Below are 72089 nucleotides of genomic sequence, written 5' to 3'. Positions count from 1 at the left end.
GGTCCTGGTGAAACAAGCAAAGGTCGGGGGCCATCCGGAGTTCCACAGGAAGCTGATTCTAAAGGGCTGGCGCACCCACCGAGAACGCTCTCCCCCTGGGGGCTGCCAGCCGGCACTCCCTGACCGGCTGCACCCTGAGGAGGCCCTCCCTGTGGGAGCGCACAGGATGATGGGAAGTTGATGCTGGCAGCAGGTGCTCCCGAAGATAGTCCGGACCCATGCCATTTAGGGCTCTATAGGTCATCACCTATAGAAAATGGCAACCAATCCAAATAGTCCATGTATTTCGGTAATGAATTGTTCAACTTTTGGTACAGTGTGTGTGTGTGTGTGTGTGTGTGTGTGTGTGTGTCTGTGTCTGTGTCTGTGTCTGTGTCTGTGTCTGTGTCTGTGTCTCTGTGTATTAGCACTTAGCACTTAGACTAATATATCGCTTCACAGTGATTTACAGTCCTCTCTAAGTGCTTTACAGAGTCAGCAAGTTGCCCCCAACAACCTGGCTCCTCAGTTTACCAACCTCAGAAGGATGGAAGGCTGAGTCAACCTTCAGCCGGTGAGACTTGAACTGCCAAACACCTGGCAGCTGGCAGTCAGCAGAAGTAGCCTGCAGTACTGCATTCTAACCACTGTGCCACCATGGCTCTTCTAGTAAAATGCAATTTATTACATAAACAGTAAATAATAAACATTAAATATAGATACACAGAAATATTAGCACTGAAATGACTAAAATGTAGGAGGTATGAATGAAAATGGAAAGAAGGCTTTTGATCTCCAGATGATGATGATAATGATGAATAATTTGCTATTAAATATTGTCCTACTACTTTTTTCCACTATCTCTTAGCACTGATCATTATAGGTAAGACTACTAGGTGTTGGAGTTCACCAATTTCTCGAGGACCACATTGATTGTATAGTAAAGCAATAAGGGTATGCCCTTATAATAATAATAACAATAATAAACACTATGCTGCCCCACCAGAGAAAAATCTGGTAGAAGGGCTCTAAAATGATTTAGTTCATGATAATTGTCTTGAACTGTCATTAAATTAAATTAAAAAATAAAATTAAATAAAATTAAATTAAATTAAATTAAATTAAATTAAATAATTAAATTAAATTAAATTAAATTAAATTAAATTAAATTAAATTAAATTAAATTAAATTAAATCTATCTTGGTAATTCTCAATTGCTAGAATGGAAAAATTAGGTAAAACTACTAACTATAAAGTTTATTAATCACATAGAGGTAAATGATTGAAAAGACATTGCATTAACATTTTAGGAACTGATATCCTATAGTGTTCATTTGATGCCCTCTGTTTCTAAACTGGATAGTTTCCCCTAAGTATCTTGGTCTGATTCTTCTTTGTTGTTGGGACAATACTATGACATTTTTATCTCTGCATTTATAAAAAAAAAACATTTTTGTTTGTTTCAAATAGCTTAGACCTGTAAATTGATTCATTACCACAGATACCAGCATAGAAGAAATCACTTTTAATCTGCCCTACTGTGACCAATATGTTCACTGTATTTTTTAAGAAAACCTCTATTCAAGATTGTGAATTTTAGTACCCATAAAGAAAATGGCTGTGAAACTCTGCACAGCAAACAAAAAATGTTCCCATCAACCTCATCTTGAACTTGGACTTTGAGAAAGTGATGCACACATAAAATAAATTTAGTTGCTTCTGTGGTTTCTTATATATCAACAACTGGAAGTATGGTAGAAGTAGAACTACAGATTTCTGCATCAGATTTAAGAGCCTCAAAGGGACTGTTTAACTCCAGCAGTGCTTGTTTGCTGAAGGTATGGTTGATATATATGCTTAGAACCAATTGTCCCAGCACAGAAGAGAAATATCCAAAGTTGTGGATAGATTGAAGCTCCAGGACATAATGATAAGTGGAAGTAACTAGGGAGATTGAAACACAGGACTTTCTACTGCAATCAGCAGTAAATGTGTCACAACAGTGACCAAAGCTTGCTTTCCTCTGCTAATATTTTGTTGGAATAAATGTGTTAGATCTCTCGGAGAATTAGGCAATTTGTTCTCTGTTTGCTCTATGCCCTCTCTCAGATGTTTATCCATATCCTCATACCCCACAGTTTATGAAACTGTTTGTCTTCCTTTGCCTTTTTTCTTGACACACAAATTTAGGCTGTGATTTGTTCTCCAAGCTTGTTTTAATATAATTTCTGAATGTTTCGTTACCAAATTAGGTAACATTAAAGTTTGAAATGTTCAGAAATTATATTAAAACAAGCTTGGAGAACAAATCACAGCCTAAATCTAAAACCCGAGCTACAAATATTTTCTATTATTAGAAAGAATCTGAAGCTTTTTGTGAAGATGTTCACTATGTTTAAGCAGGAATTTTTTTTAAAAAAAAGCTTGTTTAATGATAGTTAACAAATTAAGATAAGATGTTTTGATTTTGAATATTCTAGGTTTTTTTAACCAACAGTAAGCCAGAGTTTCAGAACCAAGATGCTTAGCTTAAGGCAACTCAGCTCTTTTTCTGTTCAAAGTGCCATTTTATAAAATGGAGGGAAGGGAAGGGAAGGGAGGAGAAGGGGAGAAACAATACAGAGCTTCATCAGCCAAACATAGAAAATACACCGGTCATTTCTATTTGAGTCACAAATTGAATAGACAGGACAGGATTGTCAAGTTAAGGACTAATCATACACCTTGACCACCACTAGGGTAGTCTGCAAATAAGTCCCATAGCACAGTGTCCCTAATCTATGGGCCGCGGCTCACAACTGGGCCGTGGCCTCCCAGCTATCAGGCTGTGGGACAGGCTGGCCAGGCCACACATGTGTGTGCATGCACTCATCCCTACTCACGCTAGCCCTGTGGCCACACAGCCTAAAAGAATCACTGTGTGGCCTAAATGGTGCTCAGCACAGCCTAAAAAGGGCTCTGTATGGCCTAACCAGAGCATTGCACAGCCTAAACGGGGCACCATGTGGCAAAAACGGGGCACCATGGAGCCTAAGCAGGGCTTTGTGCAGTGAAAATGGGGCACTGTGTGGCAAAAATGGTGCAGCGCTAGTGCCTGTGTGGCAAAAATGGGGCAGGGGTAGTGGGTGTCATGTGAGCACTAGCGCCGCCTTATTTGCATCATGCACAAGATAACATGCTTGTGGCCCTGTTTGTGTGTGCATGCTTGTAAAATGCTTTCCCTTCCCTTTCCCTCTGGTCCGCCAACCGAGAAAGGTTGGGGACCTTTGCTATAGCAGACAGTATACTTTAGGGCAGCGTTTCCCAACCTTAGGAACTTGAAGATGCGTGGACTTCAACTCCCAGAATTCCCCAGCCAGCTATGCTGGCTGGGGAATTCTGGGAGTTGAAGTCCACGCATCTTCAAGTTCCTAAGGTTGGAAAACGCTGCTTTAGGGTGAAAGTTTTTTTGAAACCTAATTGGCTTCAGTTTCTACCTTCTTTGGTGTATGAATTGATTAATTCTCAGTCTTACATTTCAATATAATACACCTTAATCACACACCAGTATATATCTTAGATCCAAGTTGAGTGGGATGAGAATTTGAAAAAAAAGTTGCATTCCTTTTATGATCATCTCTTCCCCTTGATGTAGTTCATAGGTGGATCCATGTATATGTGCTTAAGGGGGATTACTACAATAACATTCCTTGTTATGTCTTTAGCAGAGATTAGTGTAAAAAATACATTTGGAGCATTTGTCACAAAATACAATGTTTCTCACCTTTTAAACTTGGGCCAGATTAATGCCTCAAGATCTTCCTCCTGAGTTTGTTATCTGTGTTTGTCCAGTTTGAAATCAGCAAGTTACCCAGCAATCTGTAAAGCAGGCTTGTGTCTTGTTGCCTTGTGGCAAGATGGGTGGCAAACAAACTTTAAATAAGTAAGCAAGCAAGCAAGCAAGCTAACAAACAAACAAAGTATCTAGCCATCTTTACCGGGAATGTGAGCATATAAGAGCAGTTTATGCCATGGAAAAATGGCTGATGAATTATTATTATTTACAGTAAATCTGACCTTCCAATCAGGCAATGGTGATTTTGCAATGAAAGCAGCATTATTTGTATGAGGAGAACTGTAACACAAACTATCAATAACTTCCGTTTTATTTCTATTTGAAACTGCACTTTCGTAAAACATAAATTGCTTTGCCATTAACAGGTGTGCTGAAAGATTAAAAGAGAAATCTGCCCTTTACATAAACATGAGTTACAAAAGTAATGAACCACCAAATAATTACACATTCAGAGAATGAAATTTATGCATGATAAAGGAAAATTTTCTGTCCAACCTAATTGCGTAGTCCATGTTCAACAAATAGATTCATGAACCAAGCAGTTATTGGATCTATTTTCATTTACATTAAAAAAGGTCAACTCATTTATTTTTACTCCTAATGTTCACTAACTCTATTCCTGATTTTTATATTTTTAAATGGCTGTTTCCTTTTTACAATCTTGAAAGTCTGAACATAAATTTATTATATTTATAAAAACAAAAAGTAAATTTCAAAGCATTTCCAGAAATTGCATATTATGTTGATCGCTTTATTTGTTCAGATAAATATGTTTTCTCCATACCTGATATCTGTCTGTCTATTGTCTATCATCTGTCTGTCTGTCTGTCTGTCTGTCTGTCTGTCTGTCTGTCTGTCTGTCTGTCTGTCTATCTATCTATCTATCTATCTATCTATCTATCTATCTATCTATCTATCTATCTATCTATCTATCTATCTATCTGATAACATGAAAGGTTCACAGGTGAACCTTTATCTGAATTGAGAGAAATGCTCATTTGGGATTTTGTCAACTTGTCTTCTATTAAAACATAGGATACTATGAAAACTACACCATGGGGGTCAAGGTACTGAATCAGAGAAGCAGGACTAACTTGAATAGTTTTCCTGAAGTCTTTGATGAACCCTATTGGCTTCCAGAGGGAACTTAGGAGTTGTTACTGCGAATTTAGTACACTGTTCAGCTGAGATCTTGATTGCCACTTGGAATGAAAGGGCAATATTGGTCTTTGATTTGATAGGGCTGACAAAACCTTTCTATGCCCATGGATTCTGGAGAACCCCTTGGTTGTCAAAAAAAAAACACCTCTGGTTAAATAAATAAATAAAATCAGTGCTAGCTCATACATTTTTCACTATTAGAAAGTGGACATGATTCAATGCGCTTCCATCCCAAGCTAGTTCTAGATCTATAACTAGTTGAACTTTTTATCTGCAATTACATTGAAATTGCCTGTTGATTCCTTTTGCTCACTGGTTTAATGATTGTGAATAGCGCTTTACAGATAGGGCATGGTACAAAATTACTAATTATTTGGAAATCTTTATGTCTGTTATAGTGCAAAAGACAACTACTGGAAATAATCTGAAAAATGTTTTAGCCTTTGTCAGAATAGAAAAAAAGACAACAGCAGAAAGTGAAATATATTTCTCATGTCATTAACAAAGGTTTAGTTTGAGTTTATTTCCATAAGAATTTCCAAAAGTTAGATGCTCGTATAAGAAGATCTCAAGAAAGTTGTGAAACTAGGAAATGGAAGACACTCAGCCATGTTGTAAATAGAGGTGGAAGCAACAGGATATCTACTTTCAGCAACTCTCCAATGAGTAGCATGGCTATGAATATATTAATGCCAAGTTGGAAATATTATTAATACAAGGGAGGACTATGCTAAACAAAATCATGGCATCCAGCCCTCTGAATTCCTGGCAAATAGATGGGGAAGAAATGGAGGTTGTGACAGATTTTATTTTCCTGGGCTCCAAGATCACTGCAGACGGGAACTGCAGCCAAGAAATTAAAAGACACTTGCTCCTGGGGGAGGAAAGCTATGGTAAATCTAGACAGCATACTAAAAAGCAGAGACGTCACCCTGCCAACAAAAATGTGTATAGTCAAGGCCATGGTTTTCCCAATTGCAATGTATGGCTGTGAAAGTTGGACCATAAGAAAGGCTAAGCTCCAAAGAATTGTGGCCTTTGAACTATGGTGCTGGAGAAGACTCCTGGGAGTCCCTTGGATTGCAAATCGGTCAGTCCTAGAGGAGATCAACCCTGACTGCTCTTTAGAAGGCCAGATCCTGAAGTTGAAACTCAAATACTTTGGCCACCTAATGAGAAGGAAGGACTCACTGGAGAAGAGCCTAATGCTGGGAAAGGTTGAGGGCAAGAGAAGAAGGGGACGACAGAGAATGAAGTGGCTGGATGGAGTCACTGAAGCAGTAGGCGTGAGCTTAAATGGACTCTAGAAGATGGTAGAGGACAGGAAGGCCTGCAGGAACGTTGTCCATAGGGTCATGATGGGTCGGACACGACTTTGCAACTAACAACAGCATGATAAACAATGGGAGTGTTTCCAGGCCACTGGAAGGTTCTGGGACAGTGAAGAGGAGTTCACTACTAGCAAGAAAGAAGTGGGACATTATTGTATCAAGCTAGCAGTCAAGGATCAAGTGGTGCTACCTGGGATGTGGATTCTTGAATTTTAATTGCATTTATTTATTTTTTTACAAATATGTTGCAGATTCTGGAAACATTATTGGGAAATGCATTGTATATCTTCAAATAAATAGCCCTAATTCTAATTCTAAATGTTTATGCTCTGTTTGTTCTTTGATGATGATGTTGTTGTTGTTGTTAGCTGCGAAGTTGTGTCCGACCCCCCCGTGACCCTATGGACAACGTTCCTGCAGGCCTTCCTGTCCTCTACCATCTTCTGGAGTCCATTTAAGCTCACGCCTACTGCTTCAGTGACTCCATCCAGCCACTTCATTCTCTGTCGTCCCCTTCTTCTATTGCCTTCAATCTTTCAAAGAATTAGGCTCTTCTCCAGTGAGTCCTTCCTTCTCATTAGGTGGCCAAAGTATTTGAGTTTTAGCTTCAGGATCTGGCCTTCTAAAGAGCAGTCAGGGTTGATCTCCTCTAGGACTGACCGGTTTGATCACCTTGCAGTCCAAGGGACTCACAGGAGTCTTCTCCAGCACCATAGTTCAAAGGCCTCAATTCTTTGGTGCTCAGCTTTTTTTATGGTCCAACTTTCACTGCCATACTTTGCCACTGGGAAGACCATAGCCTTGACTATACACACTTTTGTAGACAGGGTGATGTCTCTGCTTTTTAGTGTGCTGTCTAGATTTGCCATGGCTTTCCTCTCAAGAAGCAAGCTTCATTGAATTACGCAAGCCCCTTTGCCATGAGAAGGCAGTAATCCATGAAAGGGGATGAATTCCTATAGAAATGTTAATGGAACATCTTTAAGCCAAATAACATAACTCATTTTCTTTTTTCTTTTCCAGCTTAGAATTTCCCTTGTTGGGCTCTATTCAGTGTCTTTGAGGTACATCCAATGCATCTTTATGCATCTAAGATCATTTGGGGTGGTTCATCTAAGATCATTTGGGAGGGGGGGAAGCAACACAATTCTTATGCCATACACTGAAATATCACAGGCCAGAATTTATTCCTTCATGAAATCAAGGTGAACTTAAATCACTGGAAAACTGTGTAGATTTGTTAGATTTCTAAAAAAAGTTTTATTTTGTTTTGTCTTTTTTTGTTTTTCTTTCAAAGCTATTCAATTTCTTTCTTTCAAAGTTGGAAAGTAACTATTTTCATGATTTGAAGAATGTTGCAAATATGATCAGGAGCTGACGATCCCCAGGCATGCCTGATGTTCTGATGTGTGCCATTATAACTTAGTTCTGCAGGAGCAAACATTTTGCCTGTCACAGGATGAATTTTATCTTTGTCTCTTTTGACTTTGAGCATTGTGTTTCAGATCCCCTAGAAAACACTTGTCTTCAAGATTTCAGTCTTGTATCTCTCTCTCTCTCTCTCTCTCTCTCTCTCTCTCTCTCTCTCTCTCTCTCTCTCTCTCGTATTAATGATACTAAATTTCTTACAGTGCTTTTCAGGTTCCATCTGCTGGTATAATTGGGACATATCCAACCTACTGTTGTTTGCTATCCAGCAGGGTTAAGAAGATTTTTTAAACCATGGAACCAGACAGCTGTCTAACTTAGAGATTTGAGTAATGGCAGGTGTGTCATTTTCATAGATGCAGATGGTTCTAATTGGCATTGTCATGAGGCAATGGCTGTTGCCCACTCAGAAAACTGTTTAAGGGGGGGGCGGAGCCAACTGTCAGAGCGGGCGGCTGTGTGAACGGAGCTCTCTCCACGCACAACCTCTCACCCAGTGTTCGCGGGGGCTTTTCGGAGCTTCAGGAGGTCCTGTAGGGACATCCGAAGTTGCAGGCAGCCCGGAGAACCTTCATGAGCGGCGGTTCGTGTTGAAGATCCGGAGAAAGTCTGATGCGAGCGAACCGGGGAGAAGGAGGCCAGTAATGGCCGACATGAAGATCTGACAGAGGGACGGAGCTAGCACGTAAGCAGCGGGACAACGGTAGAGCGGAGCTGACGGAGAGTGTATCCGAATATTAAATAGGAAGCGCTTGTGAAAGAGGTACTGGTTCGAAGTGGGAGCCTCATGGAGAGGGAATAAGCGGCGATAGAAGTCTTGAGGGAGGCGTTTGGCAAAAACAGCAAGGGAAAGAAAGCCGAAGACTATATGACTGTATTTTAGCTGGAGATAAGCTACAACAGGTCAAAGTCTGAGCTTTGGAGCCTTAGAGACTGAACTCTGGATTGTCGGGCGTGAAAAGCGATCAGCTTGGTCTAGTCTGGTCTATTCTGGTAAATTTTGGATTCGTGAACTTTTGAAACTTTTGAAACTCTACTCTACTTGTCACGGGCGGCCATTTGATTTAGCAATTTAGTAACTGGAGGTTTGTTTAGTGGGACACCTACTGGTCTTTGACAGCAGAGGAAGACGGAAAAGGTGCCAATTTCTGCGCCGGAAACGGGGAAAAAAAAGAAGAACGTGACTTTGAATATATTCATACTATAGAATTCTATTATATAAATTGCTTAGTTGGTAATAAGTATCTGGTGGTAACTGTTTTATATATCTTTTGTCATAGAGTTAAAAGGTTTATATAAGACTCAGGGTATTACACATTGATAAAACGCTGCTATAATTGGGGAAACATGACAAGCATTTCGGGAGCAACTAAGCCTAGCGCTGGCAAAAAGGCGGCAGCACAGGGACAGGGGATGGCCTCAAGTCCCTCCAATCAGAAATCTATAGAGGATATGCTGCAAAGGGAAAGATCTAACTCGAATTCCTTTAAAGATTTACATGCCCTTTTGCAAAACCTACACGAGGCAATGGCCAAAAATCACGAGGAGATGAAGAGAGAAATAGGCCAAATAAGAAACGACACTGGTGAATTAAAGGGGAAGATCCAAGCGATAGATGATAAATTTGAAGGGATTCAACAACAATTAGTCAAAAATGAACAAAGACTTCAAGATATGGAAGCTAGAATGGAAAAAGAGGAAAAGAGAGTAGATGATTTAAATGAAACACTCCTTCAGGCTAATAAGGAGTTAGAAACAACAGTTATTTTTCTGGAAGCAGAAAAGGCTGCTCATTATCTACGCTTCCAAAACGTTCAAGAAAAAAGAGGGGAAGATCTGTTGGTCATGATGGCAGAACTGATGGCAAAGGCACTCGGTGTAGGGAAGGAGGAAATGCTGGCGGAAATTGATGAAACATACAGGGTCCAAACTAATTATGCGAGAAGGCACAACCTCCCAAAAGAAGTACATGTAAGGTTAGTTAAAAAATCAATTCGGGATGAGCTTCTGCATAGATCTAGAGAGGAACCATTAGAATTTTGGGGCCAACCAATCACCATCCTTAAACAGATACCTAAAAGGATGAGGGATCTGAGACGCGGCTATCAATTTTTAACATCTAAATTAATAAGAGAAAATGTAAACTTTAGATGGCTAACTCCAGAGGGTATTCTAGTTACGTGGCAGGATAGAAGGCATAGACTGGACACGATAGAGAAGGCAGAAGATTTCTATAAACGTCACTTCCATAGCCAAGAGGAAGCAGATTTAGAAGATCAAGATGGAAGGGAGGTAAGAGAAAGAGATACAATACGTGTGGCAATGGATGGGAAGATCTTAGCTACAGAGGATAGAAGGAACAAATCCGGTGAGTCAACAGAGAAACATGGAACTAGAGACAAGGAAGAGAGAGAGCCCCGAATCACGAGATCCACAAAAACCAGAAATAAGTAAGATGAAGGGAGGTGAGTGTAGTATTATGTCTGTGAATATTAATGGATTGAATTCGCCAGTGAAAAGGCGGAAATTTTTTAATAGGCTTATTCACCAACAATTGGATATCGTGGCAATACAAGAAGTCCATATAAAGGAACAACAAAAATATTTGTTAGTACAACCAAGAATAGGGAACCTATTCGTTTCCTTAGACCGACACAAGAAAAAGAGAGGAGTGGCACTATATGTAAACCCAAAATTGACTGCAAAACAAATTTATAACGATAAAGAGGGTAGAATACTGATAGTCGAGGTTATAATAAATCACAGGAAGGTCATGATGGTAGAGATATATGCCCCAAACCATAACCAAGAACAATTTTTCAAAACACTTCACAATAAGATATGTAGCATTGATTATGAGGAGATTTGTTTAATAGGAGATTTTAATGCTATCCTAGATACAAATTTGGATTATATGGGAAAGACGCTTAGGAAAAAGAAGAGAAGAACTCTACCGAGATCTTTTCTCAACTTGGCGGAGGAACTAAATATCCAAGATGTCTGGAGGGAAAGAAATCGTAAGGCTAGACAATATACATATTACTCCAACCGACATAGCTCATGGTCTAGAATAGACATGGTATGGATGACGAAAGAAATTAGTTCAGAAATAGACGAGGTACATATAGCGACAGGTACTTGGGCAGATCACAATCCTATTAAACTTATCTGGAAAGGCTCCAAAAAAATACCCAGATGGACGCTCCAAAGAGCAATTTTAAAAGAAGACGAATTCAAATCTAAGATGGAGAGAGAACTAAGTTTTTCTTTAAGGAAAATAAAGCTATAGACACCTCAGTACAAAACAATTGGGATACAGCTAAGGCAATGATGAGAGGGGTAGCGAGGGCATATATGGTATATAAAAATAAGGGGAAAAGACAACAACGGGAAAGATTAGAAGAGGAATATAAGAGCTTAGAAGTTATACTCCAACAAGATCCACAAAAAGAGAATATCAAGCAATCTATGGATCTGATTAAACACAAACTTAACATTCTAGACAAAGAGAAATTAGCCCAACAATTGAGAAACACTAAACAAAATTTTTTTGAAAATGCAAATAAACCGGGCCGGTGGCTAGCATATAAATTGGGAAAACAAAAGGGGAAAAACTGGATTCACGAATTACGAGATGAGGAAGGGAGAATATTCCACCAGGAGGAAAAAAAAAAAATTATAGCCCAGGAATTTTATGAACGTTTATACAAAGAAGATAGTCAGGCAAGTGTGGAGAAAATGGAGGAATATTTTCAAAGAGCCAAACTACCCAAGGTCACAGAAGATACCAGAAATATGTTAAATGAGGAAATTCGACTATCTGAGGTGATAAAAGCTATTAATGCACAAAAGAATAATAAAGCATCGGGACCCGACGGCCTTCCATCAGAAATTTATAAAGAATTACAAAATATCCTAGCTCAACCCCTAGTGGAGGTATTTAACGCAGTATTAGAAGGCGCAAGGACACCTAAATCTTGGCTAGAGGCAAACATAACCCTTATCCCGAAAGATAACACGGACCATACATTAATCCAAAATTACAGACCCATATCACTTCTTAACTCGGACTACAAGATATTTACATCAATTATAGCGGAACGATTGAAACGATTTCTGAACGATTTCATACACGCAGATCAGAATGGTTTTCTCACTAAGAGACACACTAAGCACAACATTAGAATAATATTAGATACATTGGAGTACTATGAATTACATAGCGAACAACAGATGGCATTACTTTTCTTAGACGCCCAAAAGGCATTTGACAACGTTAAATGGTCTTTTTTGTGCCAACAGCTTAGCTTTATGAATATGGGTGAAAAATTTATAAATATAATTAGGGCAATTTATGACAATCAGGAAGCAAAAATAATTATTAATGGGGAAGCATCTAGCAAGTTTCAAATTCAAAAGGGAACACGGCAAGGCTGCCCCTTATCACCATTGCTTTTTATATTGACTCTTGAAGTATTAACGAGAACTATAAGAAATGACCCAAAGATAAAAGGATTAACCATTAAAAAGGAAACCTTTAAATTGCAAGCTTTCGCGGACGATCTGGTTTTTATTATGGAGGATCCATGTCAGACGGGACCAAAACTATTGGAAGAATTATCTAAATATGGTGAGGTTGCCGGACTGCGAATAAATAGAAATAAGACCAAGATGATTGTTAAAAATATGACCAATAAACAAAAAGGTAATCTGGCCGGAATCATAGATATAGAAATAGTCAAGAAAATAAAATATCTAGGGATTAACATTACGGCTAGATGCACTTCACTCAAAAAGGATAATTATGATAATGTAGTGAACCAAATAAAAGGTGATCTGGAAAGATGGGGAAACCTAAAACTCTCATTATTGGGAAGAATCGCTGTCATTAAGATGAATATTCTGCCTAAAATCCTGTTTCTGTTTCAGAATATCCCAATTCAACTCGACTCTAAATTTTTTCGAAATTTGGATAAATTATCACTAAGTTTTATTTGGCAGGGGAAAAAACCAAGAATTAAATTGAAATATTTATAGGACACGAAGGAAAATGGGGGTTTTGGATTGCCAGACTGGGAATTATATTACCATGCCGCGGCCCTGAGCTGGATTAGAGAATGGGTAATCTTGAGAAATAGAAGACTATTAACTTTAGAGGGTCACGATTTGCAATATGGCTGGCATGCTTTCCTATGGACGGAGAAACAAGGTCTTTTCTCGCATTTTCAAAGACATCGGATCAGGCAAGCGCTACTTAATACCTGGAAAAAAATTAGATCTCACAATTACACCAAAATTCCGGTCTGGCTATCCACCCTTGAAGCGATAGTTTACCCAAATCTGTTTGATTTGGGTAACATAATCTCATACAAGGATATTCTGAATGAGGAGGGGGAATTGAAACTTAGGAATGAACTAGAATTACAAGGTATAAAACTCGATTGGTGGGCCTACTTACAAATCCAATCGAGATTTAGGAAGGATAAAAATGAATGGGGGATATATACCTCTGAAACAGCATTGGACAAAATATTATTGGGACCGGACTCTAAACAAATAAGGAATTTTTATAAATTACTTTTGGGATATAAGCTGTTTGAAGAGCAAGTGAAAGACCCCATGTTGACCTGGGCTAACAATTTAGGACATAACATCGACCTAGATACTTGGCAAACAATTTGGGATAGAAATAAAAGGATAACACTGGCCTCATCGTATAAAGAAAATTTATTTAAAATGTTTTACCGATGGCATCTTCCTCCAGCCCGCTTAGCAAAAATGTACACAACAGCATCTCCCAAATGTTGGAAGTGTTCTGAAGAGATAGGAACATACTTCCACACGTGGTGGTCTTGCAGTAAAACACAAAAATTTTGGAGAATGATTTGGATTTGGCTGAAAGAAATATTGAATCAAGATCTGGAGTTTAGTCCAGAACTTTTCTTGTTGGGAATCACGAAAGAGAAATATCCTAAAGATGTGCTATACTTAACGATCCATATTATCACAGCAGCTAGATTATCATTTGCGCAAAAATGGAAAAAGAATGAGATCCCAGGACAAAAAGAGGTTATTAGGAAAATTTGGGATTGCGCTGAAATGGACAAATTAACTTTGGAATTAAAGAATAAAGATCAATCAGACTATTATAGAATTTGGAACAAATTGTATCTTTGGATGGATAAAAAGAAAGGTCTCTATTAGGTTTTACAGACTAGCTCACTGTTTTAAATATTGTGGTATTTTATCGATTTGTAATCTAAGTGTATTTAAGTGTATTTTTGATGTACATATATACATGTATATATATATATTTAAACATTGTAGACAAAAAGGTTTGTCAGCTCGCTGGTACTGTGTCCAATGTTTTTAAATAATAAAATTAATAAAAATTGAAAAAAAAAAAGAAAACTGTTTAAGGGAAAGAATATAGTCTTCAAATTTTTCCAGTATTATTTTGATATTTTACTTGTCTCAAAGAGTATATGGAATCACTTTCAAAGATTTTAGCTCACTGTTCTCTTGAGTATAAATTTGGACTTTTCATCTTTCTAGTTTACCTAATGTTTCCTGAAACACTGTTGGATAAGATGATGCTTTCCTGTAATATTGGGGCTTTTTATGTCTCTACTCTGCATATTTCATCCAATCAACTGTGTTATAACAAAGTAGTTTGATCCTTCCTGTTGTACTTCTAGCCTTCTAAAGATTTTCGATTATTCTTTACATGTAACTACAATATTTACTGATCTTAATACAGAATCATTTCATCATTATGAGTACTTAATTACATTCCTCTCTTAGACACTACACTCAAGCTTGTTTAAAATTTAATATGAACCCTAATTTATCATCATAATACAAGTGCCAATATCTATTCAGAAGGCTACAGGTAGGTTGTTAAATTTAACAATCACTTTATAAGGTTCAACTTTCTCTTCCACCAGAAAGTAATACAGTGTGAATCTCTTTAGTTGATTCTTCTCTTTTCTGATTAGCCTGTCACTTCTTGAATTTCCCCTGGGCCTGAACAGGATTGCCTAACCTGTTGGCCTCTTCTGTAATTCTTTGCAAACTCTCTCATTTTGTGGGGAATTCTGAGCATGGGCCAGGTTGTGAAGGCAAATTCACATCCCCCCCTGCCCCAGACCCTTAAACATCTATTGTAATTTTACACAGATGTATAGACTTATTTCAAATTTTCTTAGGATGTACATGCAGTACTTGTAAACATTTTACTATTGCTTCCATTATCTATTAGAAGTTATTACTAGATTTTCACATCACTTAGTTCACTAACAGAGCTGTTGCTTAATAATTTAGTTAGAACATTTTGAAAAGGAAATATTTCCATCTTTTCTTTGAGGTAAAGTCTATATTCCTTCTTCAAACAGCTATAGAATTTCAAATGTTCCACAATGGTACATGGTTTGGAAATTCAAAAATCTCTGTAATAACCACATTACCATTATTGCATCATATCATTACACCATTAGAGTATCATATCATATATTTTAATATCATATCGTAAAGTCTTGTCTTGTATTATTTCCAGTCTGTTAAGGCAATATAGCTTTTAAGGTAATATGCATTCAAACAAGAAGTGTATTTAATGTGACATACAGAAAGTTTGCTTTTTCTTAACTCTATCTGTAAATCATCAGTCAGAAATAATAGTTTAGCTAATATTTAAATATAGTAAAATTAATTAATAGATATTTGTAAAATGGTACAGATTATAAAAATGAGCTGATAAATGATAAATGGGTCAAAATAAAATTCATGAAGTTGTTAGTATTAATTATGAGAATCTTATACAATTTAATTTTAATATATTACTTAAGGAAACTTATGTTTATCAACAGGAGACATTTAATGGGGCAGGATAAATCTCATGATGATAGCTTAACTGATGACAGTTAAAGATGGTGCTATTTTGGTTCAAAAAGGATTCCCAATTGATATACAAATTACTGATACAAATTGGTGTTATTATAATTTTATTTGCTAAATAGCAGGGACTGTAATAGGTATAATTAAGGTTTATGGACCTAATTCAACTTCTCCCATTATATTTTATCAATGTTTTTAACACTTGAATGAGTGCTTCTATGATAAAGTGGTAATAGGAGATTTTAGTGTGATATTTGATCCAGAGTTTTTTTTTTTAAAAAAACAAAAACAACTTTTAATTGTCCCACTATATGACATTGAAATTAAACAAATAATTTTTAAAATGGGAAGTGGTAAAATACCAGGATTGGATGGATTCTCTATGGACTGGTAGAAAAAAGTATAGATATTTTTGGTACCAAAACTTTGCAACTCTATTTCCTTGATAAGGGAATATTATCAGAGGTATTTAATCAGGCTTATATTATAGTTATAATAAAATCAGGTAAAGATCATACCAATGTACTAATTATCATCCAATCTCACTGATTAATGTTGATTCAAAGTTCTTAACTGCAGTACTAGCAAATAGATTACAGCAATTACAGCATGTTACCATTCATTATTAAGAATGATCAAGCAGGGTTTATAAAAACTAGCAAGCAGCAGAAAATATTAGGTTGATTGTAGATTTAAAAGACTTGAATAAAAATGAAGACCAATTTGTATTTTTATTGTTAGACATTGAAAAAAACTTTTGACAGAATATATAGGCTGTACATGTTTGATCTATTAACAGGTTTGGATTTCCTTTGAAGTACATAAAACGGATCAAGATATTATATAAATTCACATCTAAAATCAGGTTAATGATATATTTTCTGTTTCTTTCCCATTATTTAGAAGAATCAGACAAGGGTGCCAACTTTCACCCTTGCTTTTTGCTATTTGTGTGAAACCCTTGGCTTGTGCTATTAGATAACATAAGAAAATTTACATAGTAGTATGTAATTTAGTTGAACATAAACTGGTTTTATTTGCAGATGGTATTTTTCTGTTTATTTCTAAAACTCACATTATTATTTTATTGTTGATGAAAATGATAGATGTCTTTAGTAAAATAGCAGGATATCCTATTAACTGGTCTGAAATTGGAGTAGATATCAGTAGATTTAAAAATTGTTTACCTATCCATATAAGCAATGGGTAAGGTTTTTTTCCCCAAATATGGATAGATAGCAGCTTAATTGGGTAAAGCTAAATGCTGTCAAAATGAATATTATTCCCACATAAATTTATATTCAAAGAGGAATTTCTGTTCAAACATCTGGAAAATTTTCAAATTTCTATAGATTACATAGTTCTTCATTATTTATTTTTGTTAACTTTTCCTCTTTGCCATTATTGATTTATTTCCAAACTGATGCAGGATTTAATTACTGTTTGTAGGTTACAAACAGGTAGTTTAGTGAGGAAAAAAAGAAACAAATCGTATTTAGAAAGCAAAAGTGTATACAAGAAGAATCAATGGAACATAAACTTGAATACCCACAGCAAACAGAGATTTCATCAAACTAGTGCCACAATATAATTTTGTTTTGTGACATTGTGATACATAACTCATCTTTCCTTTCCTTTCTACTCACCTATGGGTACTGATCAATGTGGATTACTATTAGTGAATCCACTTCTGGAAATGCCACCACAAATCAGTTGTAATCTATGCTGGATACTTTGACATTTCATTTTTCTTTTTTTCTTTTTTCTTTTTTTAAAAAAAAACACTTCATATTTTCATTCATATTTCATTTTATTTCTATCCAGGCAATTGTTTGCTTTGGATGCTGCCACTTCAGCATCATTTATTTCTTTTAGCTTTTCTGGACTGGCTCAAGATTCCACTGCATCTTCTGATTAATCTGGAGCAGAGATGTAAAGCCTGGAATAATAATCTGATGATTTAATATATCTCATTGAGGATGGTTGGATGCCAAAATGGTATCTTGTTTGTAGAACTCATTTTTTCTCTTACTCTCTTCCAGGGGGGGGGGATCAGTAAATCAATTAAAAAGAGTAGGGTTTTCTTTTCTTTTCTTTTCTTTTCTTTTCTTTTGTTTTTTGAAAAGTCTCACATTGCTATCTTTTGAGCATCCATGATAGCTTCCTTTGCTTATTCAGGGAATCTAATAACATTTGGATTCTCTGAAGTATTGATTGATCTAAAAGTGGTTAGTGGCAGAATCATTACTTTTTTAATCTTGAAACTGCCAAGCCTCCTTTTTTTCAACCTATATTCAGCTTTCCTCCATTAAGATTACCATTACTAATTGTTTTTAAATGCTGCTGGGACATTTCTAATACAAAAAGTTTAAGTTCTCAGCAGCATTGTAGAGACTATGTTCTGCGCAATTCAATCAATGTGTCAAAAATTAAATCTAGAATACAGAAGGCTGTTAAAGAGTCTTTGAAGTAAAAAAAAAGAATGAGATGATTTTTTTCTGAATTTTTAACTAGGTGTTTAAAAAAGTTACAATGACTTTTTGCCTAAAAACCAGAATATGTAATTCTTGACCTCATTGAAAAAGAGACATTTCTAGATAAGCCTATGTCTGAGCTTCCATGGCTGCAGACAGTTATATGTACACACCCAGAAAAGGTCAAAATGGGAACAATATGTCAAAAGAATATAATTAAGACCAAGAAAGATTAATATCAATGGTATTTAATGAAATTGCCTTTTAGAGGAATATGCATCTATTACTTTGATACCAAGCACTTTCTTACTGCTATGTTAGTTTTCCATAAAAATGCCACAGAACTTATCTTCTCTGGCAGAGTACTATCCAATAATGAAGTAGAAATCAGGACTGCAGTATTGAAGACATACTTTAATTTGAAGGCATTCTGATGGTAACTCTTCAAGATGAAACAATGAATCCACATGATGCTTCCTGTACAACTCCCAGACCAGAATAGCCATAGAACTTCAAGTTACCCAGTTTAGGACCCAACTTCCAAAGCATATCTGGATAAACTTCCTGACAGAAACAATTAACAAGTTAATTAACAATTAACAACCTGCCTCCAGAAGCTGTGAATGCTCCAACACTGGAAGTTTTTAAGAAGAGACTGGACAGCCATTTGTCTGAAATGGTATAGGGTTTCCTGCCTGAGCAGGGGTTGGACTAGATGACCTCCAAGGTCCCTTCCAACTTTACTATTATGATTAAAGTAGCTTTCTGAATCATCTTCTATGATTCAAAGTATCCAGATGGAACAATTTTCTAAGCTGGGTACTTCAACAGCTGATTTTTTTTAAAAAAATGTTAGATCAATGTCTTATCTTTTGTTTAGGAACTGTAGGTGGTATATTCCTCCCCCCCACCCCGCGCACACATGCACATGCACAAAAACACAAACGCAAGCCCTGTCTGAATTGAAAGAGAATGGCTGGTCCAAAGGCTCCCTTTAAGCTCCCATAGCTGATGATATTGGGTGTTTTTTAATCTTTATTACTCCACACTTTGTAGTGGTGATATCTCAAGGCAAAACAGAGATGCTTTTTGCAAGCCAAATTTTTAAAGTTATTTACTTTACATAATATAGATAAGTCATATCACTAGGCAAAAACAGCTATGATGGAATGTTTTCAGGTTTAGCATAATTAGTCACTATATACCATACCCTGTTCTTGTATGTGTAATATTTTGGAATCCAACAAAGCTTATTGAAATTACCATGGCCCTTGTAAGGGTGCTAAGTGTATTCAAACTAGGGATTCAGCTTTTCCTCAGGATATTATTCCAATGCTGATGAGGTCATTATCCTTTGCTCCATACCACATTTTCTCCTCCAAATGATGTAAAATATTTCTAGCAAATATTTATTTTCACACAAAGAGAAGGTGCTCCTATTTTTCAGCATTGTCTGAGTACAATATCAAATTCCCAGAAACTGGGATATGTTTCTTAAAAATATGCTTCTAAGCTTGTGAATTTTTAAATTAGCTTTATAACATATTTACCAACTTATAAAAGTGGTTGTCCAGTCTCTTCTTAAAGACCTCCAGTGGTGAAATACCTGCATCTTCTGAAGGCAAGCTATTCCAATGGTTAATTGTTCTCACTCTTAGGAACTTTCTTCTTAATTCCAGGTTGTTTCTCTCCTTGATCAGTTTCTATTCATTGTTTCTCTTTTTGCCTTCTGGTGGTTTGGAAAATAAATTGACCCTCTCCTCTTTGTAGCAGTCCCTCAAATACTGGAACATTGCTGTCATTGCTGGTATCCCACTGCTTCCTTCTTTCCATGTAAATATACTACCATTAAGCATTACTCATTGAGTAACAGTTTGTCAGCCAGTTACAAATCCATCTAGGGTTGATGCTGTCTATCACACATTTGTCTAGCATACCAAAAAGTAGGTTGTGGTCTACTTTCTTGATGTTTGTATGCCATGACAGGTGAGGTTTGGAATCTTTCTCTGCCGTACAAAACTACAACTGGATATTCATTTCACAAAAGTAAAGAGTGAATTTGATGTGAAAATGCTACTAGGATATTGTGTATTATCTCACCCTTCTATTTTTAGCTCCTAAAAGGATTCAAATCATAGCTGTGTCCCTAAAGTAGTCCTTTGTGACTTGGTTCAAAAGGTGAAGAGTGTAATGGACAAAAAACATTGTTATTCATGTAGATATTTTGAAGATGTGTGAATTTGCAAATATAGAGATTACACCCAGCTATATCTCTTTGATTAAAATATCCATATAAAGCATATGTTTACTGGGTACTCACCTTATATTCAAAATTATAAGGTAAGGGAAAGAAAGAAGTTGTGTTTAATTTTAATTTTCATATTTACCAACCGGATGTGAGGGCGATCTGGCTGCGACATCTGTCACCCCATTGATCGTCAGGGTTGATTCGGCTGATCTGACTGGCTAGGTGGGTGTCCCCTTCCTCCCTCAGCACTCCATGTGCATCCCTCCCAAAGCTGCACGCTCGGTGGAAGAGGACGACCATCCCAGATAGAAGGAGTGTACCGATCTTTGGTCAAGGGTATATTTACCAACTGAATCTGAATCAAGAAATGCAAAGATCAATACACAAGTAGTCATCCTGCTATGAAAGTTGGAAGTCATAATATAAAAATGTGTTCAGAGATGCATTCATATGAGAAATCAGCATACATTGGTATATTAATGAAAATTACATTTTTCAGAAAAATATAGATTAAGTCAAATGCTTATAAAGTTTAAATATGATGTGAGAAAAACCTTACATGAACAAAATAACCATGTATCTATGTATCTATTCCAGAGCCTATATTTATTGCCTGCCTGCCTGCCTGCCTGCCTGCCTGCCTGCCTGCCTGCCTGCCTGCCTGCCTGCCTATCTATCTATCTATCTATCTATCTATCTATCTATCTATCTATCTATCTATCTATCTATCTATCTATCTATCTATCTATCTATCTATCTATCTATCTATCTATCTATCTATCTATCTGTCATATATTATCAGTTGGCAACAAGCCATCCAGGCCTTAGAAGGCCCATCCATTCCATAGAATTATTTAAGGATAATTTACATTTCAGTTGTGAATTGAATGAAAAATATTAGATTGCTATATTTCTATGTAGAATTCTTGGCCTGAAAAGTAAACTGGCCAGATGACTAAATAAATGAATGGACAATCAGATAGATAGATAGTTGAAATAAATAAAATAAGAATTGTTTCTTTGTTTGAGGACATTATTGTAATATACTCATACATAAATAACAATATCAAAAACTGAAGCTTTGATCAGAAAGGGTTGTTTTGCCAGTAGGCCTTTAATTCTTAAGAAAATTATTGTGTTCTGATTAGAAAGATATGTAGAAAGCTCTTTGGAATTCATGGAAAGTTAGAAAAAGAGTTAGTATTGTGACTATTACATTGGTGGCTCTCTTCCAAATACTGGTCAGTTAATACAAGACAAGTAATCTTTACTGGACTCAACAATGCACAATTTTACTATGGTAAAGCTTCCTTTGGCTTTAATGGAGCTTATGTCTCTCACTCTGTGAAGGAAATGGGTGATTCATAAAAATCATAAATAAATGAATAAAAATGCTGGGGTTGTGTTTGAATTTGTTGTTTATTTGTACAAGTGTTCTTTATTTGTAAGAATAATAGAAAGTTGTCTCAGGGATATCAAATTGTCTTCATATGTTTCCTCAAACATGGCACTTTTACTTGATAGTGAATCAGTTTTAAATCTCATCCCTGGATCCCATGAAAAGGTGAAGAACATTTCTACTAAACTTACCAGGTTATCTGCTTATTGTAATAGCAGGTAAGCCTAAGGTATACAGTATGGTGTTTATTCTAGTTTTGGCTTAAAGCATTAAATTCTCAGGGTATTCCTATTAAAACACCTTACTTGTACAGCTCTAATAAATTAGCAGAGCTTGGCACTCTCCGTCTCTTAAAATAGGTCACTAAAGTGGTCTCCAAAAGTATATAAGCAGTTCACATGATTATGCCAAATATTGACTTCCCTGCCTAACCATCACATAAAACTTATGAAGGCTATGTAAGTAAAGTTCAGTTGAAAGTAAAATATTGCAAAATGAATAGAAGGCATTTGTCAAAATGCTAAATTGGGAAGCTAAGTAAGCACTGCAGTTGATCAATATTTCACAATGACTCACTCATTCTTATGAAACCAGCAAGAGGGGTAACATTTCATTTGTCATGCCAGAATAATCATCAGGGCCTGATCCTTAGGCCAGAATGCTCAAATGACAATTCATAGAGCTGAAATTTGCAAAGTATTCCAGCAGACCTCGTGGTCTTTCTTCTGCAAAGTCAAGAGTAATTTGGGTTGCTCCAATTATATTCAGCAAAGATGAGTAAGAGGGGAAAAAATAGGGAGAGAAAAGTCAATGATAGCAAGCAATTTAAGTACTCCTTAAATACCCTTCACAAAAGACAGCTGCATGTTTATGCTTGTATTATTAAGTAAAACACACACACACACATCATATACATAAGCCTTCTTAAATTACATAATGCTGCAAAATCCTGCATTAAGATTAACTGCTGGGGAGGGAGCAGGTAGAGTAGCTCTATCTATAAGGTTGCTAAGAGAGAGAGAGAAAGAGAGAGAGAGGGGGGGGGGTTTCCATGGACCAAAGGGGGCATGGTTTTGTGTGGTGCCTGCATCTCATGGATTGCTTATTTGTGCAGCCCGGTTGCTGGCATGGCGCGGCCTGGTACTGGTCCATTTAAAACAAAATAAAACACTCAGCTACATGCTGTTACTTGCATATGGTATATTATTTGCACTTTACTTGTAGATCCAGAGAGCTAGGGTGCTGGTGTTTTTCTTATCCAATATCTTTTAAAATGTAGCTCCCCCCCTGTTTTTCTGATATTTTAGTGAAGGATATAGCCTGAACAAAGATGATCATATCACATATATTGATGGGGGTGAAGATAATGATACTACAAGATGATTACAGCACACCTGAATGTGTATATGAATCCCTTATGACAATTTCATAGCAACATCAACTGAAGTATAATGAACATAATATTAACTGCAGCACCTGTTCATTTGCTACAGTCCTTTATTTTGAATTATTTGATAATATAGGGTCTACAAAAGTACTTTTAAATTTCATCATGTACGTATGTCTTTTGACTTTTTCTGTTAAAAGATAAGCTTATAAAACTCCTATCCTCTGCATAATGAAAAATCTGTAGCTATAGTGTAACTAATTGAATGAAACGTAAGGTGTGTTTCCTTTTTTCTCCAGAGGTGATGGTGGGGGTGGTTTCATATGTTGTAAAACAGGCAGATATTCCTCCTTAGCTTGGAATATATTGTGCAAAAGTAATTGAATTTTTTAAAATGATTGTTGAAGGAAGGTGAAGTCAGATCAGGTCTTTTAATCCTCAAGCTCATTCACAGCTGTAGACCAATGTACATAGAACTACGTAATTGCAGTTCAGTCATGCAGGACCTCTTAGGGCATGAAAATGTCTGCTTGCTTTTTATACTTTTGTAAGTAGGAGCACCTTAAGTCACATTTTTTTTCCAGCTTTTAATAGAATTGTCATGCTCTTTTCAGTGACAAAGCTGAACACACTGTTTCTACTCTCACATTTGGTGTTATCTTTAGTTTATCAATCAGAAGGAAACTTAAAATGAAAGGGTCAAAATGCATTTGTCTGTATGTGTTGACCTTGCTTTTGGCAGAGTGGTATCTTTCATCACTGATATTCCATAAGAATATTATATGGGGTCATTTTAATATTTGTATCTTTAATATTTCCATGATGCTAGATGTCAACAAACATTTCAACCAATGAAACTTCAGACAGTCTCACAAGGGTTGGAAAGAAGGCTACAAACTTTGGACTACAATAGTAAAATAGTAAAATTAGTCCCCCTTTTTATTATTTTAAGATAATAGCAATTAGGGATATTGATCAACTTTATTGTAGTCTTAAGTCCATCTCTTCTTGTTATTAAAAGAGTATATCTAGAACAAAAGACTGGTTCACATTAGTATTCGTATCATGCCAGGAGAGAAGGAATATTGCAGACCATAAAGTCCATTTATCCCAACTTTAATTGGAAGCCAACAAGGGAAAACAGCTTGTTGCTGTTGCACTTTTCAGAAATGGATTTTAAAAGGGAATAAATGAGTACACTACTACTACTGCTACTACAGAAACATCATCAGCTCCCAGCCATGCTGTTAACACCCACATTATGAAAATCAATTTGTGGAAATAGTTCCATGCACCCCTGATTTAAATTGTATGTTATATTTATAATGTCAGTCATTCTGACAACTAACTATGAGAAGGATATCAGTTTACCAACAGTTGCAGGCACACTAGATTTCCAATATTTCCAGCTTATGTATGTCTACCTACATGTTCACAGCATAGCAATTCCAGTCCTTGAATCAGCTGGCTTAAAGGTATTTTATAAGAAACCTAAGGAAGGTTTAAATCAGAAAATGATTTAAAATTAAGATACTGGGCTTTCCAAGTGTAATGTCCTTTTCCAGGACTATGTATCCTCCTGTTTAGATAGATGCCCATGCTCCAGGGATGACAGATTTAGAAAGAACACATTGCTTTCTCCTATGACAGTGGGATAAAAAAGTGATAAGGAGATTGTCATTATTTTAGGGTTATGTTGAATCTCACCCAGAGGGCAACCGGGAGCCAATGCAGCTCGCGGAGTAGAGGTGTTACATGGGAGTATCGGGAAACCCCCATCACAATTTGCACGGCCGCATTTTGCACCAGCTGAAGCCTCCGAGTGGTCCTCAAGGGCAGCCCCATGTAGAGAGCGTTGCAGTAGTCTAAATGGGAGGTCACGAGCGCATGAGTGACTGTGCATAGGGCATCTCAGTCCAGATAGGGTCACAACTGGCACACCAGGCAAACCTGGGCAAAAGCCCCCCTGGTCATGGCTCCTATATGGTCTTCAAAATTGAGTCATGAATCCAGGAGGACACCCAAGTTGCGAGCCCTATCAACGGGGGGTAACACCTCACCCTCCATCGTTAGAGGTGGAATAGTCTGGTTAGCCCGAGATGCCGATATGCACAGCCACTCAGTCTTGGCGGAATTGAGATGAAGCCTGTTTCTCCCCATCCAGACCTGGACCGCCTCCAGGCAACGGGACATCACGGCGAGGGCATGAGGACATTAAATGTTAGATGTGTGGTAGAGAGGGTAGTGTTGTGATTCAGGGTCAGCCTGTGGGTTCGGCAGTTGGGTCGGATGAATCAGAGGAGGAGGGGGGTGTTGAAGACCTTGCTGAGGGGGTTGAAGATCTTGCTGATGATAGCCCTCAGGCAGGCCCCTCCCACTTGGTCACCATGGAGACCCAGCTGTGTGAGCCTGACAGTGTGGATGAAGATGACCCACAGCTGGCCCTGTTCAAGGACACCCGACGCAGGAGGCAGTCAAATAGGAGTAAACAGAGGAAGGCTGTGGGGCTTCTCGGAAGGAGGCAGAGAGAGGCCACGCCCTGAACTCTTTATAAAGGGAATGTTTGGGGAGGGCTGGTTTGCTGAAAGCAACCGCTCAGATAGTGTTTCAAAGCTCCTGTATCTTGGTACGTGTCTTGTTTGTTTTTTGTAGTAATAAATTTGGCAGACGTCATTCCAGCCTCTTGCCGTTTATAAAGGGGTTGCCTTTTCTGCAGGGCCGGTAGTAGGCTGGTACAGAACAGGTAGGGAGGAAGAGGCTCAGCAACATTGCTCAATAGTTACATAAAACCACTTGGGAAGACATCCATCATGTTGATGATAGGTATTATTCTGTGCGCGTATGTGCAGGACTGCCCTGCCGGCTCCCGCCTGACACCGGATGGCTCCGCCGATGCTGCTTCAAGAGGGAAGAGCGTGAGGCGCCTGCCATGGCTCCCTCAGGACTCCTTAGGAGCCAGGGAGCATGCGCGTGCGCAGGACTGCCCTGCCAGCTCCCGCCAGACGCCAGCATGCCCTGCTTCCTCCACAGTGAGAGGGGAGTGCGTGCCTTCCCGGGCTCACTGATTTTCCGGCGTATAAGACGAAAAATCTTGAAAATCATCTCAAAAGTTGGGGAGTCGTCTTATACGCCCAGTCGTCTTATACGCCGGAAAATACGGTAATATTTTTCATTGCTCACATCCACACCAGATTTGTGAAGATTATATAAATTTCTTATTTAATATTATGATTTTTTTTAAAAAAAATAAGCAAATTTGCTTAAAACAACCAACCTACAGTGACCTTTGAATTAATTATTAGATTTTTGCTTTTGGAATGATAGCTATTTAAATCAACCATATAGAGAAAGAGAATGTTACAGAGAATGTGATAACCTTTCTTTTAGTTCTTCTTTTGTTCACAAATAATAAACATTTTGTACATTGCTTACCATGTTCCTATACATAATTGAAATCAAACACAAAGAGGAATACTTTATTGTAACGACAGGGGAAATGAAAGCAAGTTTTGTTCATAAATGGCATCTACGTAAAGGAAAATAGCCCATGAGAGCAAAATATATGACATGATAAAAATTAACAACTGATGTCTTGTTAATCAGCTTTTTGAAATGTTTTACAATGTTGCTTTTATCCATTGTAGAAGGTCATCAGTCTGTATTCTAGGAATCAAAGTACTATGAGAAATGCCATATTTATTGAGATCAATGTACTTGAATTAGATAGAATAATGGAGAAAATAAAAAATGTAAGATGCTATTCAAAGAACCCCTTCATGGATTGCTGCCTTGTCGTGGTGAAGGGGCTTGCATCATTCAATGAAGCTATGAGCTATGCCATGCAGGGCCACCCAAGATGGACAGGTCATAGCAGAGAGTTCTGACAAAATGTGATCCACTGGAGAAGGAAATGGCAACCCACTACAATATCTTTGCCATGAAAACCCCATGGACAGTACCAAAAGAGAAAAAGATATGACGCTGGAAGATGAGCCACTCAGGTTGGAAGGCATCCAATATGCTACTGGGGAAGAGGAGAGGGATAGTACTAGTAGCGCCATAATAATAATAATAATAATAATAATAATAATAATAATAATAATAATAATAATAATAATAATAATAATAATAATAATAATAAGAAGAAGAAGAAGAAGAAGAAGAAGAAGAAGAAGAAGAAGAAGAAGAAGAAGAAGAAGAAGAAGAAGAAGAAGAAGAAGAAGAAGAAGAAGAAGAAGAAGAAGAAGAAGTTGAAGTTGGAAGGGACCTTGGAGGTCATCTAGTCCAACCCCCTGTTAAGGCAGGAAACCCTATACCATTTCAGACAAATGGCTGTCCAGTCTCTTCTTAAAAACTTCCAGTGTTGGAGCATTCACCACTTCTGGAGGCAGGTTGTTCCACTGGTTAATTGTTCTAACTGTCAGGAAGTTTCTCCTTAGTTCTAGGTTGCTTCTCTCCTTTACTAGTTTCCATCCATTACTTCTTGTCCTGCTTTCAGGTGCTTTGGAGAATAGCTTGGCTCCCTCTACTTTTTGGCGGCCCCTGAGATATTGGAACACTGCCATCATGTCACCCCTCACCCTTCTCTTCATTAAACTACACATACCCAATTCCAGCAACCGTTCCCTATATGTTTTAGCCTCCAGTCCCCCAATCATCTTTGTTGCTCATCTCTGTACTCTTACTAGAGTCTCGACATCTTTTTTACATCGTGGTGACCAAAACTGGATGCAGTATTCCAGGTGTGGCCTTACCAAGGCATTGTAAAGTGGTATTAGTACTTCACGTGATCTTGATTCTATTCCTCTGTTAATGCAGCCTAGCACTGTGTTGGCTTTTTTGGCAGCAACTGAATGAAGCAACTGGGCCACAGGCAAAAGGATGCTCAGCTGTGGATGTATCTGGTGGTGAAAGGAAAGTCCAATTTTGTAAAGATTTTTTCTCCATAGGAACCTGGAATGTAAGATCCATAAATCAAGGCAAGCTGGACGTGGTCAAACAAGAGATGACAAGACTGAACATCGAAATCTTAGGAATCAGCAAACTAAAATGGACAGGAATGGGAGAATTTAATTCAGATGACCATCAGGTATACTAGTGCGGGCAAGAATCCCTCAGAAGAAATGGAGTAGCCTTCATAGTCAATAAAAGAGTAGGAAAAGCAATACTGGGATACAATCCCCAAAATGACAGAATGATCTCAGTTCGAATCCAAGGCAAACCATTCAATATCACAGTAGTCCAAGTCTATGCCCCAACCACCAGTGCTGAAGAGGATGAAATTGACCAGTTCTCTGAAGCCCTACAGCACCTTATAAAACTAACACCAAAAAATGATGTCCTTATTATCATAGGGAATTGGAATGCTAAAGTAGGAAGCCAAAAGTTAACCGGAATAACAGGCAAGTTTGGCCTTGGAGTACAGAATTTTGGAGTACAGAATTTTCTCAAGAGAATATGATGGTCATAGCAAACATTCTTTTTCAACAACCCAAGAGATGGCTGTACTCATGGACATCACTAGACGGACAACACAGAAATCAGATTGACTATGTGCTCTGCAGCCAAAATGGAGAAGCTCTATACACTTAGTAAAAACAAGACCAGGAGCTGATTGTGGTTCAGACCATGAGCTTTCCGTTGTAAAATTTAGGCTTAAACTGAAGAAAGTAGGGAAAAGCACTAGGCCACTCAGGTATGAACTAAATCAAATCCCTGACAAATATACAGTAGAGGTGACAAATAGATTTAAGGAATTAGATCTGATAGACAGAGTGCCTGAAGAACTATGGACGGAGGTTGACAACATTGTACAAGAGGTAGCAACTAAAACCATCCCAAAGAAAAAGAAATGCAAGAAAGCAAAATGGCTGTCTGAGGAAGCTTTGCAAATAGCTGAGGAAAAGAGGGAAGCAAAATGCAAGCGAGAAAAGAAAAGATACATCCAATTGAATGCAGAATTCCAGAGAATAGCTAGAAGAGATAAGAATGCCTTCTTAAATGAACAGTGCAAAGAAATAGAAGAAAACAATGGAATAGGGAGGACCAGAGATCTCTTCAAGAAAATTGGAGAGATGAAGGGAACGTTTCATGCAAAAATGGGCATGATAAAGGACCAAAATGGCAGGGAACTAACAGAGGCAGAAGAGATTAAGAAGAGGTGGCAAAATTACACAGAAGAACTGTACAAGAATGAGCTTAACGTCCCTGATAACCACAATGAGGTGGTCACAGAACTTGAGACAGACATCCTGGAATGTGAAGTGAAGTGGGCCTTAGAAAAGCTGAGCAACAACAAAGCTAGTGGAGGTGACAGTATTCCAGCTGAGCTATTCAAAATCTTAAAAGATGATGCAGTAAAAGTGCTACACTCAATTTGCCAGCAAATTTGGAAAAGTCAACAGTGACCACAGGATTGGAAATGATCAGTGTACATTCCAATTCCAAAGAAAGGCAGTGCCAAAGAATGTTCAAACTATCACACCATTGCACTCCTTTCACATGCTAGTAAAGTTATGTTTAAAATCCTACAAGCTAGACTCCAGCAGTATGTGGATCGAGAACTACCAGAAGTAGAGGCAGGATTTCAAAGAGGTAGAGGAACTAGAGATCAAATTGCCAACATACACTGGATCATGGAGAAAGCTAGGGAGTTCCAGAAAAACATCTACTTCTGCTTCATTGACTATGCTAAAGCATTTGATTGTGTGGATCACAGCAAACTGTGGCAAGTTATTAAAGTGTTGGGAGTACCAGACCATCTTATTTGTCTCTTGAGAAACCTATATGTGGGTCAAGAAGCAACAGTGAGAACTGGACACGGAACCACTGATTGGTTCAAAATTGGGAAAGGAGTGCGGCAAGGCTGTATACTGTTTCTCTGCCTATTTAACTTATATACAGAGCACATCATGAGAAAGGCAGGGCTTCATGAGTGAAAAGTTGGAATTAAGATTGCTGGGAGAAATAACAATCTAAGATATGCAGATGAGACCACTCTAATGGCAGAAATTGAAGAGGAACTAAAAAGCCTCTTGTTGCGGGTGAAGAAGGAGAGTGCAAAACTTGGGTTGAAACTTAACTTTAAGAAAACCAACATCTTGGCATCTGGCCCTCTCAATTCCTGGCAAATAGATGGGGAAGAAATGAAGGTAGTGACGTATTTTATTTTCCTGGACTCCAAAATCACCGCAGATGGGGATTGCAGCCAAGAAATTAAAATACGCTTTCTCCTGGGAAGGAAAGCACCATGGCAAATCTAGACAACACACTAAAAAGCAGAGACATCACCCTGCCAATAAAAGTGCTTATAATCAAGGCTATGGTCTTCCCAGTTGCAATGTATGGCTGTGAAATTTGGACCATAGGAAAGGCTGAGTGCCAAAGAATTGAGGCCTTTGAACTGTGGTGCTGGAGAAGACTCCTGCGTGTCCCTTGGACTGCAAGGCAATCAAACCGGTCAGTCCTAGAGGAGATCAACCCTGACTGCTCTTTAGAAGGCCAGATCCTGAAGTTGAAACTCAAATACTTTGGCCACCTAATGAGAAGGAAGGACTCACTGGAGATGCTGGAAAAGATTGAGGGCCAGAGAAGAAAGGGACAACAGAGAATGAGGTGGCTGGATGGAGTTACTGAAGTAGTAGGTGTGAGCTTACGTGGACTCCAGACGATGGTAGAGGACAGGAATGCCTGGAGCAATTTTGTCCAAGGGGTAGTGATGGGTCGGACATGACTTCGCAACTAACCACCACAACAACAACAAATTCAAAGAACATACATTTTATTGCTAGCACTTTATTTCATAGCATTAATTCATAATATTAAAAGTTAATTACTAAAATATCATCCATTCTTGGAATGCTGAATTCTGTGATATATTATTATTCAAATTTGGATTTACATTTTTTTTACTAAAAGAAACAAATCTTATCTAATCCATATAATTGGAGTAGCTGAATAAAGTCACATTAGCTTTTAGAATTATATTACCATAATGTATTATTATATACAAAGAAGGAAAAAACTTTAAGAAGTTTGGGTTAAAGATCAGCATAAAATATTTTTCTCAAGAGAAAATTAAAGATAACATCAAAATATTCTGAGAATACATTTTGATATCAAAAAAATTCTGCCTGCTTCACACAATTCCATTATTTCCTGAATATATTGCTATATAAAAAGTACTGTGGAGATATAAGCATACATTTCCATTTTAGCAGGTGTCTCATTTTTGTGTACAGATGGAAGTGATCATAAGGTAAAAGAAAACATTTAAGGCTAATTGCTTCAAAAATATATTTTTAAATGCTTTATTCATACGCTTTACAGAAGTAGAGGTAAAGAGAGATGATCTGACAAGGAGTACCCACAACATATTGTGCAATCTTGATAATGGTACAAATGTATACAGTATTCATGATTAAGCTTAGAATTAAAAATGAAATTATCAGCATTTGTGTGCTTTAACAAGAACCAGTAAACCCTTCCCTTGTCATATTTATTAACAGGTGGGTCTCAGCTGGCTTATTTTAAGAAATGAAAGTTCTAATAGCCTTGAAGATCCTGAAATGAACTGATCTGAGAGTAGCAATTTCTTACCTTAAGAAGTTCATTTTGTTCAAGATAGACACTTCTGCATGTAAGGGTAATGAGGAAGGAAGGAAGGAAGGAAGGAAGGAAGGAAGGAAGGAAGGAAGGAAGGAAGGAAGGAAGGAAGGAAGGAAGGAAGGAAGGAAGGAAGGAAGATAGGGAGGGAGGGAGGGAGGGTGGGTGGGTGGGTGGGTGGGTGGGAGAAGCATTTAAATATTGACAATTTCAAACAACAAAATAAAGCTCTTCATTGTGGAGACAGAAGAGAAAAAAGGCAGTACCTCAACATTATGACAAGCAGAGGAACGCATGGTAGGAATCTGGCAGCTACACTCAACAATATTGGTTCCACTGCTTGGGAACTATTACACCATTCCATACTATTCCTTCTCAGTCAGGTCACTAGATCCTCAGTAGCCCAGGGTTCTAGTTCTTGCTTTAGAAAGCCAAGACAGTTTGTAAAAAAAAAATCTGTCCTCACTCACAATGTGTCTACCTGGATTTCAGATTTGACCTGAGCTGTAAACCTGGGGCAAAGGGAATGACTACGGCTGTTGATTGGGTGCAGATTGCTCTCTGTCGTATAGATAATTGGATGTGACCCTCCGGTTGAAATTGGGTGTAGGAAACAGGTTTGCTGCTGCTATACCACCCTATACTAGGAGATCTTATATTACCTGATTTTTGACTGACAGGAAGTTGTAACATGACCTGGTTGTAAATGACATCACTATTACAACTCTTATTTTTCAGCTTTATGGTTCTACAATCCCTGCCACTCACTCACTCTAGGGAGATAGAACCTGTAATACTGGTCTGTTCCCAGTGAATAATGGGCCCTGTGGGATACCAGAAGGAACCTGATGTTTCCCCTGAAAATTTGGTGGGGAGCTTGGTAGAGATTTGCACTCTGGAATTGTAACAGGAACGTGCACCAAATTGTTCCTATGTAACCTTTCACTGTGTGTTAATTAGGCAGTGGCTCTTGGTTATCTATGGAGCTCCAGAAGATGAAATGCCAGAAGATACACCTATTGAATAAAGATGAAGACTGAATCCAAATCAGCACTATTAAGAGCCAACGTTTCAGATTACTTTGTAGTAATAATGCAGAAATGCAGCTATTTCTCTATTTTTGTTAATTCCTGGTCAAGAAGCTATCATGAGACCCAATACGTTTCAACAATTTCATTCCATTTGACTATCTGAACCACTCAGGGTTTAGATCAGGATATAGCATAGTGCCAGCATTTATGGCACTTGCCAATGATCCCTGGCAAGCCAGGATAAGGGTGGAATACCCACCCTATTTCTTTTTAAAAGTATCTTTAGTACAGAAGACTATTACCATTGATCAAGATATGCTTCTGGAATGACTAAGGAGATTGAGAGTGAGGGTACTCTATTGCAGTGGTTCTCTTTTTTTCTTGGTGGTCAATTTCAGTTGGTGTTGAAGTGGGTTGAGGTCATTTCATGTCCCCTCATTGTGGAACTCTCACAGGACTCACCTTTTATGTTTAAATCCCCATGCGATCAGACTTTTACCCAAGTAAGGTGGGTTAGTAGACAGAGGATGATTGATGATGATGATTTTGTGTGTGTGTGTGTGTGTGTGAGAGAGAGAGAGAGAGAGAGAGAGAGAGAGAGAGAGAGAGAGAGAGAGAGAGAGAGAGCACCATATAAGTTCCTTTGACATTTGGGTACATATGAAAAACTGGACAATTTCAAATTTCCTTATCAGGATACTGTTATGCAAAGGCAAACAGCTATCTAATTATTATAATTGCACATTATAGAAAGAAACCCTAAAGGGATTTTATTCCCAAGGCTTCAAAATAGTTTGGTTAACATTAGACTATAAAAGCAGTAAATCAGGGAAACAAGGAAGAAAAAGATTACCTAAGATTTTTTTCAATATGATAGAGGAAATTGGTATACAAGATATCTAGAGAAAAACGAACGCAGGAAAATCACAATACATATTTTATTCTAATAGTCATAAATCTTGGTCCAGAATTGATATGATTTGGCTGACACCTGAATTAAGGGTTAATATGCAGGAAATTGAAATAGAATTAGGTACTTGGGCAGATCATAACCCCTTACAAATGGTGTGGAAAGGAATGCAGAAAAAAATAAGATGGACTTTGAATAAATCTATATTAAAAGAGATAGAATGTATAGACTTAGCAACAACAAAAATGGATTTTTTCTTCAAAGAAAATAAAAAAAGAAGATACAACATTACAAAATGTATGGGATACAGCCAAAGCATATTTTCGAGGCATAGCGATGACATACATGGCAAAAAATAAAATAAAGAAAAGAGACAATAATGTCAGTTGTTAAGAGAAGAATTAAAAAAATTAGAACTTGAACTACAAATAAACCCACAAAAGAAAACATTGAAAAGACAAATGGAAATAGTAAAACAAATTAAATTTAATAGAATCAGAAAAATTGGCACAACAAATTAAAAGGGCAAAGCAAAACTTTTTTTGAAAATGCAAACAAACCAGGAAGATAGTTGGCTTATAAACTTAAAAAACAGAAGGAGAAAAAATTGATAAACAATTTAGTAGATGAAAAAGACTGTTTACAATTTAAAAATGAAGCAATAAAAAAGATAATTAAAGAATACTATGAGAAACTGTATGACAAGGAAGAAACTTCATGGGAGAAAATGACTCAATATATATAATAATTTACCAAAAATTCCAGAAAACTTTGACTATGTTAAATGAAAAAATAACAATGATGGAATTGACAGAGGCAATAAAAAGACAAAAAAGAAAAAGACAAAACACCGGGACCAGATGGACTCCTGGAAGAGTTTTATACGTAAATGTTTACAAGATCTATTACGTTCACCATTGAAAAAATTATGTAATGAACTTTTATTGAAGGCAAAACTCCCAAATACATGGACAGAAGATTATGTTACTTTGATACCAAAAGAGGACTCAGATCTGACCCAGATCAAAAACTATATACCGATATCACTACTGAATGTTGACTATAAAATCTTCACTTCAATAATAGCTGAGACGCTGAAAATATTTTTGACTGAATTTATTACACCCAGATCAAAATGGATTTTTGCCAAAGAGACAAATAAATAATAATAATAATAATAATCCCGAGTGCCGCATAACAGAGTGAGCGCCTGTTACTCATCCCAGCTTCTGCCAACCTAGCAGTTCGAAAGCACGTAAAAATGCAAGTAGAAAAATAGGGACCACTACGGTGGGAAGGTAACAGCGTTCCGTGTGCCTTTGGCGTCTAGTCATGCTGGCCACATGACCACGGAGACATTCTCAGACAAGCGCTGGCTCTTCGGCTTTGAAACGGAGATGAGCACCGGCCCCTAGAGTCAGAAACGACTAGCACGCATGTGCGGGGGAACCTTTACCTTTACCTTTTTAATACTAGATACATTGGAATATTATGAACTTAATCCAGGGAAACAACTGGCACTAGTATTTTTGGATGCCCAAAAGGCATTTGATAATGTTTCTTGGCAATTTATGATTCAACAACGAAAAACAATGGACTTTGGTCAAAACTTTATAAATACAATTCAGACAACATATCAGAAACAATCAGCAAAAGTAATTGTAAATGGGGATTACACAGAGAATTTTGATATACAAAAAGACACAAGACAAGGATGTCCATTATCTTAACTTTGGAAGTTTTAAATAGAAACATTAGGCAAGATCCAGAAATTAAAGGATTGAAAATAAAAGGTGAAACCTACAAACTGCAAGCATTTGCAGATGATTTGGTATTCATTCTAAAGGAAACTTTAGAGACAATTCCAAACTGTTGGAAAAGATAGAACAATTTGGAGACATAGCAGGATTAAAGATAAATAGAGAAAAAACTAAAGTGATAGTTAATTTTTTACAGATAAACAAAAAAGCAATTATCAGAAAAAATATAATTGCAAATAGTCAAAAAGGTCAAATTTGACAGCAAGATGTTCAACAATAAAATAAGATAATTACATAAATTGTTAAACCAAATAAAGTTTGATTTGGAAAAAATGGAAGAATCTTCAGCTGTCGATGTTAGGAAGAATTGCTATGGTGAAAATGAATATATTACCAAAATATTATTTTTATTTCAAACGATACCTATAAAACTAAAGAAAAAATTCTTTGAAAATTTAAAATCTCTAATTCAAAAATTTATTTGGCAAGGAAAGAAAGCTAGAATTAAATTGAAAATGTTACAAGAAGCCAAGGGAAATGGAGGCTTTGGCTTGCCAATTTGGGTTTTATATTATCAAGCATCAGTGTTAACATGGATAAAAGAATGGATAAGTCTTAAAAATAAAAGATTGCTGTATCTGGAGGGACATGACTTGCAACTTGATTGCCATGCTTTTCTATGGTATGGAAAAAATAAAATACATAAAAACTTCCAAAACCACTACATTAGAAATGCATTATTAACTTGGGAAAAAATAAAATGTAAAATTTATTTGAAAATTCCAGGATGGCTTTCAACAATGGAAGCATTCATACATCCAAATCTAGTCAGTCTCAATAAAATATGGACATACAAAGATATTCTAAATTCTGAAGGGAACTTAAAATCCAGGCAAGAGATGAAAAATCAGGGCATCAATTTAACATGGTGGTCACACTTACAAATGCAAGTCAGATATGATAAAGATATTAAACAGTATGGATTTTACAAAGAACAGACTATGTTTGATCAGACATTATTAACTTCTGATGAAAAGTTAATTTTAAAGATGTACAATTTTTTATTAAATTTCAAAATGGAAGATGAACAAGTAAAAGAGACAATGATAGTATGGGCAAAGAATGTTGAATATAATATAGACTTAGAAAAGTGGCAAAGTTTGTGTGAAAGAAAGTATAAATTGACAATGTCAGCTTCATACAAAAAAAAACTTATATAAAATGTTTATAGATGGCATTTGCCCAGTGGCATAGCGTGGGTTGTCAGCACCTGGGGCAAGGCAAGTAATTTGCACCCCTCCCTCCACAGTGGGCGGCGACCCGGCGGCTCGGATCGGATTCGCACAGCCAGCACTGCAGTGAGAGAGAGTGAGTGAGCCAGGCAGGGGCAGAGAGCTGCAAGTGCGAGCACGCCCCCCCAGATGTTGCACCCGGTGCGGCCAGCCCCCCCTGCACCCCCCACGCTACGCCACTGCATTTGCCACCAACAAGATTAGCAAAAATGTTTAAAAACATGTCAGAGAAATGTTGGAAATGTAAACACAAACCTGGTACTTAGCATATGTGGTGGACATGTGTAAAAGCAAGGAGATATTGGACAATAATCCACACTTGGTTAGGAAAAATGTTAGAGAAACACATGACTACAAACCTGATTTTTTTTTAACTAGGTATAATGCCAGAAAAACTTGATAAGCAAAGTACATATTTGATTCTACGTGTGATAACAGTGGCAAGAATTATATTTGCACAATATTGGAATAATGAAGAAATACCACCAGAAGAAGAAATAATAATAATAAAGAGACTGTGCGGAAATGGACAGACTTACTTTAAGGTTGAAAGAAAAAGAATATTTTCAAACTTGGGACCTATTTTATCAAAGGTTAGAGAAAAGATTTAGGGATTAGGAATTTAATTTGTATTAGTGAATAAGATACTCAGACAACATGTTTTTGTTGAATAATTATTATTGAACTTTTTATTATTGGTTAACAATATTATATTGAATTCATATCCCATTTTTTTGTGTGGAAATGCAAGGTGGCTTTTATCCTCATACAGTATGTGCAGTTTTGTAAAATAGGTTGGACTCAGAATGTGTGACAGGCGCATAGTTAACCAGTAAATTCCACAGTCAAGTGGAGATTAACCCTGGGTCTTCCCAGTCCAAGTCTTAATATCAGAAGCCCGACACAGGCTTGGATTTCTCACTTGACCTAAGCATTAATATGTTTTGGCCCATACTACCTTGGAGCAGCAATTTCAATTGCTTTTCTAGTGCCATGTGAGATAACACTGAGATATTCATCAGATGTGTTTGTGTATCCCTTTCAGGTCCTGTTTAGAAATATCACTCTATTGGATTGCATAAAGTGATTAAATGAAACTGTGCCCCTGAAAAACCCATGAGAGCCATTCAGTTAAGACTTCCAGAGCATTGCCTGTTAATCTCTTCCTTGAGGTGAGGATGATGAGCTGCCAAACCTCATCTGCAGTTCATCTAGCATTCTGTTGAATTTGGCCATCATCTCTAGAATTTGTCAGTGAACCTCTGTGGCATACAAAACAGACTTAGGCTATGTATCTGCCAAATTCTGGACTGAAGATCAAACTTACTTCTGGCAGGACTCTATTTGTTCTGTTTTGTGAACTATACTGGAAATAATATCAGCATTTTCAATTGAATATATGTTTCCTCATTCCAGCCTTTATTGTTATACCTAAATACTCATATCAATACTGATTCAAAACTGATTCTGGATGATCCCTCTGTCCCTCCATACCTTGTTTCCTTCCTTCCTTCCTTCCTTCCTTCCTTCCTTCCTTCCTTCCTTCCTTCCTTCCTTCCTTCCTTCCTTCCTTCCTTCCTTCCTTCCTTCCTTTCTCCCTCCCTCCCTCCCTCCCTCCCTTTTCCTTCCTTCCTTCCTTCCTTCCTTCCTTCCTTCCTTCCTTCCTTCCTTCCTTCCTTCCTTCCTTCCTTCCTTCCTGTCATTTGCAACTGAAGAATTGAGAGCTTTACAAAACTTCATATTCTCAGTTGCAGAGGATAGGGAACAGATTGGTGGGAGATTTAAATTCAGACTGACATAAATAGAAATATTTAAGATGTTTTGAGAGAGAATAGTAACATAGTTTGCTTCTAAACAAGGATGAAATTAATGAAAAGTGATAAAATGTTGTCCCTTAGGATTTTTGTATGTTTGCCTCAAGAAATGAAGGAACTACTTTTTAACATACATAAGAAATTCATTAACGATAAATCAAACAGAAAATTGCCTTAAATGTGAATGAACAAATGGGAGATGATGATGATAATTAATATGGATAGATAGATAGATAGATAGATAGATAGATAGATAGATAGATAGATAGATAGATAGATAGATAACTTTTGGTTTTAGCTTCCAAATGTGCCAATAGCTGCAGATATACACCATTAGATTTACTATTGGCTATTGGCAAGAGTATCCTGAAATGGATATTCTGGGAAATACTTCTTTTCATTCTTGAATATTTCAATAAAGTCCATTTATATTTATATTTCATAGTTAGATCAAAGTGTACTGCAGTTATGTCACAAACTAACTACTAATAAGTTTTAAATCATATGCATATTTTAATGCTATACCATTTCTTCAGAACAATACTGGGTTAATGAACAGATTAAATGTTTCTAATGTTGCCTTTCAACCTGAATTTTTTTCATAATATTTCATTTTGGATTTCATTTCACATTGCTTCAATTGCTCCCTACCACTGAAGTTTACCAGTAGAACATCTTAATATATTTTTCCCTTTCTTCTTCTATCTCTTCCTTCCCCTCATACATGCACAATAAAACCTAGAATTTACTATGTTCTGTCAATGTATGCAATCCAATTACATTTCTTGCACAGTAATAAAGCAGATATGTAACTTAGACATCAGGAAGAGCCAATTTAGGTATCACACAGAAACCAATGAATCTGTAAGTAAATTTGTCCAAATATTTTGAAACTTTTTATTTATTGTTCAATGGAAAAATATGTCTGTGTGTCTATCATAGTAAAGTACTACAGAGAAGATGTCAGGTATATGTATGTATGTATATGTATGTATGTATATGTATATATATATATATATATATATATATATATATATATATATATATATATATATATATATATATATATATATATATATATATATATGATCATTGTCTATAAGTGGTACATCAAATTTTACTTTTTCCATTTAATGTTGGAATTTCCCAAGTAAATTGTGCCAGTAGGATGAATAAAATTGCAATAAATGCAATGCAAGTAAAGAACTTGCATAAATATTGATTACTTGCATTTTTACAATAACTGATTGCAAAAAATGTAAAGTCATTTGTTAAATAAAGTTGCTTTTAGGACAAGAAACCAAATATGCACTGTCCTCAAGTTAAAATGGCAAATGGGACAAGAATTTTCATCTATAAGCCATGTGATCATAAAGTCTGATGACATGTGATTACAACATTGCAACATCAGTTCCTGAAGTTCACATTTCTCTTGTTAAGCAAGTATCATGGATCATTAAGTGAGCACCTCCTCACAACTTCTTGTTGTTTCCCAATAAACAAATCAGTGGAGAAGCTAGTAAGGTAAAGGTAAAGGTTCCCCCGCACATGTGTGCTAGTTGTTTCTGACTCTAGGAGCCGGTGCTCATCTTTGTTTCAAAGACGAAGAGCCAGCATTTGTCCGAGGACATCTCCATGGTCATGTGGCCGGCATGACTAGACACCAAAGGCGTACGGAACGCTGTTACCTTCCCACCGTAGTGGTCCCTATTTTTCTACTTGCATTTTTACGTGCTTTCAAACTGCTAGGTTGGCAGAAGCTGGGACGAGTAACAGTTGCTCACTCTGTTACGTGGCACTCGAGATTCGACCCGCCAAACTGCCGACCTTCTGATCGACAAGCTCAGTGTCCTAACCCACTGAGCCACCGCGTCCCTGGAGAAGCTAGTAGGAAGTTGCAAATCCCAGATAGGTTGCAAGCAGGCTGGCAGACAGGTAAATAGCTGCTGTCAAATGAGGTACACAAGTGGTGGGGTAGGCCATTTCATCCATTTCAGTTTCTCTTAGGTGTTCATATTTATAAGTTTGATGAGGTTTGATTGCTGAGGTTTCAGCCTTGTTTATATGTATTTTTGTATACAACTTCATCTAAGTGACATAGATTTTATAAATAATTTATCTGTCAATGCTGCTAACACTGGATGTCCCTGCTTTGACAACTGATGAAAATGCAGCCATTTTCTCTATTCCTTTACAATGCTTTTCTTGCTTTAGAAATCAGGTGCTGGAAGGGAGGCTTGGAATCTAAGCGTAACTAGCCATAACATTTCACTGTATTGGGAACCCAAGGACAAGCTGAAAACAGTTTGGTGAGCTGTGGAGTTAAGGATAAAACCCATGCTTTTAGCTAATTGGGGTGTGTGATTTATGACAGTTTATTGAGGGTGAAAATTGCACTTTGTTACTTTGTATCGGGGGAAGGGAATTTAGTTTTTGGGTTCAACTATGTAGTGGCGATACTTTGTTTCCCAAGTAAAAGATTCTTTAAGGAAAACAATGCTTCAAAGTTCTTTTGAAGGGTTTCATCTATTAGAACCATGACATTATCCTCATATAAAAAGGGGGTGACATTAACACCACTTCTGATTATTGTCTTACCTTTCTTGAACAGAAAAAAGAAAGATATAAAATAAGGTGATCTCACTTTGCACTTGAGTAGATTTTTAGTTTCCTCAGTACTAAATGCTGAGCAGAATTTTTGCTCCAGAATTTTTGCTCCAGAATGCACTGCTTGTTCCAAAAGAAAGGGATTTCTTTGGTTTGGAATGCATATTGCAAATTGTGTTACTTAGCAATAGCATTACATTTTATTTATTTATCATATTTATATAGCAATAGCACTTAGACTTACATACCACTTCATGATACTTTTCAGCCCTCTCTAAGCAGTTTACAGAGTCAGCATATTGCCCCCAACAATCTGGGTCCTCATTTTAACACCCTTGGAAAGATGGAAGGCTGAATCAACCTTGAGCCCGTCAGGGCTGAACTCCTGGCAGTTGGCAGAGTTAGCATTCAATACTGCATTCTAACCACCATGCCACCACGGCTCTTCTAGCCACTCTTCTCACAAGAGTGTGATTTCTTTTACTTTATTTCTTTTATATGTCATAACTTATTAAGTTTGACCTTAATATCATTTAGTATACCAATTTTTTTTCTGTGAGAACTTTGTATATTTTCTGCTTCAATTGCATCAAGGTATGACATGCTTGAATCCTTCCACTGATTAACAGTGGTAAACAATTTTTACTATTTCTGCAGCCCAAATCAGATAGCTATGTTTTAGTGGCTCTCCAGAACATCAGATAAAAGTGTTTTGGTTTTTTTCTTTCTTTCTAACCAACTTGGGAAATAGAACTGGGCCCTTCTACATGCAAAGCATGTGCTGTTATTCCTGAGCTGCAGCATAGCTAGCGCTGATATATGCTTTAATTATTTTATGGTGCTGATGTTATAAAGGGAGCAGATATTCTTACCTAAATGTCCTGTTTAGTTCCTGAAGATTGAGTCAATCATGACAGATGTGCAAATGAAAGCATGTGTTTAATTTCAGCTTAATGACTAGTGAATGTCTGCTAAAAAAAATACAAAAACCAAGATCAGTGTCTGTTCTGGATTAAGACAGCCGTGATTCATGGTGAAAATATAGACAAAATTTAAACAAATATGGTTTAGGTATGTCATAGCTCATCAATCTGCAGCCCCGTAGGTGAATCTACCACTTTCATGCTTGATGCTTTCATGCTACTCTATCAAATACAGTAGCAAAGTGCCTGGTAGATTAGACCAACCTGCTATTCCACAGAGGCTTTGGGAAAATGCATCAGACTTGAGAAACATGGCCTAAACTTGCAATCTGGGAAGGTGATTAAAATTGTCACCCTATTTCACCCTAAAAGAAAATGAGCTTATTGCCCTATGCAGGTGCAAAATGTCTGCTTTTATTTGTTCTCTTGTGTGCTTGACATTGCCTGTCACATTACCAATTAGATCCATTATTGCCAATGGAAACAACACTTTGGTGCCAAATCATGACAAGAACAGAATTAACTTACATCTATCTGCCTTCCTGCTGCACATTAGGTTTTCAACTCCAGCTGCCACCTTGCTTAGACACCCACTCCCAATATATTGTTTACCAGGATTACAAGGGATAACTTTCTACATACACTCATACTCATCCACCCACATATGTAACCCCTGGATACATTTTTTAAAAATATTTTCAAGTAAGGTGGAAATAGGCATAGCACTGAAATACCTCCCTATCACTTCTAACATTTTTTTTGTTTAAAATTGCCACAAAGATTTTTTTTCCACCTATGACTGAATTAAAATATCTATTCACTGAAAAGTACACACATTATCACTTCCATATATTTTATAATACAAATGAAATACATGGAAAAGGAAGACCAAGTATTTCCATTTTTTTAAATTATTGAAGTAATTATTAAATTACTTCTCAGGGCCAGATGGCTTTCCCCCTCAACAAACCTTTATAAGATATAAAGTGCAAAGGTAGGTTAGGCTTCCCTACTAAAAATAAACAGCTTCTTGTAGCCATTAATAAACTATAGATTAAAATAAAAACATCCAGACCAGTAATAATGGGGTTCATTATTCCTTGGAGAAAATCACTAAATCAGCAGTTTACTGGAAAGACCTCCAAAATAGAATTTGGAATGTTAATGTTTATTAGACAATGATTATCAGTTGTCTGTTTCAGAATACCATCTGTTCTGAAGCATTAGCAAGATCTATAGTTCTCTCTGCCCTTCACCTTGTGTGCCTGGTCCTTCTCCCCACCACTCAGATGTATAAGATCAGAACTGTCTGAATGTACTGAATGGAATTGCTTTTATGTTCACATCTGTTTGGCATTCTTTTTGTTATGATGGTAGCAGTTTATGAGTGATGCAATTTACAGCTGCTGCTCTTCTTAAATCATCGCTCCTGTAGGAAGGTTGAGTAATCTTGCAGAACTCTGTCTTTTAAGATTGAACAGAAAAAAGCTTTCTATTTGATGAGCATGATGCCAAATAAATATCAGACCCTGTTTGGATGGTGACTAATACTGGGATTGTTTCTTTGAGGTCTTCTTTTATTTCAAGTGTTGCTGAATGTAGCAGAATAAGGTCAATTTGATTAAAACCTTCCATGTATCCTTGCCATGAATCCAGTTCAAATCCAAACTACATATGAAACTAATCCTATTACCATCTTTAACATACCAACAAATCCATCATTTTAGGAATTTTAAATGAATGGCAATAGCAATAGCACTTAGATTTATAGACTGCCCCATTGTGCTTTATAGCACTTTATGGGCAGTTTAAATTTTAAAAGAATGAATGACTTCTAGGGTTTTGTTGTTGCTGTTGATAATTTTGCCATGTAAAATTTAATATTGTCATGAAAATGAAAAGTAACCATAAGAAATAAAGAATTTCTCACTGGAATAATATACTATCTAAAACTGCTATAACTTCCCTAAAATAGAATGTTTTGGTATCTCTTTGTGTCTGCTTTCCAGCTAACACAGAAACAGTATTTTGGCAAGGGTTGGTGTGTGTGTTTTTTTTTTTTTTTTGCTATTTGTTTTTCTTGATTATTGCTAAAATCAATTTCTAACTTCAAAACCAGGAAGTCAGCTATTGACAGAATATGATTTGAGAAACTGCAATCTCCTTTCATCATTCATTTTAAGAATTTGTCTAAAGAAAGAGCAATGGCTCAAAGACCAGCTATTAATTTCCAACTTTTAAATTTAGTTAATTTGAGTGTTGTGTAGGAGTATGCGATCCATACAACACAAACAGATTAGGAACTTGAAGAAGGTTGAAGATTATTTCATATCCTGAGTGAGTTAACATCTGAGCAGAATCCTTCATGGTGAAATGAGCATTTTAATAAACATTTAGCAATGTGTATTAATCTTGCTTTATGCAACTTAAAAATAAGTTTTTTAAAAAGACTTTGAATCTTGAATGCTGATTTACTTATTCCTCTCCTTGACATTTCCTTACCAAACAGCTTGCTACTTCATGTTATAGCTTGATATTAAACCTTCCATTATTCATAGCAGAACAGATTCTAGCTGTTCTTATACTTTTTCTCATTTACACTTATAAATAATAAAATCTATATTTGTATCTTCAAGTTAACAAAAAGCATATGTAGATGGTTAAAACAAGAATGTTTTAGAATGTAAATTCTGTTCAACAATATTCAGAAGAAATTATTTTCTCAAAAGGTCATATTAAGAAGTTATTCTTGTTCTAGCATTGTTTCTCTAAGAACCTACTGAGCATTTTGTCATTTTTTTTTCCACTAAGGAGTGTAACAGTGACAAAAATAATACCATGTCAAGAAGCACATTCACAATATTGGAACATGAAGACATCCCCAATTCATTATCCCCTTCCTTTAAATATTAAAGGCTTACTGAAAGCAGGAATACATTTGTTTTTATTTTCAATACCAGAAGCAAATCCAAGGTTATTTACTACTGTGAAGAGTAAAAATAAAACATAACATTTGTTCTGCAAATCATAATTTCTTTTGTTTGAAATTGCTATATTTGTTAGAGAGCTGATTTAGTAATACTGAATTGGTGTTACAAAATATTCCTGCTCTGGTTGGTTCAAATATTTTACATGTCCCTCCTGAGAAGTTAAAAGTGTACTGACTACATATGGATCATCTTATAAAACTATTGTGCTGTAGCAAAACTTCTGAGTCTGTAATCTGGAAAGCTGAAAGACATAAGCTTCTACTCCCAGAAAATTTCAAGTATTCTCTGCTTGACAATAACTCCTTGCTATTAGATAATAGCTTGATAATTCCTACTGCTACCGCCTATCTAGCAAAGTAAACCTCATATAGTGTTTTGCTCTAAACCTTATGCATGATAGAATGTGTTGCATATCTGGCAATAAAAATATAAATAATAATAATAAAATGAAAATATGTTCAATAATATAAACTTCTAGCCCAGTAGCATACAGATATATGACTAGAGGTTTCCATAATTTTTGCACCAATTCTATATGAAATAAATCTTACAGGACATAAACAAAACCAAATTTTATTGCAAAAAGAAAATAAACTATAGCTAGCTATTTTAAATCTAAAAGAAAATAATTCAAGGGAACAATTTTGGAAGATGTATATATGCCCAGACTTGCCCAGAGAGGGATGGCTTTACAAATTTGATGATTAATTGAATGAATGAATGAATGAATGAATGAATGAATGAATGAATGAATGAATTTATGAATGACTTTGTAATGAATGAATGAATGAATTACTTTGTAATGGTCCAAGCAGAGAACAAAAAAATGTTGGTCTGCTATAAAAAGTGGTTTTATCTGGCAGAATTTCAAGAGAGATGTTGCAGAGACTTCAACACATTACAACATGTTTATAAATTAAAATATATATATCCATGTGCTCAGTTTGAAGAATAAAAACTGAAATGGGACAGAATTCTCTACCCCATAAAAAGGGAATAAACAACAACAGTTTTACTTAATCTAGCACTATACAATGAAAAGAAAGGAGGAAAAAATCTAATGAAATTTATAGATAGCAAGTATATATGTTTCTCCTGAGGGAGATAAATTCTAAATAGATGGATTTTTTTGTGCTTCCATTTTCTTGGGCTTCCCCCTTTTCCCCTAGAAATTCCAACTTTAGTTGAAACCTGTTATGGAATTTATTGTGCAGAGGTCTCCTTGTGCTACCAAAGAGTTGCACAGACAAGGAAGGGCACTGAGAGCAGTAAAAATCACACACAGAAATACACTGAGTTCTAAAAGCAAAAAGTATTTTACTTTGAGGTGGTGTAAAAACAAAAATGCACAGTCAAAAATAAACAGTCCAAGTCATACACAATAGCAACAGTCCAAGGAGTAATCCAAACTACAAAGTCTTCTTACCGGTCCAGAGGTCAATACACAGTTCAGGTTTACAACAGTAGTAAACCAACAGCAGAGCAAAAACAGTAACAGTAGAGAGCAGTGAATTCAGAGAGAGAGAGAAGCTACGTTCCTAGCTTCCTCTTATGGCCATGAGAACACTTACACACCCATTGGCCAATTAACAACTTAAAGACATAGCATTATGGTTAATATATTTTCACCCCAACATTGTAGGCTAACACCATATGCCTAACATTCTCCCCTTTGGGTAGAATAATATATAACTCTTACAATCTTATGCACATTCTTTCACAATTAGCATTGTGTTTCACAGCACTTTGTACCTTCGTAAAATGGTCTGCAATATTTACATCAGATGAACAATACTCTAGCTTTATTAATTTATCCTTGACACATTGTCTGACATTTAAATAACGAAGATCAGTATGTTTAGATCTTGTTCTTACTGCAGCATTATTAGCCATCTTTATCGCAGCTTGATTGTCCTCATATACAATGAATGGATCATTTACATTTAAACCCATATCTAACAATAATTGTTTGTACACTAGCAGTTCTGTACATAACACTGATAGACATGAAAATTCAGCCTCCATTGTAGATAAGCTTATGTGTTTTTGTCTAATAGACTTCCATCCAATCAAAGAATCACCCAACATTATAGCCAACCCTGAGGTAGATTTACGAGTGTTTGTATCAGAGGCAAAACTCGCATCTGCATATGCAGTAAGGATTAACTCACGATTTGGCTCTAAATATAACGAGTAGTGAATAGTTTGCTTCAAATACCTTAATACTCGTTTAGCTGATTGCCAGTGTCTAACAGTTGGATTATTGTTGTACCTAGCTAATTGATTTACACAGTAAGAAATATCAGGTCTAGTCCAATTACTCAGATACATAAGACTTCCTATCAAAGATTGGTACATAGTCTTATCAAATACAGGACTCTCAACATTAGTGTCCTTAAAATCCATAGCCATCGGAGTTTTAGCTGGTTTACACATTTCCATATTGTATCTCTTTAATAACTGAGATATTTTACTGGCTTGCGACACCTTAAAACCCCTATTCGTTTTCACAATATCTAACCCCAAATAGTGGCTAATTTTCCCAAGATTTCTAATTGTGAATTTATTTTGCAATCTTGAAATGATAGTTTGTGCTTCTAACTCAGTTTTTGTTATTATTGCAATATCATCTGTGAATAATAAGAGAAAAGATAATGCTCCGTTGTGTTCTCTTCTAAACAAACAAGGATCAGCATTACTGGCTACAAAACCTAATGCACTTAACTCATTAACTATACATTTGTTCCACTCATAGCCTGATTGTTTCAATCCATAGAGGCTTTTCTTTAATTCCCAACAATCATGGTCTCTATCACTGGTCAATCCTGGTGGTATTCTTAAATAAATAGTATGTTGCAATGGAGCATGTAGATATGCAGTTTCAACATCTACATGGTTAACCATATATTGGTTTTTAGCCGCCCATACTAAAGCTGCTCTTAAAGTAGTTGCCCTTAGACTGGGTGCAAACACTTCGTCATAATCCTCAGTAGTTTGGGCAAAACCTTGTGCAACCAAACGTGCCTTATGGGTTACAGTCCCGTCTACACCCTTCTTTATTTTATATATCCATTTACAACCTATAGCTTGCTCACCAGGTGGCAGTTTAGCTTTCACATAAACCTTAAGATCCTGCAAAGAATTCAACTCCCTGTTCATTGCAGCTTTCCATGATGCCTGTTCTTTTTCAGGATACATCCTGATCTCATCATAGTTAGATGGCTCTACACTAACTTGACATACTATACTAGCTTCATAGCGATCAGGTGGATGTCTGATACGCATTGAACGCCAAGGAATTACAGGGCTTTGAATTTCTGTCTCCTTTCCTTCCTCTGATTCATCTTTTATCTCCCCTATCTCCTCTTCATCTTTTATATTTACAGGAGATGTATTATCATTACTAGTTACGTTATCAGAGGAGTCCTCAAACACTAGAGGATCAGTATTAACAGTTTCTTGCTCTAACCTATCCCAACCAACGTGCTCAAGGAACTTTGCACTAGCACTGTTATATACATTAGTTGTGCCTCGTTCCCAGAAACGATAGGATCTGTGATTAGCTTCATAACCTACGAAGTATAATTGCCTAGCCCTATGTTGGCCTTTACTCCTGAGTTGTGCAGGAATGTGGACCCAAGCTGGGGTGCCAAACGTGTGCAGGTAATCAAGGTTTGGTCTTCTACCATGCCATATAGTATATGGTATTTTACCAGTAGAAGTATTAGCAACTATATTCAGAACATGGTTTGCACATTTTGCTGCCTCCCCCCACAGTCTATCTGTTAAGCCAGAATCTCTTAACATAGTTCTCATCATGGCTTGTAACGTTTGCCCACGTCTCTCAACAAAAGCATTATGTTGAGGCCTATAAGGGGCTGAATGTTTATGCTCAATGCCAGCTGATTCTAGCATATCAACAAAACGCTTATTTGTAAATTCAGTACCATTATCAGTAATTATGCACTGAACCTTTCTCAAACCTATGTGGTGATGTCCATCATCTGATTTCTATGCCCATTCATATAGTTCATCCAACTGCAATTACAATTTAGAGGCTTCATGAATCCATATTCGGTGCAGTTTTATTTTGAGGTGTATGGTATAATAGTACATTTAGATATCTAGTTTTATATATTAACAATTCTAAACTGATGGAACAGTAGGCAGACTTGGAAAAGTCATAAACATTTTGTTGTTTGTATTTGTAAGTATCTAGTGACTTTCACTGTTCTCAATCAAAAAAAAAAAAAGTAGATCAGACCTGATTATTTTTCGCATGAACGAGCACCATGAAATTCCAGACCTATAAACTAGACTGTAAATTCAGAGTAAAACATTGTGGGAGATGTTTGCCAGCTAGCTACTTCCAGATTACTGAGAAGCAATAGATATAGACAGCTATGACACAACTGTTATCTTTTAACACAAATAATATATTACCTGTCATAAGCAACTGCAGCAATGTGGTTATAACAGTAGCAAGAAATAAATTTGCTTTTAAAGAAGCTTCATTATTATTTTTTAATAAATGATACATATATGCACAGCTGTTCAGGAATGCAGGTTGCTTTGCGTAGGTGTTAGGACTTCAGCAGAGTTTCAAAATGAATGGTGACTTGAAGAACTGGGATGTAAGCTTTGTGTATTCCCTCTCCCTCTTCTGCTTCCTTTCTCTGCCTTCTTATTCCCAGTATTTGTAACATGTTCTGGGACCTTTTTTAGCTAAAGAAGGTTTCATATAAGAAATTGATCAAAACAACCATCATTTTCCAACAAGGGAGAGGCTTACACAAAATGATTCAGGCAAATGCCATTCAGCCATGAAAACAATTCCTTTGATGAACAAGATATTGGACTTGTGGAAATGCTGATGATTTTAAAATTATGGATCTCTTTAGTATTATTTAACCACTATTGTTTATAAATTAAGTACTTTGGACTGTGACATGTTAATTTTAGCAATGGGGAGCTATTGTAATTGGATAATATACACAGTTAAACATTTCAAATTTGGACTACAACTTTGATTTAAGATTGTAGCACATATACAAAATTATTCTGAAAATAATTTGTATAATATCATTTATTTTGGACAGAGGCTATTCAGCTGAATAAATAGTTGTTGCATTACATTATGTTGCATTTATCATAAACTCAATATGTGTCATCAAATATATTTTATATAGTGAGGAAGATTTAGAATTTGTTATGATTGTTGTTATCAAAATGTGAATGTGTTAAGATGTGAAGGATACAGATGGTAGTTTTCCAAAACTTTTTTTTCAGAGAGCTGGCATTTAGCACTATGAATATTAAAGAATTGAAAGTGCAACTGGCAGATTGTCAACTTTAATTATTTATACAGTATTCAATCTGTACTAGTGATACTTTAAAGGACAGTTATTGCTGATGGTAACATTTCTACTTCCTTTTATTGAAGCTGAATTTCACATCAAAGATAATGGCTAGTATCCAGAGATCCAACATTGGATCCCAGCACATGAGGTGCTTTTACAGAAGAAAGAATGGAAATAAAGGAAGGGAATTATTAAGTAAGAATCCATCACCTTCCCTACTATTCATTTTTTTTTGCTATTAATATCAACAACCATTTAAACCAATAACATTCCCATGGTTGTAATCAGTATAGGAATTCTGGTAAATTGGTATCCAGGCAGGATATCACCAAGGTATAAACTACAGTACATACTTAACCTTTTCTGAAGCAAAGTATGAATATGAATATCTATAGATATGAATTTTCATGATATTCAGAAGATAAAAATTGAAGATTAATTTTAGTCTTACAACTGAAAGACTTTACATTGGATCATGGATAAGAACTCTTCAATCATATGTTACAGAGGATGCTTGCAACTGGGAACTGAAAACCATCCAGATTCACAAGCACTTAAGAAGCTGGACCATCTTAATCTGTCTATTTGCTCCTAATGAAGTCCCATGCTGCCATCCATCTCATCTGGGCCAGGAAGACATGTAAACAGGGGACATGATTCAGAAAAAATGCCTTCCATATCCCATCAATCCATCTGATATGCTAAACCCACCTCATCTAATGGTTGCATACAGAAGAGGCCATTGTTAAGTATCCTCTTAAAAAAAGATACAAATTAGTTTCTTGATCTTAATGGCTGGTTATGTTTTTTAAATCATTTTTCAGATATTTGGATCAAAAGCCAAAATACTGATTTAGCTATTTATTTCAGTGATTTATGAGAACTGGAGATAAAGTCTCAAAAGAAAGGACAGGCCAGGATGGAAAACATTTAATCTATGAATGTGGAATCAAGATATTAGAGAAAGAAAACAATTGCAATGAACTCTGTGTTAAATCTGTGGGCATTTTTGCAAACTATGGTTCTTATAATATATGTTGTCTTTTTGAAATGTGTTTCCTTTAGCCCCAAGGAACTAATCCAGCCAATAGAAAGGAGAGGAGAGGAGAGGAGAGGAGAGGAGAGGAGAGGAGAGGAGAGGAGAGAAGAGAAGAGAAGAGAAGAGAAGAGAAGAGAAGAGAAGAGAAGAGAAGAGAAGAGAAGAGAAGAGAAGAGAAGAGAAGAGAAGAGAAACAAAACTATTAGTAAGATTTTTAGAGCTCATTAAAGGACTCATTCCCATTGCATTCAAGAGAAATGTTGTGTAAAGTTATCCTTACATTTGTGTGATACTGTCAGTATACCTGTATGGTTATCCATTTCTTAGCACAAGTAGTAAAATAAAACTATGGAACTGTAAGTCAAACATTTTTATTATTGACTCCCTAATGTAGGAAAGACATATCAATAGGCAAATATTTTTCTTCCAAAATACAATGTGATAAATTATTTGTTAAGTTTAAAAAGCATTTGGCGACATGGAAGCAAACTAAACTGATTTTTATTTGCCTGAACATACCAGTAGAGTATTTCACCATATAGAGGAAGTGTTTCTTCTATGGAGGTTCTGACCTCTATCAATTGCAAAGCCTGAATTATTTTAATGGTTCAAGACCATCTGTGTTTTAATCAATGCAGATTAAGGCTAGCAACTGCATTTCTTCAGTTTTTCATATATTCAGACACTTTTAGAAAACACTAACCTTCTTTGAAATTTATTAGTCAAGACAGTTGGATCCTGGTTTTTGGAAATAAAGCATTTCAGGTAATAAGAAAACAAACTAAACTTGGAGAACTCTGAGATAAGAAGAGACTGCAGTGCAAGTCATGTGGGATACAGATGACACATTTTCCCCCCCATTCAGGCTGTTGTTTAATGTTTACCACCGGCAGGAAGTCATTAGGTGCAGTTCTTCTTGATATCAAGACAATGCATTCCTCTCATTTCTTGGAAGTGTTAATAAGATGTGTTTTGGAAGGAAGTTGTAACTTTAGAGATGGATTACGAAGGCAGCTATGATTTGGCATACTCTGTATTATTTTGTGTTACAGAATTTCTCAGAATGTAACAAAACATAAATGTTTCTCTGGAGACACTTTTTAAATAATAAATAGTAGTAAATATAACTAGTAATGACATAATAATGGAATGTGGTGGGTTTTAGAAAAATGTTCCAGTCAGGACTGTTATTGTGGAGTCATTTGTGTGTGTATGTCTGTGCCTAAATCCCTGGGTTCCCTATATGCTTAAAGTAGTGGATCAACTACAAGCATATGGAACCTACAGCACAAACAGTGGCAAGCAATGTGGCATGCAACAGCATTCATTTTCTTGGGGATTTATGGGCAGTTACAGGAAAAAAAGAAAGGTCATTCTTGCCAGCTGTTTGGAAACAGCAGACAAGTATTTATTTATTTTATTGATCAAAGTTTAAAACCATCATCTTCCTCACAAAGGCACCCTGGATAGTATACAAATATTAAAACATATTAAAAATATAAAAAGACAAGGATGAGCTAAAAATCAGTGTTAAAGTTAATTAAAGGGTGGGGGAGGGTTTTCAGGATGCTAAAGCCCCATGTCTCTATTCTCCCCTTTCAGCATGAAGTAAGGTCAAAGCCATATTTTCATATCTTTCTGAAAGGCCAGGAGAGTGAGGGCCCACTTCACCTCTGGATGAAGAATGTTCCACAGAGCGGGGACGATGGCAGAGGAGGCTAAAGTAGGGAGTATCTTGGTCAGCAAAATAGTCTGCTGATTAGCTCATGATCATGGTTGAGATAACTGGTATCATCAGGGATGATGTAGGAAAAGGACTGGCAAAGCTGAGGGAAGGAGTAAAAAGAGGGATCAGTTTTGAGTCATTATGTAACCCTAAGAGAACTAAGAGTCCAACTTCCTTTGATGGCATTAACTCTTATTTAACTCTAAACAGGTACTATGAGTTGAAAACAGTGGTGGGATTCAAATATGTGAACAACTGGTTCTCTGTGTGGATGCCGCTTCCAGAAGTCCATTCTGGGCCTGGGCAACAAAAAATTAGCTATTGGTTCTGCCAAAGTGGTGCGAACTGGCTGAATCCCACCACTGGTTGAAAAGATTCCTGTGCATAGGCTTTTAGAAATAAAATCAATTTGAATGTTCATATGTTGACCAGTTTTTTCATCTGTCAGGTTTTTTGCTAGCCAAGCCATCAATTTACACATGCACAATACAGTAGCCACTTGGGTGATACTTCTGAAATTCTCAGTCTCAGTCTCAATTAGTCTGTCTGTCTCTCTTTCTCTGCTCCCTTCCCCCCATTGATTTCTGGAATTCACTGACTTGGCTTCCCCCTAGTAAATGAGTTTCCGTGGAATACCCTCTCCTCAAAAGCATATGTTGCACCATAATCTCTTGGCTCATATACAGTATATCTATGGGCATATGTTTTTCATTTCTTAAGACTAAGATCTTTCTCTCTTTCTGCCTGTGTCTGTGTACTCAATATCATTTCTGCTTTCATTTATATATTGGATGTTGCATATTTTCATCATCAATATTATTTGATACTGTAAAATGAAATTAGAAAATATATAGTGTTATCTTAATTTTGCTCTTTACTTATACTGTAATGGGAAGTCAGGATAGATCTCGTACAGTTAATACATCTTGGAGGGAAAAAAAACCCCAGCTAACTCTCATAAACAATATTTGCTTTCCATTACATGACAGTAATGCTCTAGTTACACTGAACAATATCTTATCTTATTATTATTGCTTTTAATTATCTCTGGTAGTTAATTTATTTTACACAAGGTGAAAAAAATTGATCGTTCAAAAATGGAAGCATTTTTTTTCATGAGTCCCATGCAACTAAAAGCATTCTTTTAAAAAAGGTTAGAGTTAGAATGAATTAACAACTATGTGACAATTGATTAAAAAATAATCCTTCAACCCTAAGAATGATTATGACTTTTGTAATATCTGTTATATAACATGAAGAAACAGCTCTAGTTAGAAAGATACCTGTTATAAGCTTTGCAACTAAGCTTAAAAAATGTCAAGCAATAGGCTCAGGATAGATTCATTTTGTATAAAGTGTAGTATGCCTAGGCTATAATAATTGTGATGTCTATTTTGTTTTAGATAATTTCTATTAGCTTTTATTACTATTACTCCTACTGTCAAGAGAAGAACGCTCTGTAAGTTGCCATGAGAACTTTCTCAACAGCCCATGTAATACTGGTGTTCTATAAATAGCAAATGAAAAATAATTTGCACTACCAAGTGCTACTAAATAGTACTATTAGTCCTCCTTTGGGTACAGGCAATCTTCATTATTTGGAGGTTCTGTATTTGCAAATTTGCCTACTTGTTAAAATTTATTTGTAAGCCAAAATCAGTACACATGATACATTTGGAGTAATTTGGGATATGTGCAGAATAGTTAAAAATTTTGGGTTGCTGCTCTGCACATGTCTTCTCTGATGTTCCTACAATTAAAATGGCCCTCAAGCCAAGTTTGCCTAAGCAAAAGAAGGTTGTGATGTGCTTCACAGACAAAATATGTATGCTAGATAAGCTTTGTTCATGCATGAATTACAGCGTTGTTGGCTGTGAGTTCAATATTAATGAATCAACAACAACATGGTATGCAGTATTTATTTTATTTATTTATTTAATACTATTTCTATACCGCCCTTCTCCCGAAGGACTCAGGGCAGTGAACAGGGCAAGAATAAAAATACAAATTACAAAAGTTAAAACAAGATTAAATAAATGCCCACATACTAAAATACATCATTAAAACCTAATAAAAAACAGTAGCAAACCCCCCCCCCCAATCCCCTCATCAGGCCAGGCCAGCTTGTTCAAAAAAGTATGTTTTTAGCTCGCGGCGAAAGGAGCGAAGGTCGGGCGCCGTCCGGAGCTCAACCGGTAGCTGGTTCCATAGCTCCGGGGTGCCCACAGAGAAGGATCTCCCCCTGGGGGCCACCAATCGACATTCTCTGAGCGGTGGCACCCTGAGGAGGCCCTCTCTGTGGGAACGCACAGGGCGGAGGGAAGTCGATGCCGGCAGCAGGTGTTCCCTCAGGTACTCCGGACCCCTGCCATGTAGGGCTTTGAATACCATTACTAGTACCTTGAATCTCACCCGGAAGGCAACTGGTAACCAATGCAGCTCACGGAGCAGAGGTGTAACGTGGGAGTATCGGGAGACTCCCAACACAACTCTCGCGGCTGCATTCTGTACCAGTTGGAGCTTCCGGGTGGTCCTCAAGGGCAGCCCCATGTAGAAAGTGTTGCAGTAGTCTAGTCGAGAGGTCACGAGCGCATGAGTATGCAGAAAAAGGAAGAGGAAATTCATTGATCTGTACATAAGGCCATTCCAGAAACTGCTAAAATAATATCCATAGTGTGTAATGGATTAAAAAAAATGGAAAAGTGGCTATATTTGTGGATTCACGAGACAATGACTGATAATAAAAGCATTGGGGACAGTGTTGCTGTGAGGTTGAAAGCCAACAGTTCAATTCATGTTTTCTATTCTCAGGACAATTGTAACCCTTTCTTGGCTAGTGCTAGTTGGCTTGCTTATTTCAAAAGATAATATGGGATAAAAATGTTAAATTTGTACCAAGTCTTGAGGTAATCCAGATAAGAAGCACAAACCATGAATATTAACATTATCTTTATGGTGAGGTTATGGTAACAGAATCTTGCAACTCTAAAATCATCTTTACTTTTAGTCTCTAGAAAACTAAAAGGTCCATTTTGATGTACTTCCCACATGCCTTTTCTGTCTCTGGGCTGAGATAACCTTTCCATGACAGTTATCTATTTTACAGTTCTTCCTCCTGTCTCCATTGATCATTCTTATGAACCAACATAACATGCAAACTCTGCAGATTTGAAGGCTTCAAAAGAATTTAGAGAATATCCAATGAGTGTTTTACAAAAAAAAAAATGGTTAAATGAAAGAGCATTTTTTCAATACTGATGATATTGGCTTGCTTTTCAAGGTTGTTGGCAAATGGACCTGAACAATGTAAATAACCTACAAAGACCCTGACTTTAAATCTTTCAAACTTACTATTCTATATGAATGCCCCAAATACACAAACAAAGGGAAAACAACTGAATTATATGCCATCCCATTGGAGGGGATCAAAAAGTGGAGTTGAAACCCAAAATACTCTGGGATTGGTTCCACAACAGTTTTACCCCAGAATGCTATGAAGAAGTAGAAAATGCCCACCCCAACATAGAAGCTGTTTTCATGCCCTCAAACAGTAGGTATTATATCCAATCCCTTGATCAGGGCATAATAAAATCTTAGTTTGCTGATTAGCTCATGATCATGGTTGAGATAACTGATATCATCAGGGATGATGTAGGAAAAGGACTGGCAAAGCCAAGGGAAGGAGTAAAAAGAGGGATCAGTTTAGAGTCATTATGTAAGCCTAAGAGTCCAACTTCCTTTGATTGGCATTAACTCTTATTTAACTCTAAACAGGTAGTGACTATGAGTTGAAAAGATTCCTGTGCATAGGCTTTTATAAATATATCCAATCCCTTGATCAAGGCATACTAAAATCTTTCAAGGCACAGTACACAAGAAAACTTTAAAACAAGGCTTGCAAGGCCCTATGTGTCACAAGGATGGACTACTAAAGGTCAGTTACTATATGCCCCTCATTGATTATGCTGGCACAGCCTGGGATCAGAAGCAGGCTATTGTCAATAACTGTTGTAAAAAAGTGTTTGGATGAACTGCATGGACATTTATGAAGGCTTTGAAAGTGTTACAGAAAATATAAAGGAAAGTGTCAAAAACATAATGACGGTTGTGACCCAGACTTCAGACATTGAGGAATAGGCTCCAGCAGAACTTGTACAGTGTAGACCTCAGGAGATACAAACCAAGATTCACCTGAGGCTGATCAAACACAGGAGCAGCAGGAGCAGTCAGTTGATTTTGTTGATGTCAAGCTTCCCAACCCCCACACTCCAAAAGTAGAGCAAAGAACAGAGCAATACTGTTCTACTAGGCTTCTTGCCAAGGAAAGAAGTAATTTCTTGATTAATAACAGTTGGATTAAGTCTGACTTAAGAAGCAGTTCTGACCCATGTTCTCTTTGTTGAACCAATGTCTGATCTCTGACTGTTGTGTGATGTTGCTGTGCATGTACAAGACCTTGAATCTCCGTCCCTTGGCCTGGCTGACAACCTGACCCAGTCCTTGGGAATTCTGGCTCATTCTCAACTCTTCCTCTGCATGCTCCTATTTGAATGAGGGAAAATCATTCAGACAAGCATCTGAGACTCTGTTTCGGTTTGCATGATATTGTCTCTTCACCTTGGGTAAACTGGGAGATATCATAGCTATTGTGTGTGAGGCAGTAATTGAAACCTGAAGCAGGAAAATGTGTATTGCAAATAACTGGAAAAAACTTGAACATCATGAAAGAAGAAAAAGTGGAAGAATTTTTTTTTTTGGGGGGGGAAAGATAATAGAATCCACCAAGGATTATCTGGACATGATGTCAAAACAAGGCATCTTTTCGGTAATGATGAATATAGAAATGGAATTTTGCTCTGAAGTTTTTTTCAACAACATTAAATGTGACCCAATGCTTGAACAGAGCCTCAAAGCTGCAATTTTTCAAGCCAGTTTGGAAGGGAAAATCACCAAAGCCATGAAAAAGTTGCAAGAACTAAATACATGAGATAAAACGGTCGACATCTTCAAGCTCTTTTTGAAAAATAATAATTATACTGATAGTCTTAATTACAATAATAAAAACAAATGCAAACTATATTCCAAGAGAAAAGAGAGAAAGAAAAATAAAATGTTTAAGGAAAGTAAAGATATATACCCCTTCATGGATTACTGCCTTGTTGTGGTGAAGGGGCTTGCTTAATTCAATGAAGCACCTTGAATCTCACCCGGAGGGCAACTGGAAGCCAATGCAGCTCACGGAGCAAAGGTGTAACATGGGAGTATCGGGAGACCCCCAACACAACTCGTGCAGCTGCATTCTGCACCAGCTGAAGCCTCCGAGTGGTCCTCAAGGGCAGCCCCATGTAGAGAGCATTGCAGTAGTCTAAACGAGAGGTCACGAGCGCATGAATGACTTTACGCAAGGCATCCCAGTCCAGATAGGGCCACAACTGGTGCACCAGGCGAACCTGGGCAAAGGCCCCCCTAGTCACAGCTCCTATATGATCTTCTAAGGAGAGCTGTGAATCTAGGAGGACACCCAAGTTGCGAGCCCTATCTACGGGGGGTAATAACTCACCCTCAATCTTGTCAGGGTTGAGCCGAAGCCTGTTCCTCCCCATCCAGACCCGGACCGCCGATGGTATCAAAAGCGGCTGAGAGGTCTAATAGGACTAGGACAGAGGAACAACCCCTGTCCCGAGCCCGCCAGAGATCATTCACCAGAGCGACCAATGCCGTCTCCGTGCTGTGCCCAGGCCTGAAACCCGATTGGTACGGGTCCAGATAATCAGCTTCCTCCAGGAACAAAGGGAGCTGATGTGCCACCATGCTCTCAACAACCTTCGCAAGAAAGCGAAGGTTGGAGACCGGACGAAAGTTGTTTAATACAGCTGGGTCCAGGGCAGGCTTCTTAAGGAGGGGTCTCACCACCGCCTCCTTCAAGGCGGCGGGAAAACTACCCTCACTCTAGGAAGCAGTTATCACTGCCTGGAGCCAGCCTTGTGTCCCCTCCCGAGCCTCATAAACCAGCCAGGAGGGGCACGGGTCCAATAAACACGTGGTGGAGCTCAGCTTCCCCATGATCCTGTCCACGTCGTCCAGAGTCACAGGATCGAACTCCCGCCAGATAACATCAACAAGACTTCCCATGTCCTCATTGTCAGACTCTGCCCAGTCTGGTCCGGATCCGAGCAATTTTGTCCAACAGATGTTGGCTAAACTCCTCAGCAAGACCCTGCAAGGGCTCCTCCCTTACCTCCTGATTAAGGAGGGAGCGGGTCACCCTAAACAGGGCGGCTGGGCGATTATCTGCGGACGCGATGAGGGTAGCAAAGTAATTAGACCTTGCCATCCTCATTGCCGCGAGATAAGACCTCGTAAAGTTAGTTGCGATCGGTCAGATTCAGACCTGCTGGATCTCCAACAGCTCTCTAGGCCCCGTCTCCGACGCTTCATCTCCCGGAGCTCCGCAGAAAACCATGGAGCCCACTGGGATGTGCACCGGGTCAAGGGCCGCATGGGTACAACTCAGTCGAGTGCCTCCATGGCTGCCTTTTCCCAGGCTTCCACTAGGGCATCGCCCGAGCTGTGAGTGACAGATTTTATTTTCCTGGGCTCCAAGATCACTGCAGATGGTACTGTAGCCAGGAAATTAAAAGATGCTTGCTCCTGGGGAGAAAAGCCATGGTAAATCTGGACAACACACTAAAAAGCAGATACATTACCCTGTCAACAAAAGTGCGTATAGTCAAGGCTATGGTCTTCCCAGCTGCAATGTATTGCAGTGAAAGTTGGACCATAAGAAAGGCTGAGCGCCAAAGAATTGAAGAATTTGAAGTATGGTGCTAAAGAAGACTCCTGCAAGTCCCTTGAACTGCAAGGCGATCAACCCAGTCAGTCCTAGAGGAGATCAACCCTGACTGCTCTTTAGAAGGCCAGATCCTGAAGGTGAAACTCAAATACTTTGGCCACCTAATGAGAAGGAAGGACTCACTGGAGAAGAGCCTAATGCTGGGAAAGATTGAGGGCAAGAGAAGAAGGGGACGACAGAGAATGAGGTGGCTGGATGGAGTCACTGAAGCCGTAGGCATGAGCTTAAATGGATTCCAGAAGTTGGTAGAGGACAGGAAGGCCTGGAGGAACGTTGTCCATGGGGTCGCGATGGGTCGGACATGACTTTGCAGCTAACAACAACAACAAAGAAATGTAAAAATAACTTCTGATCTTCATCACACATAGAAAGAAAATTGAATAACTCTTCACCTTTTATAAGGTTGTAAACAAATATCTCTTCTTCCCATAACCCATCACTTATCAGTATGCAAATCAGTAAATCCTCAACTTTTCAGTCTAGTTTCAGCAAAAAGTCTGTAAAAGGTTGACAAAGCTTTATAATAAACATGTCTGATTTTAACCTTGGTGTTAAAATAATACCAAACATTAAAATGGTCTTCAGTAATTCAATATTTACAATGATTTTATAGAATACAGCTACCATGAATGAGAATTTATTGTATATCAAGTGGTGTGGCATTAAAAATATGGATAAATAGATATGATATAATTAAATATGGTTAAATCCTACATATGTTTTCTGCAAAGCATGTCTCCTACTGGCTTCAAAGTGATTTAACTACTTATAACTGTGCATTGGATATTTAAGAGCCAGAGGCTGTAATCTTATAGTCCCTGGGAAGTCAAACAGTCATAGTGTAAATTGAATCTCCCCACTGAGGAAAAGCAAGAAGTCAAAATTCAGTAAGGGTTATGTACTCTTAAGTCCTTTTTTAAATTCCCATATAAATATCTGTATCTGTGTTCTGTCATTGGAAAGAAAGTGAGGAAAAGACTGCCAGAAAGGCTTTTGATTCAGACTGTTTCTGGTTTCTAATCTATCCCAAAGCATAAAATGATGCCATCATTATTTATTGTTAATCTATTGGCATTTAAAAAAAAAACCAAAAGGGGGCTGAGGAACAGAAATATTTCATCTTCTAGGTATTTTTAATTGATCAGAGCTTTCAGTATGACAAGTTGTCTTTGGTCAGCAAGCAACTCATGTTACTCCTATAATTTTCATAGTCATGAAATCTGCTATGAAAACTAAACACAGGGATACAGTATTATTATTATTTTTTTAATATGCCAGCATTCACTTCAGCATTCACTTTGAGATTCCCCTTGAAAGATGCAACTAATTATAGCAGGGTTGAATTTTAAAGTTAGAAATAAAACAGCAGTTGCAATTACAGGAAAATTGGGGCTTGATGCAGGAAACGTAACAGGAAACAGTCTAATAATTCAAAGATAGGTATAATAAAAGAAAAATATCAACCAGAGAAAGAAAATATAAAGAGAAGGAATGGACAAAAACATCCCAGAAACTCATGTTGTGTGTAAACATTTCATTACTGAACTACAGTTAGATATTCTGGAAATTAAAATTAAACAGGTTCTAAAAAGAATAGCTCATGACCAAGCTGTAAAGGTGATGAAATAAGATTTGAACTGTTTAAAATGTTATGGTGGTACTATTTGCAATTTATAAGCAGGTATGGAAAACTAGCTTATGAACTGGAAAAGATTAGTCTCTCTCTTCCAAAATCCAAATAGGGACAGTTCTTAAAGAATATTGAGACTCCTGAACAATTGTACATACCTCACATGTTAGTAAGACAATGCTCAAGATTTTACATTTCAGATTTCAAATATGCATGGAATGAGAACTACCAGATATACAAGTTAGATTTGAAACTAGCATGGACTCTCCAGATTACATTGCTGATACCCAGTGGATAATAGAAAAAGCTAATGAGTTTCCAAAAGTCCTCTATTTATTTTATTGGCTATACAAAGCTTTTTTAGTGTGTAGACCATAACCAGTTCTGGAGTGCTCTTACAAATATGGCTATACTAAGTCATTTAATATTAAAAAAATGTATAATGATCAGGAAGTAATAGCTGGAATAGCCTATAGAGCAAATAGCTTTCAAAATTATGAAAGGAATATTCCAGTATTGTAAACTGGCATCTTACTATCTTACTATTTTATTTAAACAAGGAATATGTTTTGAGAAATACTAGACTAAGTAAAATATAAGTTGGCATTAAAATTGGTATGAAAAATAATATCAGAAATGCTGATAATGCTTGGATTGCTTAAGGAATCTCATGTTAAAATATAAGAGAGCTGAAAAACCTCTTCTTCCTGCTACAGAATATATTTAAAAAAGAAACGAGATTAAAAATATGACAATAGTTAATACTAATCCAATACAAATAGGTGGAGTCACAAAAATAATTGTTAAAGTGGTAGCAGACTTATGCCCCCAAATCAGTGGTGGGATTCAGCCGGTTTGCACCACTTCAGCAGAACCGGTAGCTAATTTTTTTGTTGCCCAGGCCCAGAATGGACTTCCGGAAATGGCATCCCCACAGAGAACTGGTTGTTTACATATTTGAATCCCACCACTGCCCAAAATATTCAAAAATTTAAAGGAATGGTCGCCATAGCCATGAAATAAAGAGACACCATTACAATGAGTACTCTACATAAAAATATTAAAGAGCAGAAAGATTATACTAGCAACAAAGACTTGTATTGTCAAGGTTGTGGTTTTCCATTTGCAACATGTTGTCAAAGGTGAATCATAAGAAAGGCTGAATGAAGAAAAACCCAGCCCCTTCAACTGTGGTACTGGAGAGACTGCTTGGAAATAGCCTGTATTGCAAAAGAAAGAAACCGCTCAATTCCTGATTGCTCACTGGAAGTACTACTAATGAAGCTAAAGCTTAGATAATTCAGACACATAATGTGAAAGCAAGAGTCATTAGAGAAGATCGTGATGCTTGGCAAAGTTAAGGCAATTGAAAAAGAGGCCAATAGAAATACAAGGTGACTAAATCAGAGTTAGCGATGACACAAACGTGAGCTTACCAAAACTCAAACAAGTATTTCATGTCAGAGAATTCAAGTGTAATAGTTTCTACCAAGACACAAAGCATTGAAAACAATCAAACAATATGGGGATATTATTTTAATAATGAAAACGGAAGAAGAAAAGGGGGGACAAAATGTTTTCCCCAACATAATGAGCACCAAATGAACTACTCTCTACATAAAACCTTTTTTTTAAAGATGTGAGAAATGGAAATGAGTTACTTAAAAGTAATTGTTTTAACAAAATAACAGAGTTGGAAGGGATCTTGGAGGTCATCTAGTCCAACCCCTGCTCAAGCAGGAGACCCTACACTATTCCAGACAAACAGCTGTCCAATCTCTTCTTAAAAACCTCCAGTGTTGGAGCACCCACAACTTCTGGAGGGAAGTTTTTCCACTGATTATTTGTTCTAACCTTCAGGAAATTTACCTTTAATTCTAGATTGCTTCTCTCCTTGATTAATTTCCATGTTTCTTGTTCTGCCTTCAGGTGCTTTGGATAATAAGTTGATCCCCTGTTCTTTGTGGCAGCCCTTTAGATATTGAATACTGCTGTCATATCAACCCTAGTCCTTGTTTATGGTGATTCTCAGTCATCCAGGTCATGGTTGTCCCAAAAGTGCTTTTCAAAAGACATCTGGACTTTCTTTCTTTCTTTTTTTTTTTTTGCTTGAAGACATTTCACTTTTCATTTAATAAGCTTTTTCAGTTCATCCAACTGAAGAAGCTTCTTGGATGAGAAGCAAAACATTTGGGACCCCTAGTCTTCTTTTCATTAAACTAGACATACCTAATTTCTATAACCATTCTTCATATGTTTTAGTCTCCAGGCCCTTAATCATATTTGTTGCTCTTCTCTACACTCTTTGTAGAGTCTCAACATCTTTTTTATATCTTAGTGACCAAACGGGATTCAATATTCCAAATGCATAATAAAATGGTATTAACATTTCATGTGATCTTGATTCTATTAATGCAGCCAAGGATTGTATTGGCTGTTTTGGCAGCTGCAGCACACTGCTAGCTCATGTTTGATTGTCCACTAGGACACCAAGATCCCTCTCAAGTTACTACTATTGAGCCAGGTACCACCTAATCTATACTTGTGCATTTGGTTTTTCTTGCCTAAATGTAGAATTTTGCTTTTCTCACCATTGAATTTCATTTTGTTAGATAGGGTCCAATGTTCAGATCTGTTGAAATCCTTCTGGATCTTGAGCCTATCTTCTGGAATGTTAGCTATTCCTGCCAGCTTGGGGTTATCAGCAAATTTGATGAGTTCCCCTTCTATCCCCTCACCCAAATCATTGATGAAGATGTTGAAGAGTACTGAGCCTAAGCCTTGGGATACTCCACTGCATATTTCCTTCCAGGTAGATACAGTCCCATTAAGGACTACATGTTAAGTGCAGTTTGTCTACCAGTTATGAATCCATCTGGTGGTGATTCTGTCTAACCCACATTTTTCTATCTTATCAAGTAGTAAGTTGTTGTCTACTTTATCAAATATCTTAGTGAAGTTCAAGTAAATTATATCCACAGCATTTTTCTGGTTCACTGTTTTTGGTCACATTGTCAAAGAATGAAATAAGATTTACCTGGCATGATCTGATCCTATGTTCTATGGTTATTTTTTTTAAATCCCATTTATATTTATTTATTTATTTATTTATTTATTTATTTATTTATTTATTTATTTATTTATTAATGGGATTTATATCCCGCCCTATCTCCCGAAGGACTCAGGGCGGCTAACAACAAAACATATAATAAGTACAGAAATTAAGATAAAAATAAAATTAAAATCATCTGTGCAATAAATTAAAATTAAAAACTAAAAATAAATTAAAAATTGTAAATATAATTAATTAAAATGCCTGTCAGTCCAGGTCAGCCTGGTGGAATAGGAGTGTTTTGAGGCCGCGGCGAAAGGATTGGAGATTTTGGGCCATCCGAAGCTCAGGGGGGAGCTGATTCCATAGGACTGGCGCTCCCACAGAGAAGGCCCTCCCCCTGGGGGTCGCCAGCCGACATTGCCTAGCTGACGGTACCCTGAGGAGGCCTTCTCTGTGTGAGCGTACTGGGCGATGGGAATTCATTCCCGGCAGCAGATGGTCCTGCAAGTATCCCGGGCCTAAGCCAAGTAGGGCTTTAAAGGTAAGTACCAGCACCTTAAATCTCACCCGGAGGGCAACTGGTAGCCAATGCAGCTCACGCAGGAGGGGTGTAATATGGGAGTATCGGGGTGCTCCCATCACTACCCGTGCAGCTGCACTCTGCACCAGCTGAAGCCTCCGGGTGGTCTTCAAGGGCAGCCCCATGTAGAAAGCATTACAGTAGTCTATACGGGAGGTAACGAGTGCGTGGGTGACTGTACGTAGGGCATCTCGGTCCAGAAAGGGGCGCAATTGGTATATTAGGCGAATCTGGGCAAATGCCCCCCTAGCCACGACTCCAATATGATCTTCAAAACTGAGTCGTGAATCTAGGAGGACGCCCAGATTGCGTGCTCTATCAATGGGAGGTAACATCTCTCCTCCTATAGTCAAAGATGGAACCTCTTGGACTAAACGAGATGACGGTATGTAGAGCCACTCAGTCTTGGCCGGGTTGAGTCGGAGCCTGTTTTTTCCCATCCAAATCTGTACCGCTTCCAGGCAACGGGACATCACATCGAGGGCCTCACTGGGTTGGTTCGGGGTGGAGATGAATAGCTGGGTATCATCAGCATATTGATGATATTTCACCCCGAAGCCACGGATGATCTCTCCCAGCGACTTCATATAGATGTTGAACAGGAGGGGCGAGAGCACCGATCCCTGAGGCACTCCACAACTAAGGGGCCTAGGGCTTGAATAACCTCTATCTCGGGCCCGCCAGAGATCATTCACCAGTGCGACCAATGCCGTCTCCGTGCTATACCCGGGTCTGAAACCCGATTGGTACGGATCCAGATATTCAGCTTCCTCCAGGTTCAAAGGGAGCTGTCGTGCCACCACGCTCTCAACGACCTTCGCAAGAAAGTGAAGGTTGGAGACAGGACGGAAGTTGTTTAAAATAGCTGGATCCAATGCCGTTTTCTTAAGGAGGGGCCTTACCACCGCCTCTTTCAAGGCGGCAGGGAAGTACCCTTCACTCAGTGAGGCATTGATAACTGCTAGGAGCCAGCCTCGTGTAACCTCCCGAGATGCATAGACTAGCCAGGAGGGACACGGGTCCAACAAACATGTGGCGGCACTTAGTTTCCCCATGATCTTGTCCACTTCATCCGGAGTCACAGGATTGAACTCTTCCCAAATGTTCTCGGCCAAATTCATCGTTTTCCTCTCGTCAGATACTGCCCAGTCAGAGTCCAGACCAGCCCGAATCTGAGCAATTTTGTCCACCAGATATTTACTAAATTCCTCAGCCCGTCCATGTAGGGGGTCCTCTCCCGTCTCTTGATTTAAAAGGGAGCAGACCACTCTAAATAGGGTGGCCGGGTGGTTATCTGCGGATGCAATGAGGGTGGTGAAGTAGGCACGCTTTGCCATCCTCATTGCCACAAGATAAGATCTAGAAAAGGATCTTAACTGTGTTCGGTCAGACTCGGACCGACTGGTTCTCCAAATGCTCTCTAGGCCCCTTCTCTGGCGTTTCATCTCCCGCAGGTCCTTGGAGAACCAAGGAGCGAGTCGGGACTTGCGCCGGGTCAGAGGCCGCAAAGGGACAACGCGGTCGAGAGCCTCCGAAGCAGCCTGTTGCCAGGCATTAACTAAGGACTTGACCGGGCTGTGGGAGAGGGAGGTGGGAATCAGTCCAAGTGCCATCTGGAATTTATCTGGGTCCATCAGGCGCCTGGGGCGGAACCATCTGGTTGGTTCTGCCTCCTGACAGCGGGGGGTGACGTGACGGAGGCCCAACCGCAGGAGATAATGGTCTGTCCATGAAAGGGGTTGCGATGTTGGAGTAACCCCACCCAGTCCATTAAGCCATTGCCCAGAGATAAAAATAAGATCAGGCATGTTTCCTCCCTCGTGAGTTGGGTCCTGAGTAATTTGGGTCAGGTCCATGGCCGTCATGGAAGCCATGAACTCTCGGGCCACTTCTGATGCACTGCCCAGGGAAGGTAGATTAAAGTCTCCCAGAACCATAAGTCTTCTCCGAAGACTCAGGGCGGCTTACAATCTAAAGCACAATGTGCTTACCAATAGCCTTCATTCTATGTATATGCCTGCTTATTAGGGCTTTCGGGGGCCCCCAAGCGGCATTTTTACAAAGTCAGCTTATTGCCCCCAACAATCTGGGTCCTCATTTTACCTACCTCGAAAGGATGGAAGGCTGAGTCAACCTTAAGCCTGGTGGGATGCGAACCTGCACTAATTGCAGGCAGCTGGTGTTACTTAAGGAGGCATTAGCCTGCTCCACCAAGGCTCTTATGACTTTCTTTGCCTCTAGGTGTTTTCCAGTTTGTTGTTTGATTCTGTTTTCCAGAATCTTCTCAGGTATTTATATCATGCCAATAGGTCTGTTGTTTCCTGGATCCATTTATTTCCCCTTTTTTGAAGATGGGAAATATATCAACCCTTTTCCAGTCATCTGATGCTGGTGCTCTGGCATCTTTAAAAAGATAGATTCAGTAGTCGTGAGAGAGCACTTCTGCTAATTTCTTCTGAACCATGAGATGCAATCTATCTGGTCCTAATTATTTGAACTCATCTAGAATGGATAAGTATTCTCTTACCATTTTGACTTAAATTCCTAATCTGGGTTTTACAGTATTTTTTGTAAGTTGGGCTGTTTTTTTCCTTTTATGTAAAGACAGATGTAAAAAAAAATGAGTTAAACAGTTCTGCTTTCTCCCTGCTGCTCATCACCTTTTTGCCATTTTCTACCATTAATGGACCAATCATTTCCTTGGCTTTTTTATTGATTTTTATATGTTAAATGACTCTCTCTCTCTCTCTCTCTCTCTCTCTCTCTCTCTCTCTCTCTCTCTCTCTCTCTCTCTCTCTCTCTCTCTCTCTCTCTCTCTCTCTCTCTCTTTTACTTTTGTTGTAAGCCTTGGTTCATTTTGTATCTTAGCTTTCCTGACTTCATCTGTGCAGATTTGGGCTATTTGCTGATATTCTGCCTTAGTTATCTTTCCATTTTTTAAAGATACATGTCCTTTTTGTCTTTCAGTTTATCAGAGAGTTCTTTGTACAGCCATGATGGCTTCTTTTGAGAACTCTTATTTTTAGTTTTCATTGGAAATGTGCTAAAATTGGCTTTTATAATCTCACTTTTCAAAGTTTCCCAAGCTTCTTGGGTTGTTTTCCCCTTGTGGATTCTCATCCATGGAATCTTTTTCAAGCTCTGTCTGTTTATTGAAATAAGTTCTGTTAAAGTCTAAGTCTCTAGTTTGACTTTGTTCTATTGCTTGTGCTTGCATAAAGTTGAATTCCAATATTGCATGGTCACTTCCACACAATGTTCCTTTAACTTCAATGCCTTCTATCAGATCATATCTCTTAGTGAGAATTAAATCCAGTATGTCTGACCTTCTAGTTCCTTTCTCTACTTTTTGAGAGAGAAAGTTGTCTGCTAGGTTTGTCAGTAATATGTATTATCTTCCATGGTTCCAGATTGTCTCACCTAACTGTTAGCTCTGCTTCAAAATTTCAATTGGCACAAGAGCAAATATTTTGGCAAAAATGCAAAGTTTAAGTGAATGAAAAAAATGAAAAAATGAAAAAAAAAATACATTATGTCGGGAAATAAATTATATGAGGAAAAAGGGATACATTTTATTTATGCTTGAAGATTAAGCAGGAACTGAAATGCAATGGCCATGAGGAAAATAAGAGAGGAATGAATCTGAGTCTCTTCATCTATTCATGTAGTCTTCCAAATGAGTGAAGACTCATACATGCATGCTGGCTTTTTCCTTCCTTTTCAAATTTTGCAAATTTAAATAGCAGGAATTTTTGTAGCCAAGGACAAGATTTCTATTGAATCACTCTTTAGCAAGACTTATTGTAATTGAAATGAATAATGTTACAGAATTTTCAACAGTTGGATTACTTTCAGTTTAAAATCCAATTTATCTTTCAGTTTATTAATGCAAAGATCAATTTATTTTTTTCCCCCACCTCCCCTGCTCTAAATCAGTGGCTGGCTGCCTGTTTCCCAGACAACTGAGGAATGTGCAGGTGTCTTTTCCAACTGTCTCTGGAATTGTTATCTGGCTCTGAACGGACCATTACAGCTTTATTTATGCTGTTCTGAACACATTGAACACAGAAAGATCTACTTGCTTTTAATCCAAAAGCCTTCGGTCCATTGCTGAATGGAAATGCTATTCAGGCACCCTTGAGTCAGCAGAAAACTATACTGGCTATACCAAACTTTGTGGTCTCCACTGACAATTGCTATCTTCTCTGGCTTTTGCTTTGGTTGCAGCATTTATCTAGTTTCCTAAGAAATTCAACACGTTAAACTGCCTTTGGATGGTAGTGAGGGGTAAAATGCTACTTTAGCATGGGTACAAGTGCTAAAGGACAACTTTCTCCTGCCCCAGTCAAGGATCAGATGAAGGCAACATCACAGAGTTATGGATGAAAAAAAATATATTCCTGATCAGGACTCAGCTGTCATGGTTCCGACAGATGAAACTCTGCTAACAGATGTCAACGCTGTTAACATCGGATGTTTTTGCTTTGACATCAACATCCAGACATAAGATTAATATCTGCTTTACTTTCATGCTGAAAAACAATATGGAATGGATGGATGGATGGATGGATGGATGGATGGAGTACATTCATATCAGGTCAAAATCCAGACATGAGACAATGACATCCAATAGCATCCAATCCTTTATTTGCCTTCCCTAATGGACAGAATTTTGCCAAACTAAAGCTATAATCTTCTAAGCTACTAGTTACATTCTAAGAGATTCCCTGAACCTTTTCCCCTCTCCCACTTCCAACTCAGGACTGTGCAGTCTCTTGATTGGGGTCTCTTACTGGGAAAGCCCTGAGTTTGCTAAAACTTCCCACTCTGCTTGTCATGGTTCTGATAGATGAGATCAGATAAATCAGAACTCTGAAGTTAGAAGCTTCCTCAAAGAATATTTTTATTGGTTACAAAGTATCAGCACAATCAAAAGTGAAACCAAGTCTGAAATTCCCTCCAAAGAATTACACTATTACAAAGTTAAATTTCCCACTACCAGATTATGCAATCAATTATGTTTCCTGATAGAATAGGTTGGTGGGCTTCCTAATAGTACACCCAGCCCCCTCATCCGACCGTTTGAAATGACCTTGGTTCCCACGGGATAGAGAATTGTTTAGACTATCGTAAAACCTCCATTCCCCCCTCCTATTCCTGTGGCAACCTAGAACAAGCAAGATGGCTTCAGCCAGGTTCATTGTGGAGTTGAGACTGCTACTACACATTCCATCACATCCACGAGGAGAAATTTGGAGCCAGCTCCTATCTATTCTGATCCCTTACCCCTTTCAGAAAAAGATGAAAAAAATGTTTATGTACACTGTTTTCTCAAGAACACATTTAAACCTTGCAAACTAACCTCCTGTGATAAATTGGTTATATACTAAGGGAGGTAATCATCAGGAAAGACAAGAACCTGTATGAACTGCTGATTCCAGGGAAAGTAGGACTGAGCTGCACTAGCAGGATTTATGGTTTTAAATTTATATGTGAGCATAGTTCAACATCCTAAAGGAAATTAACCCTCACCGTTTTTGGAAGGGCAAATTCTGAAGCTGAAGCTCAAATAATTTCTCCACCAAATGAGAAGAGAGGACTCACTGGAAAAGACCCCGACACTGGCAAAAAATGAAGGCAAAGGAGAAACTAGCAGCAGAGTATAAGATGTTAGTGTCATCAATGCAATAAACATGAATATGTGCAAATTTCAGGAGACAGTGGAGAATGGGCCCTGGAGTGCTATGGTCTATGGGATCATGAAGAGTCAGACATGAATTAGTAACTGAACAGCAAATAGTTCAACAATCAGATTTTTTACATGCAATATAACATGATACAACAACTAATATAAATCAGTAACATATGAACATTGACAAAAGGAATCTCAGATATGCTAATCAAGCCACCATTTTCTTCAGTCTATTTAAAGTAGAAAATGCAACTTCAGAAAACCTATATTTAGGTGCATTTAAGGTTTCTGAAATACATGCATGGCACTGAATAATTTTATATGAGTAGAGGAGACCAGTTACAAGTTTGACCTGAGCTACTAAAAAAGAAGGTAGAACACCACATGTAGCATGTGTGACTTTCAGGCATTGAGAAGCAAATGTATGATTCAATCAAGAAAAGGTAGCTCTCTTAAAATTTAATCTCTTATGCATACAGCACTTCCTAATGAGTCCACCAGGAATAAACAAATTAGTCTCCACGATGTATCATGCATTAATCAGACAAATAGTATTATGAAAGGTGAAAGATTTGAAAATTAGTTCTAAATTCAATGCTTACATTAGGAAAAAATGGGATGTAGGAAAAATAATGGTGCAATGAAAATGTCAGTTTGTGCCAATTTAAGTTAAATCAGCTGCAGTTTATCCCACAGTTATTTAATTTATTATCATCTGCATATGAACACTACACAGTCTTCTCTCAAGAAACACAATTAGAATACATGAAGTGATGGAAACATCAAAATGTAATTTCATATTCAACTCTCTATGAAAGCAATACATTAAAACTGATTCACAAAGCAAGTTACATGTTGCGTATATTGAAATAAACAGGATTAAATTCTTTTGAAATATCCTTAATACTTTCTTATCCAATAACAAAACTGCTATGAAAACACCAATCCAAAGCAGTATCAGTATATAGAGAATGGATAAAAATTTCAGTTCTAAAACTTGAAATTTCTTGTTGTTTTTTTTTCTTCATCTCTAATATAAGCAAAATAAAATGTTTTCATGTTAACAAGGTGACTGAGCCTTGGATTTT

This window comes from Vipera berus (genome assembly GCF_964194415.1).
Source record: "Vipera berus genome assembly, chromosome: 2".
Lineage (NCBI taxonomy): Eukaryota > Metazoa > Chordata > Lepidosauria > Squamata > Viperidae > Vipera > Vipera berus.
The sequence above is the reverse complement of the archived record's forward strand: the minus strand, read 5'-3'. Positions refer to the sequence as shown.